General features: G+C 41.1%; 2 protein-coding genes across 4 annotated transcripts; both read left to right on the top strand.

Annotated features, from left to right (window-relative positions):
* Nucleotides 1–19,921: 19,921 nt before the first annotated feature.
* On the top strand, nt 19,922–22,626 carry LOC114593899 (nuclear receptor subfamily 0 group B member 2-like). 2 transcript variants are annotated; one of them, XM_077926199.1, is made up of 3 exons: nt 19,922–20,429; nt 20,538–20,832; nt 21,968–22,626. In XM_077926199.1, exons 1-3 carry the CDS (start codon nt 20,265–20,267, stop codon nt 22,219–22,221), a joined length of 714 nt encoding a protein of 237 aa, XP_077782325.1. In that variant the 5' UTR covers nt 19,922–20,264; the 3' UTR covers nt 22,222–22,626. The 2 variants fall into 2 exon arrangements, with proteins under 2 accessions (XP_077782325.1, XP_028578675.2); XM_028722842.2 differs by having other exon boundaries at nt 20,053–20,832.
* Nucleotides 22,627–28,390: 5,764 nt separating this feature from the next.
* BCKDHB (branched chain keto acid dehydrogenase E1 subunit beta) lies at nt 28,391–67,396 on the top strand. 2 transcript variants are annotated; one of them, XM_028722843.2, is made up of 11 exons: nt 28,393–28,565; nt 31,217–31,294; nt 31,744–31,812; nt 33,334–33,467; nt 34,235–34,390; nt 35,782–35,890; nt 41,222–41,319; nt 42,151–42,261; nt 46,100–46,186; nt 63,546–63,694; nt 65,865–67,396. In XM_028722843.2, the coding sequence occupies exons 1-10, from the start codon at nt 28,421–28,423 to the stop codon at nt 63,684–63,686; spliced, it is 1,128 nt and encodes a 375-aa protein (XP_028578676.2). In that variant the 5' UTR covers nt 28,393–28,420; the 3' UTR covers nt 63,687–63,694; nt 65,865–67,396. The 2 variants fall into 2 exon arrangements, with proteins under 2 accessions (XP_077782324.1, XP_028578676.2); XM_077926198.1 differs by lacking the exons at nt 63,546–63,694; nt 65,865–67,396 and adding an exon at nt 50,128–50,260 and having other exon boundaries at nt 28,391–28,565.
* Nucleotides 67,397–72,089: the final 4,693 nt, after the last annotated feature.

The following is a 72,089-nucleotide window of genomic DNA, read 5'->3' as shown; positions in this document are numbered from 1 at the left end:
AGTTCCGCTCGGTTGCGTTGAGTGTCTGGGAAAAGTATGCCACTGGTACCTCTCTTCCATCCGGGAGTTGGTGTCCCAGGACAGCGCCAATTCCATAGGGCGAGGCGTCGCATGCTAGCACCACCGGCAGCCTCTCGTCGAAGTGTGCCAAGACCGAGTTTGAGACAAGCAAGTCCTTGACTGCCTGGAATGCGGCCTCCTGGCGCTGGCCCCACACCCAAGGGGCCCGCTTGTCCAGGAGTCTGTGTAGGGGCTCCGCTACCGCCGCCTTGTGGGGAAGGAAGGAATGGTAAAAGTTCAATAGTCCCAAGAAGGCCTGAAGTTCAGTCTTGTTCTTGGGCGCTGGGGCATCACAAATGGCCCGTACCTTGTCCCCAGTTGGGTGGACCCCTTCTGCGTCCACCATAAATCCCAGAAAGTCCACCTGAGGCACTCCTAGTAGACATTTTTCCCGCTTCACCTTGAGACCCGCCGTCTGGAAACGGTGCAGAACGGTGCGGAGGCGGTCCTCAAACTCCTCTGGTGTGGGCCCAGCAATCAACACATCATCGAAGAAGGGGGTGACGCCAGGGATCCCTTTAAGTAGAGAGTCCATCAGATTCTGGAATATGCCTGGTGCCACGCTGACACCGAATTGCAGCCGCTTTACCCTGAATGCTCCTCTGTGCGTCACAATCGTCTGTGCCTCTGCTGTGGCCTCATCTACTGGCAGCTGTTGATATGCTTGGGCCAAGTCCAGCTTGCCAAAAATTTTCGACCCAGCCAGGGTGGCAAGAACATGGCTGACCACTGGCACTGGGTATGCATGGGCCTTGTTTATGGTACATTTGTAGTCTGCGCAGATGCGGACCGAACCATTAGGCTTGACGGGTGTGACGACTGGGGTTTCCCAGGGGGCATTAGGCACTGGCTCCAGCACTCCTTGCTCCACGAGCCGGTCCAATTCCTCGTCTATACGGGGTTTCAGGGTGAACGGGACCCGGCAGGCCTTGAGCCTGACCGGTCGTACTGCGGGGTCAAGCTGTAGAGCAATGGGGGGCCCCGTATACTGTCCCAATTTCCCATCGAAAACCCCCGGAAATTCCTTGCATATGGCGTCCACGTCCACTTGTAAGCTAGTGTTGTTCACCCCGGTGACAGCTAGCCCCAGTGGTCCAAACCATGCCAATCCCAGTAAGCTAATGTAGGGGCCCTTGACCACCAGCAAGTCCAGTTGCCGTGTCCGCCCTCGGTATTGCACCCTGAAGGTCCCCACCCCCATTGTGGGGACCTTACGTTTCTGGAAGTCCCGGAGGGTGAATGGGGCCGGCCTGAGTTTGGGATCCCCAGTAGGACACAATTTCCTTAAGGTCCTTGCCGAGATTATGGATAGAGTTGAACCCGTGTCAAGCTCCATGCAGCATGGGGCCCCCTCTATCTGTACCTCTACATAAATTTTCTCTACGTTGGGGTGGGGCAACTGGTATACCTGGAAGTCCGTGAGCTCTGTCGAGTTGCCTTGGTGCGTTGGGGCCTGGGATCTGGGGCTCTTGGATTGGTCATCTGATGCCTGGCGTCGGGTGGGCCGAGCCCGACACACCCGGACGATGTGCCCCGATTTTCTGCACTGCCTGCACTCTGCGTTGCGGAAACGGCAGGTCCTCCTCTCGTGACTTTCTCCACAGCTTGCGCAGTTCCCTCCTTCTCGTCGAGGCCGCTGTGGTGTGTGGGCTGCTTGAGTGCGCTGCTGTACTTGGTGCACCTCCTCCCTGTTGGATCCTGAGTCGTCGGTGATGTCTTCGTGGTGGACCCTCGGTTGGGACGGCTGGCTCGGCCGTGCCTCTTGCGTGGACCTCTCGGCAGCTTCCGTTGCCAGGGCCTCCTCCAGAGCGACCTGGAACGTTAGGTCCTTCTTAGCGTAGAGGCGTCGTTGAAGCTTCTCATCCTTCAGGCCACCGACGAGGCGGTCACGAAGCATGTTCTCCAGCTCTGAGAAGTTGCAGAACCGGGCGGCTTGGCAGAGAGAGGTCACAAACCCAGTTATGGTGTCCCCAGGGGCTTGCCGCTTTGCGTAGAAGGCATTTCGACGAGCCACCACTGAGGGCTGTGGCGAAAAGTGCCCCTTCAGCTGTTCCATTATTGTTTTGTATGGAACAGTAGCAACGTCTTCAGGCGCAAGGAGAGCCCGGGCGATTTCAAACGTCTCCTCTCCGCAGACGCTGAAGAATATCGCCCTCTTCTTGGCGTCTTCTTCGTCGGTGACCCCTTTGGCTTCTAGGAGGAAGGTGAAACGGGAGGCGTACGCTTCCCAGTCTCCAGATGCTGGGTTGAATGGCGAGAAGCTGTTGTCGGTTGCCATTCTGAGTTCCTTGTGTCCCGGAGCTGAAGCCTGGATACACGGTGCGAGGCAGCGGTGCGGCAGGTGGCGGTGCTGCGGTGCTGTGTGTGGCAGTCAGCTCAGCGGGATCCCACCTTCGTCGCCAGTGAAATATACTCAGAGTCGCAAAGTGATTTCATGCTCTTTATTCAGCTCATAGTGGTGAGGAGGAATGAATGAATGTCCCCTCAGTATCTGCTTTATATACATTATTTACACAATGGGCTGCACATGATTGGCTAATTCCGGAATTCTACTGTAAGCCAATCAGGTTGTGGATTCACTTCTATCTGGAGCATGATTGGGTAGTTCCTGCCAACCAATCATACTGCTGCATTGCTCTAGGACCAATCAGACTGCTGCATTCTGAAGCCTATTGTTCTAGGACCAATCAGACTGCTGCCTTTTGGATCCTATTGTTCTAGGACCAATCAGACTGCTGCAGTTTGGATCCTATTCAACTCAGTACATAACACTGAGTTTAAATGGGAGAACAAAGACTGTTGTGCCAGCTGATTGTCAGTCTTTTACTGAAGCTAAATTAGCAGAGCCAGCTATTGCTTCTAACACAGTTGCTTTTAACACACAGTCTCCTGTGACAAATCTGCGCCATGCTGCTAAGGGCAGTGCTGGTTTGAATCTAATGGCAGCAGAACTTGCTACTTTTCAGTTCCAGTTTATAAAATTAAGACATAGCATACAGGTCTGATTCCACCTCAGACAGTGAGACTCATTCTTCATCGCTTGTTGCAGACTGTTTCTTCTCCTTTCCTCCCTGAACTTAAAATTCCTAATGAATTCACTTTACGGCAGTTGCAGAGTTTTGGAGTCATTCATACGCGTGATTTTCCTTAACACAAAGTTTTCACCTACAGGACTCTTCCCCCCCCCCCCCCCAGACACCACTGACAGAATAGTGATTTTAAAGTGGCTACATTTGCCTAACACTGGATTTGATATTGCTGCTTGTTATTTCCTTTTTTCTAAAACAGGAGCATGAGTCCTTAACGAGTTCTTCTCTTTCCTATCAGTTTGCATTTACTGACTATATTGGGATAGTTTATTTTAACCCTCCTAAAGATTCATGTCTAGTTTTAATTCAACAGGTACCCCATGTAGCAGGAACCACCCCCCACCCCAATCATTCTGTTTGTACAAACTTCACACACACACACACTATATACGCCACATTTCTGTTATAAATTCATAGAAAATCAACCATACATTGGATTTGCACTGTTCCATTTTTATTTTACTCCATATGACAAGAACTAACAAAGGGGGGTGGCTTGGCCCTGGTCAGCCATAATCCCTTCACTGTCTCAGCACATCTGCAGGAGCCCTGCCCAGATGATCCCAGACAGAAGACAATCAAGATCACAAAGAACTTGCATATGGGAGTGGATTCAGCATGGACTGAAACAAAGGACAATGATCAGATCTTCCCTCAGGGGGCAGGAAACTGCAAACTCCCCTTTGTCTCCTGGAAGTGACTCATGGGGAGGGGGGAAAGGAGGAACCAGCCAGGTGACAAGATACTCAGGTTACCACCAACTCCTCCCTCAACCCCTCCTTTCTGTAATGTATGCATGATGTTTCTGGGGGTGGGCTTGACCTAGAGGAGGGGAATTTCAAAAGTTTTTATAAGACCTGGCACACTATTTTTCGGGGTCTTTCCTCTCTCCTGCAAGTGAGGGGAACACCCTGATGCATCAGTTCAATAAAGGCCAAGCCTACAGGCTGCTGTTTTGCTCCAAGTTATCCTGGTTGGTGTCTTTGTTTTGTCCAAGGGAGCCCTCGGATTTTTCCGGTAACACCTGAAAATTGGTTTCTGTCCAAAAACAGGTTCCTATTCAACACCTCTAGAGTGCTTTAACGTATAAGGATTCTGAAAATAACTGGCATATTTTTTTGCAGCTAATCAGAAAACTGACAGAGACCAGCCTACACTTCCACTGCATTTTGTGATTTTGTGTGAAGTGGGATATCTTTTTATCACATTTGGCTAATTTCAATCTTTCTCCTATGCTAGATTTTAATCTACTCTTTGTTCTTGACACTGAAATATCTCTTAACACATAGAACTGCGCCTTTCTATGCTGCTCATGTTTGCTCTCACATTTGCTCTCATGCAGAATTCAAAGATGTAATTTCAGAAGGAAATCAACATGCTGATTCTGCTCTGAAATCTTTCTGTCCGTTATTTTCTAATACAATTGATAGCCATGCATTTTTTCACCAGGGAGCTAAGCAGCTGCATTGAAATAATTTTTTCATTCCTCTGACACAAGCTAAGGATATTGTTGATGGATGTCCTTCATGTACTTTAACTCCTGTTCTCTTTACATTAAATCAATTAACTGTTTCCTTTTCTAATAAACTTTCTCCTATGAAATGCCATTGCATGGAAGAGGTACCTCTGGAACGACCTCTGGAATGCCCTCTAGTGACGTAATAGCAGCTCCCCAACCCACAGTGAGAGGGACCTGTTCCTTTAATTACCTGGGGGAAGGATGCCCTACTGTTCTTACTTCCTCAGGTCCTTTGTGGATTCCAGGTCGCTGTATCCATCCCTATAAGCCAAGACATGCGTTGACACCAAGGCATGCAGAATCCCATTCTGGACTTTGCAAGGACCATGACCCTGACTTTGCCTCCACAGGCTCAGCAGCCCCGTGTGAAAGTCCATCATGTCCATCCTCATCCTTGAAAGGCTGAGGGATGTCCGAAGGTGACATGGGGAATGCTGAAGACCTTGACCTCTGATGCCAGGACACAATTTCAGCATCATGATATTCCAGCGGAATCAGAGACTTTTTAGTAGCTTTAATTACTCAGCTACATATGAACTCTATGCTGTTTTTAGCATGTATATTATTTGTTTTCTTGATACCTAGTATCTATCTTCCCCCCTGAAACTTCTTCTAGTAATAGCTATTGTTACGGAAAGGGGGGGGCATGTCTTCTTCACTACAAATATTTGCTCAATTTCTCTAGGACTCCATCACCCCTCCCCTGTCCTCCATAATGCCTCAAGTAAGGTAAAAGGGTAAAGGTACCCCTGCCCATAGGGGCCAGTCTTGCCAGACTCTAGGGTTGTGCGCTCATCTCACTCTATAGGCCGGGAGCCAGCGCTGTCCGAAGACACTTCCGGGTCACGTGGCCAGCGTGACAAGCTGCATCTGGCGAGCCAGCGCAGCACACAGAAACGCCGTTTACCTTCCCACCAGTAAGCGGTCCCTATTTATCTACTTGCACCCGGGGGTGCTTTCGAACTGCTAGGTTGGCAGGCGCTGGGACCGAGCAGCAGGAGCGCACCCCGCCGCGGGGATTCGAACCGCCGACCTTTCGATCGGCAAGCCCTAGGCGCTGAGGCTTTTACCCACAGCGCCACCCGCGTCCCTCTCAAGTAAGGTGTCAAGACCCTAATCCTGTCAAAATCACTCTGCCAAACCTTTCCTCTGGGCAATGCCAGGTGACAGACTACGCATACATGGACCATTGTCTTCTCAGGAAGCGCTTATCTGCACATATCTCCAGCTCTGCATATTCCCCCTCCCTCCTCCATATCTCCAGCTCTCTGCATATTCCCCCCTCCCTCCTCCATATGTTAATCCGGTGTAACCCAACCTCTCCTTAATGTATGCATGATGTAATCTGTGTAACCCAACCTTTCCTTAATGTATTCATGATGTAACTGGGATGTATTTTGCACTGTATTCTGGGAGGGACATGGAGGGAGTTTCAAAAGTTCATGCCACCCCTTTCTCGCTGTTCAATCTCGCCTTGAACCTGTTGCGCAATAAACTTGGATCTTCTGCAGTTTGCTCCTGTCCGGCTGAGCTCATTTTCTTCCGCAGGGACCCGCGGACTTACTTAGTCTGACGAGCTGGGTGGCAGAATAGCCCTGCACCCAGATTTAGCCGTAACACTATAATATTTGGATGCGTTTAGCTAAAGTTCCTACTGTCTCTCATTTTTGTCTGAGTGAAACATAGGATATGCACACTGTCTTAGGAAATTGTATAATCCCAGTTTGTACACAAGCTTTCATATGGCATATGCCACAGACATGGGAAAGTGATTTTCTGAATGGATTCCTGAAGGTATCATTAGTTATACCAATCTCCATGATTGGGGAAAGGTGACACAAAAGTTACCTCTGGATACAATATCATCATACACACCTAAAGTTGCAGCACCGCCAGACACCTCTTGTGCTCATATTGTGAATTGCAGTAAGGAAGCAACTCGCTGTCTGGACACAGGAAGGCCAACTTGGAATTGTTCACATGTTCAGCAAATTACTTTTAATTATGCTCATGTGCACTTACCAGATGGCTGGTTTTTCATGTGTAATCAAAGAAGTTATAACTACATTCCCACAAATTTATCTGAAGCTCAATGCTGCCTCAACAGACTGACATGGGTCCTGCCTGGTTGCTCAGTTTTAGAAAAGAATAGGCAGAGGATATTACACTCTCCCTTAGGAATGTCTGCTAGACATCTTTAGAACGCATACATGAACATGAAGAGAACACAGTACACCTGCTACCTTAACCTCTACTGTCTTAAACTCTTTTTACAAAAAACAACAACAACAAAATTAAAAAATGAATTTAAATAAATAAAAAGTGGTGAGATGTAGGAGTGCAAATATCCAGAGATGTAGTGATCAGGTGGGATTGCTATGAGGAATTATAACAAATATAGAGTAGGCCATCTGTGTCAGCAACGAAAGCATTGCGTTGACTGGGCTTAAACTATTTTGATATGATTCTTGATCAATCTACACCTCCGCATCCCTGTTCCATTCCTCTTTCTTAACAAGTCAGGTGTCACCAGGCAGGCATCCTGGGTCATCAAAGACAGTGGGCAGCTTCTTTGAAGTAGCCTTTCTGATATGTTAATCTTAGGATGTTAATCTTAGGGCCAGTAAACAGATCTCACATAAAGGCGATAATGATCGCTGTCCTCCTGGCCATCCTCCTTATCATGTATATTGCTTGTTTATCACCTCCGGGGTTGCCAAATGCTCTCCTTTGAAGTTCTGTTCTTTGTTTACCTGTGTTTAATTAAGTTTTGGTAGTTTAACTTTTCCCCTCGTGGGGTTTATTGACATGCTCAGAAGAAATCTGATTGGTTCTTACGAACACTCTGTAAAAAGCTCTTTTGTGAATAAAACGACCTGGGGCAGGGGCTGGAGGGGCAGAGGGAGAGATTATTATACGCACCCTTCCCAGACTCTTGCTGGTTCAAGCCTCTGTGTGTATTCTTATTAATCAGAGTTCAATCCTTCCTTTACTTTGGGAATGCCTCACTATGTTTGCTAAGCTGGTATGACTCAATGTACCTTAGCACAGAGATCTGTTAAAGGGTTCCCAGAATGCATTTCCTCACTCTTAGTTTCTGAGAATTCTATTTCTGATGAAACCTTTGTTTATAGAATTGCTATGGAACTGCTGCCAGCATATTTGTCACAGTGAATATTAATAAAAACAGAGTGATACATCACTATAGAGTGTGCAGATATGCTCTACTTGTTTCTGCTAACAGAACTGAAAAACAGAAAAGAAATAAATTATCTGTGCTTCCTACCACTCTATATAGCCATTTTTAAACATTCCTTTTTTTCTGACATTTCCCCTTTGGTCTCTTTGTTCTTGTAAAATTGAGGCACTGCCAATTAGCCGTGATTAACAGATGAGCTTTGTTGTAATATTTTACCCTTATTGCCAAGAAGAGGTACTGAGCTGGGCATGTTAATGATGAAATCTTCCTTAGGCTAATCCTCCTGCAAAATAAAACAAACAAACCAGAAAATCATGCTGTGTGTAATAGCACCATTTTTATCTTTTATCTTTTTCTTTTTTGCTGTGAAGCCATGTTCTAGTTTGTTTATGAATTTTATGAGGTGTGAAGGAGCTCCCAGGCTATACTTAAATACTATACTACGAAATAGGCCTGTTCTGCTCTTTCACTTATTCATGGGCAAATGCATGATCAGACTTGAAATAGGAGCAAATATTGCATAGCACAAAAGCTAATGAAAGCAATCTCATTCTGCCTTGAGATCTGGAGTTTTGACTTGATCATGGTGATGGCTTTAGGTCTCTCTGGTTCCTGTTTATCGTTCTTTATTGTTTATGGTTTGTTAAATTTTGCTACCATGAAAACACTCTCTAGGGCTGATTATCACTTTAGCTGAGTGCAAAATAGATGTTTTCCACCTCAAGTGGCTAGAATGATGCACGTGTCTATTTTTAAAACTAGAGGTACTGTGTTGCAGTGGTTCTGTTCCTACCTTGAACAGCAGATTCCAGAAGGTGGTTCTGGGGGAATACTGCCTGACTCCATGACATAGTATGCTTTGTGGTCCCCCATATTGTTTAACATCCACATGGACCTGCTGCGTGAGCTCAACCAGAAGTTTGGGGTGAGGTGTCATCTGCGTAGATCAAGTCCAATAATAGAAACCAAATCCTAGGGGCTGAGGCCCTTTTCCCCAACCCCTCCCCCCCCACTCCGCAAAGTTGATATTTTATTCAAGTTGGCACCCCTGAGTTCAATTGCATTTTTTCACATGCATCATATTCATGCCTAACTCTGTTCAGTTGTGAAGGAGAGTACAGTCTGGATCCCACTGCTACTTCGTTGCTGTACAGCTGGGATGGGGAAACTTCTCTCTCTCAAGAGCTGTACAGCTGTACCTTGATTATTGAATGGAATCCGTTCGGGAAGTCCGTTCAACTTCCAAAAATGTTTGACAACCAAGGCGTGGCTTCCGATTGGCTGCAGGAGCTTCCTGCATGCAATCGGAAACCATGGAAGCCGCGTTGGACATTTGGGTTCCAAAGAACGTTCGCAAACCAGAACACTTCCAGGTTTGTGGCGTTTGGGAACCAAAACGTTCGAGTTGCAAGGCATCCGGGATCCAAGGAACAACTGTATTTCTTTGAGAATAACCTTGGGGGCTGAAATGATGATGATGATGATACTAGGCAAGACATTCCTTTTCTTTTTTCCTTTTCTTTCTGTCTCTCTCCTCTGTTCCCTGCCCCTTGTCACTAACACATGATTTTTACCCGAACAGCCATCAGCATAAATACTATTAGTTCTTGCTTGTTTTGTTCCTCCCAAATAGTTAAAAGAACTTACGCTGTTGTGACATGCATAGTTTGCTGTTTAACACCTGCTATTTCTGCAAACACCTAATTCCAAAACTGTAGTTTAACAGGACATGACCAGCCCATAAGTATATGTCAGGAGTGGGGATCCTTTGACCTTCCAGATGCAGCTCTTATCAGCCACAGCAGGTGTAGCCCGATGGTCAGGGATGATGGGAGATGTAGTTCAGTAGCACCTGGAGGGCCAAAGATTCCCCACACCTGGTATACATGTATCTTGCTGGTTGCAATTTCTCCAAGGTTTCTTGACTCCCAATTGTTTAAGAATAGCAGCAATAAAATAACACTTCAGCCTGTCTTCCTGAATTGTACTGCGAAAATGAATAAACCTTGATGAGTGGATTTTTGTGAGTTCTGTTCAGTTAAGGTATCCAAAACAAATCCCTGGATTCAGAATTATTTCGTTCTAAGTGTCCCAGGCAAGATTCCCCACACCTCCCCATCCTTTGTTAACGGAACACAGAAAAAAGAAAAAGCTTTGGTGACAGGAAGGCTGCAGCTTTTCTTCCCAGAGAGCACATAGTTGTGGCAGCAACAGCCTTTCCACCCTCTTCAGCCAGCAAAGGTGTGTTGCTGCAACTTGCTCACTTACAAGAGGATGATTAAAAATAGAGAAGCTGGGGAAGGATTGAGCAATTTAGCATTCTGCATCCAGCTGAGGGCACCCTCATGCCGCTTGTGACACTGTTAAGGCCCAGAAATCTATCAGTAAGCAAAGTATCACTCTTTGCAGAGACAGGGGATTGTCCTTGTCGCCTGTAATTCCTGGGACTGCCTCAGCTACTCAGCTGGTTTATTTAATCACCAGCTCATTAGCACCATCTCTCTCAATTACAAAACCACTATCTTTATAAGCTTGACACCTTAGCTGGTCTTTGGCAGCGGTGTAGCTAGCCGCTCGGGTGCCGGGTGCGGCGCCCGTATCCTGTAGCTGGATGCAGGGTGAACCACCCATGGGGACGGGGTGCATTATGTGGAGCCTCTCCGCTGCCTCCCCCTCAGCTGTAGGGAGAGGCAGAGGGCAGACGCAAGTCCCACACTGCCGTTTCAGGCAGCGCCGAGCCTGCAGGCGCTCAAGTCACCATGTCACTCCCAGGAGAGACGCGTGGTTTGGGCACACTGCAGGCCCCACGGTGACTGTCAGCCACTGCAGTGTGGCGCCCAGTGCCAGCCATGTTTCGCTGCATTTGTTGACTGAACTAAAAAGTTTCGTGAGCCCATTTTAAAAAAAGAACCTTATCTTTTGTCATTTTGTCACACACACTCCCTCAGGTATGACACCGGGGGTGGCCTGCACCCACTGCACCCCCCTTCCTCCGCCACTGGTCTTTGATCATTGTTTGTGATTTTTATCCCTGAGATATGCTTGGAGATGCTGACTTCACTCTGCCTCTGCTTTGATCCAAAGTGGGTTCTGCTCTGTTCTGAAGTTTTCATTCATAAGGGGCTCATCCTATATGAATTTGAGTGGTTCAGGGCAGACAAAAGAAAGTACTTCTGTGCCTAGCCAGGGCTGGGTCCAGGTTTCTGGGGGCCCTTGGCTCCTCCCCTTTCTCCTGAGGCCACACCCATCCCTCTTAGCCTCAGCCCTATGAACTAAAACAATTTTTTTACTAAATATAAAATTGTCAAAGACAAACACAACGCTTAGTATTTCACTAGTTGCCTTTTATTTTGTTTTCTTTGTCTCCACAGTATAACTTGGAGATAACTCAACCTGCTATCTTACCTGGAAGTAAGTCCCACTGAACTCATTGGGGCTTCCTTCTGAGTAGACACGTGTATCGTACTGCACTGACAGAGGCAAAGCTGAAGACAGGCACGCAATTTAGAGGTAAACAGAAAATGTAAACCACCAGAATAATTTTCACCTCCTCTCTTGCAATTAGGAAGGGTTGCAGCAAAGTTTTGTTGCAACAAAGAATGAAAGTTACTTGTGACACCTCAGAGACAATCAGATTAGGTTAATGCAGAACTCTGTCACCCCCTTCAGTGTTTCAACATGTCTGTAACATTACACAGCTTCTAGATTCTATGTCTGAGTGCATTCCTGTCAGAGACATAATTCAATCTGCAATATACCTATTTAATCTCATGAAGTTTAATTCTGGGTAGACTTGTGTTAGGACTGTGCTCTACCAGAGTACATTTCTGCATTTTAGGGGCTGCGCTCCTGACCATTGAGGTTACATCAACTACAACTACCAATGACAACACATCTCATACCCTCCAACATTTCTCCGATGAAAATAAGGGCATCCTATTCCACAACAACAACACCTCACCCATCTGATTGGGTTACCCCATCCACTCCGGTCAGCTTCCAACATATAAATAATAATATTAAAACATTAAACATTAAAGAAAAACTTCCCTATACAAGGCTGTCTTCAGATGTCTTCTAAAGGTCGTATAGTTACTTGTCTCCTTGGCTCGCATAACTCCATACCCTCCAACATTTATCTGATGAAAAAAGAGGTGTCCTAAGGAAAAGCAGGACATTCTGGGATCAAATCAGAAGCCGGGACAGTTTCTGTAAATTCGTGACTGTCCCTGGAAAATAGGGATACTTGAAGGGTCTGACATCTATCATGATAGCATCTTATATTGGTTGGCAGGGACGTGGGTGGTGCTGTGGCCTAAAGCACTGAACCTCTGGGGCTTGTCAATCAGAAGGTCAGCGGTTCGAATCCCTGCAATGGGGTGAGCTCCCCTTGCTCTGTCCCAACTCCTGCCAACCTAGCATTTTGAAAGCATACCAGTGTGAGTAGATAAATAGGCACCACTGTGGCGGGAAGGTAAACAGCATTTCTGTGTGCTCTGGTTTCTGTCATGGTGCTCAGTTGTACCAGAAGCGGTTTAGTCATGCTGGCCACATGACCTGGAAAGCTGTCTGTGGAAAAATGCCGGTTCCCTCAGCCTTAAGCGAGATGAGTGCCACAACCCCATAGTCAAATGCAACTGGACTTAAACGTCCAGGGGTCCTTTACCCTTTTGTAATGCTTCAATAATTCTACTCCTACATATGTCTACGCAGAGGTAGGCCTCACTGAACTCCACAGGGCTTGTTCCCTGATCCTGGTATGAGTGTATAGGATTGCAGACTAAACTAGTTAGTCTTAAAGGAGCTACACAGAACTGTTAGCAAGAGACCTAAGTAGGAAACAATATGCGTCTGAATACTAGTTGCTGCAAATCACAGAAGGCAAAACATTCTTGCACTCAGCGATTGCCTGCAGGCTTCCCATAGACATCTGGTTGTTCCATGTGAGAGAAGGATGCTGGACTAGATGGGCCGTTGGTCTGATGATCCAGGAGGGCTCTTCCTATGCTCTTATATATCCTCATAGTGAAGTCTGTCTCCAAAGGGGCACCCTCTGTACACAGAAGGGAACTATCAGGAGGCTTGAGAGAACCCCAAGGTTGTTGGGAACACAGCTCAACGAGGACTGAATATGCTAAGTGGAGATGCAATGCAGACTGACAGTTGCATGGTGGGTGGGAACCAAACCTGGGGGCATATAACAGAGTGTCCTCAGAGAATCTTTCACCTTGCAACATTTTGTTCCAGCTGTCAACTGTCTATCATGATTAGGGAGATTCTCACAACCAGTTAGGAGGCTGAGCAATGGTTCAATGGAAGGCTTTCCCACCCTCTGGCCAGCTGGGGAATTAGCTCTCTGTGCACTTAGATGCATATCTGCAGAGCATCTCCAGTTATTGCTATAATCCAGGGATGGCAAAAGTGTGGTCCTCCAGATGCTGCAATTCATCAGCCACAGTCAGCGAGGAAATGATCTGGAACCATTTGATTTGCTGTCTGCTATACTCCCTGGCGAAGTCAGCATCAGAAAGTTAGGAATTAATTATTAGGAATTAAAGCTGTCTGGAGATTGTACAACTGTCTGCAGCAAAACCTCTCCCTCTCTCAGTTCTCTGCTACGCTCCTGTCTCATTCGCGCTTTGCTTCTGCTACCTGCTGGCCAGTTTTACAACTGTGGTTGGTGAGCTCCTGCTGTAAAACTGGATTTCCTAGAAAATAATTTGCATCGCCTAGAGATGCTTTTGGAGAAATCAATCATGTTTTTTCCTTACCTGCATTGGCAAGTGCTGCAGCCTACCATTCAACTATTTGTTCCTTGGGTGAAATATGCTGATATATAGACTAATTTCCCTAGTAAGCATTGCCAAGGTAAGGAATTGCCTCCGAGTGTGGGAGTCAGTTGACTGTTTTGAAGTTCTTCATTTAATTCCAGGTGTGCGGTAAGGAAGTAAACTCTGCGCATTCTTTAGAAATGCTTCCTCATTTACAATCACTTCACAAGTTGCAGGATTGAGGGCTGGTACTGAGAGCAGGTGATTGCAAGGCTCAGATTCAGCTGTGCTATCATAGAAGTTGGGAGTAATCAATTCAGACAGATCTAAAATGCTAAAATTGTTTATCCTTGTGAATCACATTTTATATCCCAAGCTAGTCTGCTACTCACAAGTGCTGTGGTAGATGCTGTCCTACTATCATTGGAGCCCAACAGCATCTGGAGGACCACAGATTCTCCATCCTTGGTCTAAGGCCAGTTCTGAAAGCATTGCCCTTGATAAAACCAGACTCTCAAAAGGTGCATTGAAACACCTGCAAATCACACCCAGCATCTTGTAACAGTGGGTGTCAATCTCAACACTTTCTAGGGTTTATGACTATGGATCATAGCACCACTGCAATTGGAAGGACTTGATACAATAAGAGACCTCCCACCATGAACTGTGTTGACCCTGGGCTCCCTCAGAAGATGGTGGACTCTCCTTCATTGAAGGTTTTTAAGCAGAAGTTGGATGGCCATCTGTCATTGATGCTTTAGCTGAGATTCCTGCATTGCAGGGGATTGGACTAGATAACCCTCTGGGTCAAACTGGGCAAGGTAAACAAAATAACGAACAGACAGGAAGTTGTAAGAAATAAATGGAGAAAGGTGCTAGGACATGCACTCATCCAAGAACACCCTTCCCCTCTCCATAAGGCTACATTAGTCCAAAGGTAAAGGTAAAGGGACCCCTGACCATTAAGTCCAGTCGTGGCTGACTCTAGGGTTTTGGCACTCATCTCGCTTTATTGGCCGGGTCTTGTGGCTTCCGGGTCATGTGGCCAGCATGACTAAGCCGCTTCTGGCGAACCAGAGCAGCGCACAGAAACGCCGTTCACCTTCCCACCAGAGCGGTACCTATTTATCTACCTGCACTCTGACGTGCTTTTGAACTGCTAGGTTGGCAGGAGCAGGGACCAAGCAACGGGAGCTCACCCCGTCGAGGGGATTCAAACCGCCGACCTTCTGATCGGCAAGTCCTAGGCTCTGTGGTTTAACCCACAGCGCCACCCGCGTCCCACATTAGTCCAAAGCAGCATTTAAACCCCAGATTTTCAATCATGGGATAACTAACAAGTGCCAACGGAACCCCCTTTCCACCCTATGCTCTCAGGAACCAGATCCACACTTTGCTGAACCCATGGAGCAAGGAATGGCTGAGAGAGATGCTGGTAAACGATAGTACAGTGGTGCCCCGCAAGACGAATGCCTTGCAAGACGGAAAACCCGCTAGATGAAAGGGTTTTCCGTTTTGGAGGTGCTTCGCAAGACGAATTTCCCTATGGGCTTGCTTCGCAAGACGGAAATGTCTTGCGAGTCTTGCCATTTCCCCCCCGCTTTCCCCCCTTTTTCTAAGCCGCTAATAGCCTTTTAGCAGCTCAGCCGCTAAGCCTTTAATAGCCGCTAAGCCGCTAATAGCGCTAATCCGCTTAGCCGCTAATGGGGTTGCTTCACAAGACGAAAAAACCGCTAGACGAAGAGAATCGCGGAACGGATTCTTTTCGTCTTGCGAGGCACCACTGTAACAGGGAGACTTCAATCCTCACACAGAAGGCACAGAACTCTGGTCCCTGATGGGTTCCACTTACTTCCGCAAAGGTACACCTTTCTCTTCCCTCCTTCTCTTCATTCTTAGCGTGTGTCTGTGGCAGATCACTATGCCTACTCTCCAGGCTTTGGGTAGTCAGGGATCCTTTGAGAACAAGCTGTGCATGTAATGTATGATCTGATGCCCGCTGATTGCTGTCTGAAGCAGCACCCATATCTGTCATCTCCTTTATTTCATGTTTTGTTTCAATCTTTCTTGATTCCTGTGGTGTGTAAACCTCTTAATTGGGCATAAAGTTAAGGGTGGGAAGACTTATTCATAACAGAAACATGTTTTGACTCCTGTAAAAGATCCCCCAAACCCTCTCATATGGTAGGTAATGGACAGGTCGGTTCAGACACACACCTGGTAGCAATTGCCTCAGCGTGAAACAATGGAAGCAATGGGCCTGAGGGAAACTGAGCCACTGGGAACCATTGAGAGAGGAAGCAGGTGTTTTGCAGCTCTCATGAGCCTAAAGTGCAGAGGGTTTGTTTAGAGCTTCCTTTTACCTTTGGGGTTTCCCAATAACTGTATCACAGAATATATCCAAGGTGGGTGGTGGAAATGGCTTCAGGTAGGCCATATCAATGGGACATGGGTGGCTTCTCATATGTACTTCCAACAATTATGTGACACTTAGGGCTTACCAACATCACAACGATGGGTTTTAAAGCCCAGCAAAAGTTGCATGTTCCATTTTCTCTCTACCAGCAGCAATGCCCGTCTGCTTGCACTCCTGTTAAATATTAAACATTCCACACTCAGGTTATCTGCATCCCTTATCACTTGTTTCCTAGCTGATAATGTTTAATCACTCAAGTGTTGTAGTAAATCCATAAAGTTTATAGATAACATGGTTTTGTGTCCTTGGATTGTTTTACAGTTTTCTACAGGTCATTGGATTCAACCTTGAGGCTTGTCAGCTGACCAGAAGGATGGTTCATAGCCATTTGTACTTAGAAGATGGCAGATTGAGACTTACTCAATGGGAGTAAGTACTATACTCCCATGTACTATAGACCTGAGGTGTCTGTCATATTCTAACCTACTATCTGCACATATACAGCAGTATAACAAACTACCTTTCCTTAACCCCAAGATGGGTGTGTGTGACTGCAACTTTTTATAATGTTGATTTATAGGTGGGCTTTGTTTGTTTACTTAGGCCCATTAGCACACCATTTTGGATACTTAGGGGTTTGGTCTCATTTGATTCCCTGGGTCTAAAGTTTGAACCACACTTGTGGACACCATGGTGCTTTCAGACACCCTCCTGGCAGATGTTCCCAATGCTTTTCTCTAAAAAAAATGTTTAAGTTCACTCTCATTTCCCTACTCATATTGAAATACTGCCCCCCAATGAGGCCAAACTTAGATTCACACACAATTTTTTTTAAAAAATTGGGAGCTTCCAGTGCTTTTTTTCTGTGGGGGGGGGGCGCAGGGGGAAACATTCCCCTGCGTCCCCCCAGGAAAAAAGCACTGGATGCTCCCTTTTTAAAAAACAAAACAACAACCTTGAGGGTTCTTTGCTTTTTCTTTGGTTGGAAAGGTTGTCTGGGTTATGAGGGGGGAAGTTGGCCTGCTTTTCTTTCCTGTGTTTTATTTGTTTTGGGGAGCATAGGCATTTTGCTTTCTTTGAGGGAGGGGAGTTCTGAACATTACTAGCCTTTCTTCTGTGAAACTTGATTCACAAGTGTGCCCCCAGCCTAAAGAAAAAAAAAGGTTCAGTGGCCCTGGCCTCAGTTCTCCACAGGTGACATGGCAAGTTGCCTAGAAGGAAGAGTTCCAGAAGTCATATGCTGATGCCTTATCATGACCAATAAAAACTTGGCCTTTCCTGGAGTTTTTGACTCTCTGCCACACTGTAGCAACAAGGTCCCAGAGTTAAAACCTTTAATGTGGAGTTTTTTAAATAACAGAATAGTAATAATAATAATTTATGATTTATACCCCACCCATCTGGTTGGGATTCCCCAGCCAGAATAGGATTCTGATGCTACCTGGGGCAGATAGCAGAGCCATAGCATTTTCCCCCTGAACACCTGAAATATGTGAGGATTTGCTGACAATTGAATCAGAAATTAGAATACAGAAAGGGAAGGCATGAGTAAGTCGTGAAAGTAAGCTAAAAGAAAGTAAAACTGAAGTTATATGTGTTTTATTTTTTGTATTTTTTATTATGTCTTTTTTTCTTTTTTCTTTATTTTTATTGTGTTGTGTTCATATCTTAAAACTTCAATAAAAACTTAATTAAAAAAAATGAACACCTGAAATATGTGTATGCTTATGCTCAATATTTTTGAAACGGGACCTAAAAACTGCCATGTTATTTTAAGCATACATACTTCTATGCTCCACTGAGACTAATTCCCAAGTAACAGGGCACAGGATTGCTTTTGTGAGCCGGGGACCGGCTTGTCAGTCCATCAGTTCATCTAAGACTGAGTACCATTCCCTCCCATGGATGTATCAGTGGCAGAAACACAGACATATCGCTTTCATCGTTAGATGTCCTTTGTCGCTCTTGCTGAGCTCTCCATTTACCTTTTTGTGGTTACTTAGTGGCTTGTAAATCCAAGTGTTAAATTAATGTGATGAGAAAAGCTTTACATGTAGCAAGATCCAGAAGACATTGTAATTTATGGCTGCAGTCTTGAAGTTGAAATGCCGTTGTTTGTTGGCTAATCATTCTAATCTCAAACGCTACAAAAACCAGGGTGTATCCCTGATTCACCAGTTCAGTGCATTAACCACTAGGCTGGAGGGCAAAAACATTGCTAATCCCACTTTCAGAGGATCTAAAACGTAGCCTGCGATTTCAACATGTGTTTCATTTGAGGCTCATAGGGACTTAGAACCTATTAAAGCAGGTGCGTTTCTTCTCCTTATTTGGAGAGCAGCAAACTATCGCCCCAGATCTGTTCTCAGCCCAGCATTTGCAACTTGGTTGGAGAGCAGAGCATGTGCACTCCAAGTATAGCTGGAGACTGTCTCTGCACATTGTTAATATTGTACATCTTAGGACAAGGACAACAATGTGAATTGCAAAAGGGAATGAATAATGAAAACAGGAGTCTGGTGTTCTGCGTGCCGGCTGAGTCTCTCTCTCTACAAAATTTATCACCAGCTGCATCCCTTTCGTTGCAACAACAAACAAATGCTGTAGGTAGGGGCACACGGACACCTGTGGTTGGGCATTATTTCCTCCTATGGCTCAGGGGGCTTCCCGCTGAGGTTCGGTCAGAAAAGCAAAGGGCTTGTGCAGCTCCTTGAACCTGGGTTTCTTTGGTTTTCCCAGAGTTCCTTGAAGCCTTAACAAAACAGTGTGGGTGGGTTGCTTTGCGCTGTGTGAGCCATCATTCATGTCCAAAACTTGACCCAAGTGAGAGATGACATTGTGAGGAGTTGAAAATGAGGCAGCAATATGATGCAACGGCATCAATGTCACAGGCAGGTAGGGATTAGGTGAGGTGACAAAGCTCACCAATAGTGATTCAGTTCCAAAACAGGGAGAGTGTGTCTAGCCCTAATCCTATGGCGACAGAAGGATGCTATGAAATGCTAGATGGGGCTAATATGTTAATCGGGATTAATAAGAATTCCCACGGCCTAGACAAAGCAAAAATTGGGTATCGGCATTAGCCACAACCATCTCAGGCTGATTTTTGCCTGTGCGTTATAGAGAGATGTGAGAGAGATGTGTTGATGGCTTTCACTGAGCAGATCTCATCTGTGGATGAGTGCATTTTCCTGAAATATTAATTCCAGACAAAAGGCCTTAAGAGAACAGTTTCTGCTTGCCTATACATCTCACCTACCACACTTCTGATGTGCTGCTATGGGGAGTAGGGAAAACCACCCACTTCCATGCAGCAGAACCAGGTGTAGAAATGGGGAGAGGCTCAACTTAAAATTCTCCCATTGCAGTAACTAGCATGTTCCCACTGCTGTGTTCATGGAATCTTCCAGAGCATGCGTTGACACTGTTTCTTCTTCCCAGTGTCCATCTGTCAGGGAATGAGAAGAGGAGCTGTAGTAAGGTGAACTGATTTTCTGTGCATGTGGGATCATTGCAAGACATGCTGGTTCCAGAAAATAACAAGACAGTTTATTTTTATTAGTTATTTGTTTACAATTATATCCCACTTTTTGTCCAAGGAGCTTAAATGGCAGTTTCCCCAGCCATCCCTGTTTTATCTGCACCACAACCCAGTGAGGTAGGTTAAACTAAAAGGCCCAGGGTCGCCCAGTGAGTTCCTTGGAGGAGCAGGAATAGAACCTACTGCCCAAATTTCTTACTATAATGGCAGAATGCAAGCCAGCAGGCTCACTCTTAAGACAGGGCCATGGCTGTGACCTTATAATACAAAGTGTGTGACTGAAATAATAGTCATTGTTTTCGCATATAAGGTGCTTGGTGTTGGGGCATGGAGACAATTGCCCTGATGCTGAGGTGATTCGTGATCATAAACGTCATGCTCGCTGCCCCCTCCCCCCCTTGCTCATTCATTGAGACCATTTCTGCCCTGTCAGGGTTTGTTTAGCCACACCTTGGTTGGCTGTGGATGAAAACAGTCAGGAGCAAATAAAGTTCAAGGGAACTGCTGCTGGGGTCACTATTTACTGTTTGGCTTCCTGTGTATAAAAACCACGCCATGCCTACCTTGTTGTTAGGAATACTCGTTTCTGTTTTCTCATTATATTTCCGCATTGATCAGTTCTCCAAACGGCAGAAGATCCCAGGCTGAGCACGCTCTTAGGAAGCTGCTATGGCTGCTCAAGGGCCGTTTGAGATGGGTGGCAAATGTTGCAGCGGCTCAGTTTCTCCCCAGAGCATCCTCTACCAAATCCTTAACAACGAAGAGCGATGGAAGACCGAAGGGAACCCCCACTGTTTCCCCCTTCCCTTTCCAAATATTGGCTGCCCCTGTGAGGTAAACCGAAGAGTCATCCTGAAAATACCGGGCGTCACCTGCAACAGAGCATTGGAAGTGCTTCTGAAAACTATCACGTTCATAAGAAAGCTGCCTTCTTTTTTTCAGTTGCCCCTGGAGGACCAGATCCTCTTGATACGACAGGGCTGGGCACCCCTCTTCCTACTGGGTCTGGCTCAAGAACGGGTGGACTTTGAACTCTTAGAGACCTCAGTCCCCAGCCTCTTGAAAGCAGTCCTCCTTAATCAGTCTCCGGCAGGTGAATACAAACTGGAGAACTCTCCTTTGGGAGCATCACTAGCAGAAGTTCAGAAGATTAAGGATTTCCTGGGGAAGTTCTGGAACGCAGACATTTGTGCAAAAGAATATGCCTATCTTAAAGGAATTGTTCTGTTTAATCCTGGTAAGTCTCGTCCAGGTATTTGCAAAGGCTGCAGTCCCGCCCTCAGTTCCTTGAGCATGGATCCTATTAATACCCAAGGGACTTAACAGCTTGACTTGACTTACTTAATGACAGGATTGCATCCTAAAACTGCACAGTTCAGGGTGCAGAAATAAATTTAAAAGTTGCTTAAGAGGGAGGAACCCCATTTTTAATTGGGTTTTTAAATGTTTTCAAAAATCCATTTTTAAACCTTTCTGACTTTCAAACGACAATATACTTTTCTTTTCTTTTAAAAAAGTATGCATTATATATAATACACATGCAGGTGTTTGTGGGTGTATGGGAGCTAAAATATGCAAATTTACTTTACCGCTTAAAACTTTAGGCTCTAGTCTAATGTGAGGGAGATGTATGCAGGGGCAATACTGGACAATGCACAATGTAAATGTGATATTACATTACTATAAGTCAGGGGTGGGGAATCTGTGGTCTTCCTGATGTGGATTGCAACTCACATCAGCCCCATCCAACATAGACAATTGTAAGGGATGATGGGAGCTGTAGTCCAACAATTTATGAAGTGACATAGGTTCCTATTTCCAGCTGGAAGTGCTGCTGCAATGTAGGGAGCCAATTACTACAAAAATGTGGAATGAGCAACAGACCCTTGAAAGAGATCTTAAGAGGTTGGAATCATTAGTGACAAGAGCATGGGGCACTAAATATAATTAAAGGCTCATTCATGAAACATTACCGTCGGCTTTTGAGTATATGCTTAACTGCAGTGGTAACCAGTTGAAAAACTTTATGGTATTCTGTATTTAGAAAGAAGTTGTCATCTGCTCGATTTCGTCCACCTTATTTATTTTTAAGCCAGCTTTTTGGAGTCAATCCCTCACAAGGCTGTTTTCAATACTGTGTATCAAAACATGAGTTATATAAATCAAAATATCTAACCTATAAAACAAACAGCAGGAATCCAAAACGAGGGACTAAAAAAGAAAAACACTGAACCCAGCATAAGATAAAAATGGACCACACTCCCAGCGAACATGCAATAAATGGCATTGCCATAGCTCTTCACACTTTCCTGCTCTCAACACAACGAGAAGATGCATTTATTTCCCTTATTTCCTTATTTCTAATTCTACAGACCTCCATGACTTAAAATGCCACCATTATGTCCAGGCCCTTCAACAGGAAGCTCGGCATACTCTGATAGAGTTTGTCTCAATGACTCATAGCAGAAGCAGGAGGAGATATGCTTGGATGATGGAATCGCTTGGTTTTCTGAGGACCTTCAGTCCAGATACCATTGGAGAACTCTTCTTCAAACCCATCTTGGGTGATGTCGACTTAAACACCTTACTTCTGGAAACACTTTACACCAAACAGGACCTTATTTGACATCTGATGAGACATTACAGAAGACCAGGACTATCATCAAAAGGGGCAAGTTCCCCAGGACAATAGGAAACCTTGCTTTCTGTGCACTGGAATCTGTCTCCACCCCTGTGGAGAACCCCACCACACTGTAGGACTCTCCTCTGTTTTGCCTATTTCCTGTTTCTTTGGTGATCTGCATTAATATATATATTTCACCAGTCATCCATATGCTATGGAGGCCAGCATTCTATTGCCCTTTTACCGATAATCTCCACTAGATAATGACCTTCCTTCCTCTTATTGTTGCATTATACTTGTTTTTATTAACACTTTGCCACCCATGTATTTCCAGACATTTAATGGTTCAGCACAGGACAAAACAGCCCAGACGTCACTGTGATGTAAAATAAAGTATGTTTTATTTAAGTTTATTCTTAATATAAGCAGTGATACTTGCATTTGCTGTTAATTTTGAAATTAGGTGGCTCAGTTCATTTTGTTACCAATACTTTTGATACTACACAGTTATGGTCACTTTAAATCAGGCATGGCAAAACTTGGCCCTCCAGCTGTTTTGGGACTACAAGTCCCATCATCTCTGACCACTGGTCCTGTTAGCTAGGGATGATGGGAGTTGTAGTCCCAAAACAGCTGGAGGGCCAAGTTTGGCCATGCCTGCTAAATGGTATATCCTGTGCAATGTGTGGATTTTTGTCACTTTACAAATGTGGCTGTGTGAGCTTTGAGTCCCCCCTCCCATCCAAGCCTAAGCCAATTACTCTATAAAGCACCTTTCTCCAGCTAACACGTAATAGATGGCACACAGGTCAACACATGCATTCTTTAGGCAAGTCTAGGGTCTCCATCTTCTGAAGTATCTCAGGCTTCCCCCAGAACTACTGCCACAGTCTCTCACCTGGTGCCACAACTGGTGTTGCCTCAGGTTCCCAGCGATCCTGCTCTCACTTAGCTGTAGCTCTCTCTTAAAGGCTGCTTCCGGAGTCTTTTCCTTGCAGTCTTTTTTCCACCTCTTAACTGACCTGTGACCTCCATGTTGTGAGCATGGGTATGCAAGTCCTTGCTGAGCAGCATTAGGTTTCAAGTTGTTTCTACATGCCGGTTTGTCTTTTAATTGCTAATTAAGTAGGTTTTATGACAGTACATTCAGGGCTTCAGTGTTTTGACAGGGATGTTGCTGCAACTTTACAATGCATTTAGCATAACCTGAGCTTTATGTGTGCACTTTGAATTCCACCTCTGTATAATTTGCCCTTTATTTTTCACGTACCAACACCGGTATGCAAGTTTTCGGATAACACTACCTTGTCTTTGTTCACACATTAAAACAATGCAGCTTGATGGTTGCAAAATTGCTGGCTGTTTTCTTTTAGTAAAAAGGTAAAGGTACCCCTGCCCGTACGGGCCAGTCTTGACAGACTCTGGGGTTGTGCGCCCATCTCACTCAAGAGGCCGGGGGCCAGCGCTGTCCGGAGACACTTCCAGGTCACGTGGCCAGTGTGACATCGCTGCTCTGGCGAGCCAGAGCCGCACACGGAAACGCCGTTCACCTTCCCGCTAGTAAGCGGTCCCTATTTATCTACTTGCACCCGGAGGTGCTTTCGAACTGCTAGGTTGGCAGGCGCTGGGACCGAGCAACGAGAGTGCACCCCGCCGCGGGGATTCGAACCGCCGACCTTTCGATTGGCAAGCCCTAGGCGCTGAGGCTTTTACCCACAGCGCCACCCGCGTCCCACTGTTTTCTTTTAATACATTCTAATTGAGATAAGACTGAATTTAAATATTCAGGAAAGCTAAATGCATATTGAAACAAATGGTCAGTGTATACTACTCCACCAAAAACAGGGAGGACTTGTCCACTCCACTAGTAACAAGACAAAAGCATGTAGTAGTCATAGTAGCAGCAGCAATAACAACAACAACAATAACAATAATAATTTTATTATTTGTACCCTGCCCATCTGAGTTGCCCCAGCCACTCTGGGCAGCTTCCAACAATATAAATGCATAATAAAACATCAAACACCTAAAACTTCCCTATATAGGGCTGCCTTCAGACATCTTCTAAAAGTTGTAGTTATTTATCTTCTTGAAATCTGATGGGAGGAGGGTGTCACTACTGAGAAGGCCCTCTGCCTGGTTCCCTGTAACTTCACTTCTTGCAGTGAAGTTTACTATTCCATTCGTAATAGTTAGAAGGGGCAGGGGGGCGCTCTCCTATCAGTGACATTCAAAATATTGACTACCTGTATAAAAGGCAGACATTGCTAAGATGGAGCTGTGGGTCACACAGATGTATAACACACTCCTGTGTATGTTTATGTGGGAGTAAGACCCAATAAATTTGTCTGAAGGATTGCAACCTGAATGGGTGAAGGGTTTGCATCATTTTCAGGTTGGCTCAGTACGGAATACCATTATGCCGGAATACCAATTAGTAAAGGAAGCAAGCCAGAATCCTTCAATGCATAAGCAGCTGGGGAATGGTAGAGCAGAAGGAAGGGAGTCCCACAGCAGGTGGAGCCAAAACCAATGACAGGAAGAGCCAAGTAATTGTAGTTTTGCCCGCTTAGTCCCCACCAGGTATTTGGGGTTAAGACTGCAGTCTTAGAAAGCAACCTTGCTGCTTTTACTTCCTCATATACTCTCATTGTGAAAATTAACATAATTTGATTCTCATTCCGCAAGGATGAAGAACAAGTGGAACCAGGCTTTCTAAGGGTGGAGAAACAAGCAACTAAAATTGTGGTGCTCAATTTGATCTTTCTGTGAACAGAACAGGGGTTGTTTGCTGCAAATTTCAGCCAGAAGTCCATTCAGTAGAGAAAATGTAGACTACACATGGGTTGGGAAGTTTGGAAGAAAAGCAGGGTGGGCTTAAAGCTTTAGAAGGAACTGTAAAATATTTCCTAGAAATTCTTCAGAGGGTGGAAAGCAACGGTACAAAATCAAATGCAAGCTTTGGTCTGCTGCTCCAGGGTCACAATTAAATCCAAGGTAATGAACCTATTAAGGAACATTTATTAAAAACTATTCAAGATCTTGAACTTAAACATAAAAAACTGGTTCAGCTAGAATATATGCCAAGCTAGAGCAGCATAGATGGGAACTGGACGCTGCGGAATCTCAATATGTGGCCAAGTCACTCCACTTTGTGAAACCAAAGTTCAATGAAGGGGGCAATAGATGCTCTAAACTCTTAGCAAATGCATTAAAGGGGGAGAAAAAGAAGCAATCACATGTGTTCTCTTTGAGATAAACTAACAGCTCAGAAACCTAGGATGGTAAAAATAATAAACAAATGATTCTGACACTATTCCTTGAACCTATATCAGTCAAAGTAACTGTTACACAGGGCTTTTTTCCAGGGGGAACTCAGTTCTGGCACCTCTCAGGTTGGTGCCATTGCCATTCTAAGAGAAAAGGGGAGGCATTCATGGTGAGTTCTGGCACCTCTTTTTCTAGAAAAATTGCACTGCTGTTACAGAACAATATGAATCAATATTTGGATAATCTTCATTTGAAACCACTTAAAGAAGAACACAAAAAGTTATCAAATACAGCATTTATACTGAAGAAGAAATCAGTTATCAACATTGGCAAGCTAAAGCATGGCAAGACACCAGGCCCAGACTGCTTTGGCAGTCTTTTTTATAATAGGGTTGCCATAATAGGGTTGCCAGCCTCATATCTGGAGTGGGGGCAGAATCTCAGAAACTTGGAATATCTCTTAAAATACTGTTATTCCTAAACCCAGGTGGGATTTGAAGGAAGTGGGATCCTATCACCTGATCACTCTGTTCAGTCAATATTTCTTTTTTCCACTCTTGCTCTTCACCAGGCTTCCTCAAACACGACCCTCTTAATGTTTTTGGCCTACAAATCCCATGATCCTTAGCTATCAGGATCAGTGGTCAAGGATGATGGGAATTGTAGTCTCAAAACATCTGGAGGGCTGAGTTTGAGGAAGTCTGCTCTTCACAATCCCCCTGGACCCCTGGCTGTAGATTTAAGATATAATTCATTCATTAAAGGATAGCAGGGAGAGGGCAAACAACATATGTGGACAATATTATTTGTATGACACGTAATCCCAAAGGGACTATCCCTGCATTGAGGACTGAATTATCAGTTTTTGAGAAAGTATAGCTGGACTATGTATAACTGGGATAAATCGTTTTTGTATTGTAATGTCAATTCAAATACACAACTGGAACTTAAAAAAGTTAACATCTTGATACATTGTAAGGATTTCCATTACTTAAGGATGCAGATCCCTTGAAATTTAAACACATCGCATTATTAGAATTTTATTCCTTTAGTCAAAAAGATTATGTGTAATTTGGGCAGATGGAAGAAGCTTAATATATCTATTTTGGGCTGAATTGCATCAGTAAATATGATGATAGTTCCTACATCTGTTCCAAGTGCTTCCTCTCTCTCTCTCTCTCTCCATCCTACCTCTCTTAAGAATTGGCAAAGAATGATTAAAAATTTTGTATTTCAGAGGAAGAGAACAAGATTAGCTCTGAAAAATTGCTATAGGAGGCCAGATGGAGGAGGATGGGGATGTCCGCATTTGATGCTATATCGCAAAGCATTTCAAATAAGATAACACTGTTTTATTATTGACAAAGTTGACAAAAATGGATTTTACATGGAGAGAAGTGATGGGTATTGCCATTTTACAAATGGACTCCTACAGTGCTGCATTAAATTCATAATCCATATACTCTGTCCTATCCTCTTCCTACAGCTGCTTCTATCATCCCTGATCATTGGTAATTGAGGCTGAGGGGGGCTTAGAGTTCAGCCACACCTGGAGGCCTACAGGCTCCCCATCCTTGCATTAGTGTGCCCTAGTACATGGCTAGATAACTAAAGCAAGGTTTCTACTTATTGCTGTTCCTTATTTTTCTATGCCATCTTGTGGGTTGTCAGAGAATTGCAACATGAATGATGCACTTTGCAGACTACATTGCAATGGGTATTCAAGTGAAATGTCTGAAGATGTAAATAAGATGCTGTAGCATTTGTGGCTGGTGCCCATCAAGACTGGTAGGGTGGAAGGCAGGGAGACCAAGCGTAGGTAGAGCCAGAGACAACGAATTCTAATTTTGTCCCCCTCCTCCTCCCCGCTGAGTTCTACATATGCAACCCTGGAACTAAGAAGGGGGAAGCTGACAGGCAGCGCCACCCTATGATCTGGTTGCGAGGCAGGCAAGTGGAGGATGGCAGAGGGCAGACTACGGTTGAGGGAAATTGTTTGGTCCGGTTCATGGCGGTGTGGCTGTGGACTGAAGGAGTACAGAGTGCATCATGGGCCACCCCTGTGCTGTTCTTGCTGGACACCCACCTTGTTTCAGCAGGCCCCATGGTTCCATGGATGGAATGTTCTGCAGGTGTCCCTCTCATGGCGGTGCCATATTTGGGGTTCTAAAGATATATCAGGGCTTCTTCCATCAACTCACCTTGACATCATATGGAAAATATTTGCATTTTTCATTAATTCAAACAAGCATGCTTAAGAAACGATTAAGCTAAGCGAGTCTCGATTCAGGTGCTGCAATTTGTCGACAGCGTCGTTTTGTATGCAAAGCATATACTCTGTCACTCACCCTCCCACCTTGCCCTAGCAGGGGATTTCTAACGTGTTTGACAACTAGCAAATAAATGAATGCAATCTCCCTCAAGAAATAAGACCTGACCTGATAAAGTATATGAACTTTGCTTCTATCTTTATTTGGGTGTCTGTGTGTCCTGAATGTGTCCATGGTTGTTGTTGTTTTTATCCTTGCAGGTGAGGGAGAGCACAAAATGGCAGGAAGTGCCGTTTCCGTACAACTCTGCAGTTTCAAAAGTCAAATCGCTGCCAAGGTTCCCTTTATCTCACACGCGAACCTCCCAATTTCCTCTTAGCACCTACCGTAATCCACACCAATACTCTGCGCATGCGTCTCACACCACCACCTCTCTCTTTCTCCCCCCCCCCCCCCCCGACCCGACCTTCCAGAGCAGTTTTCTCGCTCGGTCTTTTTAAACACAACCCCACCGCCCCAGCAGGGAGGGTTCTGATTGGCCCGTCCCCCGCTCGCAAAGCTGCCAATGAGAATGTCCGGTGCGGTCCCCGCCTGCGCTTCTCAGGGTCGGCGTAGCGAGACCACGGGCGCGCGTGCGCGCGCGTTCCTCGTCAGCAGCCGACATGGCGCTCGCTGGGCTCGCGCTGCGCGGCGCTGCTGCGGCGGCGTCGAGACCTCGGCCGCGGCTACGTTTCGCGACGGGGCCTCTGAGCCGCAGGCACGCGGCGCATTTCACTTTCCAGCCGGACCCAGAGCCCACCCAGTATGGTGAGAGCTTCCGTCCTCCTCACTCGCTCCTGAGTAGAAGCGAGCCGCCCTCGCTTTCCCGTCCACGCGCCCGGCGGACTGAGGCGGCGCAAAGCTGAGGCGGTAGAATGGACTGCACCATTTAAGGAGGGGAAAAAAGAAAAAAAAAGATATTTTCACACACCCCACCGGATGCCGTTACTCAAAAACCGCGCACCAGGCGCTAGGCCCTTTTTCTAAGCCCCGCGCCTTTTATTTCTGAAGAATCTTTTACGTGCAGCCGAATTTTAAAAGGGCACCTTCCACCCCCCCCTCGTCCCCTTAAAGTGGTGCAGTCCGTTCTCCCTTCTCATTCCCGCTTGGTTCCGCTGTCCTATGGAGACTCAGCCTCATGTTGCTGCTGGGGAGGGTGAAGGCTTGGAGCTAGAGGGCGATCGCTTTGTGAATGGGGGGCAGAAATAAAGCAAACTTGTTTACTCTCTCCCCCCCCCCCTTGGGTGGTGGTGCTCGCGTTATTAAAATTCAGGTTGCCCACCTCATTGTGGTACTGCAGAGCAGCAAGGCAGCCAGGTGCCAAAGAGGACAGAAGGACACTGGCAGTTTTTTTTAGCAGTTATGGCAGAAATTGGGAGGCTTGCACCCAGCTGGTAGTTTGCTGTAGTTCTTTGCATCTGGTCACAATCACTTAATGTTGGAGTAGGGTTTTTCTCCTTCATCCCCTTGAACGTGGAACTCCCAAAACAAGGCGTCCTGTAAATATTGATTCTAGGGAGTGAGAGATGTTACTGACAAACACACTCCTGTGGGTAGGAGTGACAGTAAAAATCATGAAAACCGCCTGCCATACACACAGGCGTACAGTGGTACCTCAGTTTACGAACAGTCCTGTTTACAAACTATTAGGTTTACGAACTCCACAAAACCGGAAGTAGTGTCCTAGTTTGCGAATTTTATCTTGGACTACGAATGGAAGCCGAACAGTGAAAGGGCACCGGTGGAGGGAGGCCTCATTAGGGAAAGCGCGCCTCAGTTTAAGAACGGTTTTGGTTTAAGAACGGACTTCCGGAACGGATTAAGTTCGTAAACCGAAGTACCACTGTATATGTAAACGATGGTACTACTAGAACTCTGTGACACCAGCCTGCCATGATTTATCTGTACAGAAGATTTTTAAAAGTCAAAAGTTTACATACGCTGAAATGAATTCTTGGAGATGTGACCTGTGCTACTTTATAGTTCGTACATGAGGTCACTTCATGAAGAGAAATTGCGTCAGTCAGGCTTCAGAACTATAATGATTTTGTACTTTAGGGTGCAGAGATAGACAGTTACACCTGTTAAGTAATTCCACTTCCTTGCTTCCTAAATACCATTGAACAGCTGGCGGTGGAAGAATGCTAAAAGGATAGCCTATTATGAGTGCATCCAAAAGTGTGTGTGTGTGTGTAAATATATATACATACATATATATATATATAATGTTACTATTAGCTTTCGTAGATTTTCGTAGATATATATATAATGTTACATAATGTCTACATTCACATGAACAAAGGCAAACAATTGGGTACTTCTCTAGAAGAGCTGTTTAGGGCATGGTATCTACATATAGTACTTCAGTGCAGAAAAATGACCCCAGTGATTTCTGCTATAAATTATGCTGATGGCCTATTATCTTCATTGGTTTGCTAGTTTATTGTAAGTCTCGGTACTGACCCCTATGTGATATAACTATGCTGTGCACAAGGCTTGACTACTTCTGTGTATGGCTAGGTGAGAACATTAGGGGTGGAGACATTTCATTATTCCAAATACCTGCTTTATCTGTTTCTTATATTTCAATAAGAAACAGGAATAGCTCATTTCAATTCTGTACAATATTTTTCCCAGTATTTTTTCTAGTTGATAATAATAGGATTTACAATTCGGTTTTCCATAAGGTCCCTGAGTGGAGTATATACATTTTAATGTTACAATTAAAATAATTAGATAAAATTTCAATTGAAACAGTGCAAAACCAGTTCAAACCAGCAACACCCAAATATTACAGTACCGCAGAGGGGAATTAGCACTATGTATTATTCAGTCATCCCCAATTCCCCATCTTAAGCTGTTACTGAAAAGTACAATGATTAAAAAACATAATCCTATCCATGTTTACTCAGATGTAATCCTATTTAATTAATTGTAGCTTACTCCAATGTAAGTGGGGTTAGGATTGCAACCTTAGTATGTAGGCAAAGGTATTCAACAAAACTGAGCCCCCCAAAGATTATTCATGGTGAATGTGTCTTAAAATTTCATTATTCAGCTTTTGGATTAAATAGCCAAAGGAGAATAGCAGAAGCTATTTAATGTACAAGAAAGACAATTAACTATTGATGAGTGGTGAACATTTCATACTTGATGTGTTTCATTTGACCTTAAGAAGTGCTCAACTACAATCAATAGCACAGAAAGTGATAGCTAACAAGAAATCTTAACCCTTATTGCATGGACCCTTTATGAAGTTATAGGTAGTGAAATGAACTGTGAATAGCTGAAGGCACTGGGGTCATGGAAAATCTTGTAGATTGGAAATATATCATGCTGTCTCTGTGGATTGGAACCCAATATTTCAGGTATTTGTATTTAACCGTTGTCTTGTCTAACTTATTGGTCTCTATGCACAGGCCAGACACAGAAAATGAACCTTTTCCAGTCCATTACAAGTGCCTTGGATAATGCCTTGTCGAAAGATCCAACAGCAGGTATAGTTTTATATCTAAAATTATGTCTATGGAGGTTCTTTTGTTAGAAGCCCTTTTTATTGAATACACACTTAAACTAAATATGAATTAAGGTAAAACTTGTATGTAAATACGAATTAATTTGAGATTTATGTAGCACAAGAACATAGTAGAATTCTAAAAAAATTAAGCAGTGACTTTGATCTGTTAGAAACTATTCAGAACCACGATATGGTAATAAGTTTGATAGGACCAGCCATAATCTCACAAAGTAAGCAATAGGCCTGGTGGTAGCTATACATCCTGCTACTGTGCAGCCAGAGTTTTGATTATATTGAATAATATAATGCAAAGTATGCAAAGGGTCAGGTTGAACTTGAGATTCCTTTTAGTTACTAATCATTATTAACTAAGAATCATTTTGCATTCTTGAGCAATTATTTACTTAATTCCTTGTTGTACACTTGCAGTAATATTTGGTGAAGATGTATCCTTTGGGGGAGTCTTTAGGTGCACTCTTGGCTTGAGAGACAAATATGGTGAGTTTACAACTTATATGATTCATTTGCCAGATCGTTGTTTCTCTTCCTGTTCACATTAACTATTATATCAACTAATATATCAACTATTATATCAACTAAAATATTATATATATATAGAGAGAGGTTATATGTTTGATTCCACTTGAGAAATTGTTATTTCCTTCTTGTAAAGGTGATCAGAGCAGCCAATGCAGGCAGCTATTTCCAAAGTTTAAAAATGGGCTAACAGCACAGTCCTATAATGTCTATTTAGAAGTAAGCCTGGTGGAGGTAAGAAGGATTTACTTCTAGGAAAGTGGGTCCTGTATAGAATTACAGCCTAGTTCACCTTGGTTTTGAAGGTTAATAAAACTGAATGATTTTTAGGCTCTTTGACAGTTATGCAGGATGTGCAGAACTATTAATATTCTGACCCAAGGAATCCCATATTTAGCATTTTAAAACACAGCAAATTTTCATTTAATGTCAAGCTTTGTTAGAACAGTGCATTCATTTGTGCTAGATTGTGCTTCTGACACGAGATGGTTTTATTTGGGGTCTGTGGTATACGCTGATAGAGCTCAGCAATTCAATTTGCCCAACAAGGGGGAAAGACTACAGTTGCAAGGAACAACATTTTACATGTTGATATATCAAGAACTACTATAACATTTTGCAAATGAAACAAGTAGGTTAAGATTTGTTATTAATGATGTCTGACTTGGGGTGGTTTTGTATGCTGTGATGTGTGGGGAAATAGAGATCTGCACACTTCTGTTTTAAACTGGCTTTAGATCTACCAGTGAAATGCCCTGTGTGGGAAACTTATTCTGGTTGCTGCTAGTGAGAACATGGCTAGTAGTGTGCATTCCACTGCACTTTTGGCAGGGGCTTCTGGGACAGCACATCTCCTTTCATACTCTTTAGAGCCCAGTGGAACCTCTCCCAATCCTAACCCCTGCCAGCAACATGGATTAGTGGTTAGGGTTGCTCTGATCACAAATATATTGCAACTGCAACATTAATAAACAGTTACTAGTGTAGGTGTTACTTTCCTTACCCTTACACAAGTTTCTTTGTCTGCATATTAGTAGTATATATTGTAACAATGGCCCCTTTTAACAGTAGGTATATTTGTAGCTATGCTTGCATAAAGCTAAAGTGATTCATATGGTAACATTTCATAAATATATCAAACTATGTTTTTAGGTGTCCACTTGCACATGATACATTAAATGTTTATAGATGAGTAAATTTAGCTTGGGTTTGATAAGAAACCACACCAAATAAAATATTGAACATATTTCAAAACAAACAAAAGTTACTGGAGAAAAGCTCTGTGGCTTCAGACTTTCCCATCATTGTTCTCTGACACCACTACTTCTGACAGTAGCTTTTAGTAAAAAAAGTTATTGTCACTTTGTAGGCCCCTGAATTCCACTAAGTAGCTTGTACTCTGAGAAGTATCTTTTGCATCTGTGCATCTACCCTATATTCTTATTTTAAAAGGTTTATTAAGAGAAACTCTTATTTTTGTAGGTAAAGACAGAGTGTTCAATACTCCTTTATGCGAACAAGGAATTGTAGGATTTGGCATTGGAGTTGCAGTAACTGGTGCTACAGCCATTGCAGAAATTCAGTTTGCTGACTATATCTACCCTGCCTTTGATCAGGTTGGTGCATAATCTAAGATGCTGAAAATAAGAATAACAGTTTATTGTTATTTTCCCTTAAAGTAATGAAAAGCTGAACAGAAATGGGATTGGACATGAGGGAGGCTGAAGCAAAATGTCAATATGACTGCACTAGGTTTTGGGGTTTTGGCACTTTGCACGTTACATGAAGCACCAAAATTGTATGTGTGAATGCAGTGGTGCCTGTGCTTGCTCTTCATCCTTCTAACATGCAAGAAAAGAAGAAGAGGAGGAAGAAAATTTACAGCTCTCCTGTGTTTAGATAGTATGTATCTCCTTAGAGGGGAAATGTATGAGTCCCCTTGCAGACATTTCAAAAAGTGGTGGAAAGTAGAGGTGTGAATACAATTTTGGTGCTACTTCTTGCTGCTGCTTGTAATGTGAGGCATCCCTCAGTGAAAAAGTATTGGAGCTAGGCTAAAAACTGAACATTTGTATTTAGCTTTGACTTTGGCTGTTGCATACTTGATAAAATGTACTTTGTTACAGAAGTAATAAAGAGCAACACATAAGGGTAATTTGTAGGAGTCAGATACTAGAAATCTGTGTTACATCTGTAGCTGGCTCAAAGAAGTGTGTTGTAAAGCAAAGAAAATGATGTAAAAATTTATTAGCATTTGGTTTTAAGATTTGGGGTGTCTGTTCCTGCTTAATGTTGTACAATGGAACATGAACGATCAAAATGCATAGTATGTGTGTGCCTGAGTACGTTCAAGATATATTAAATAAATGTATCTTCCCCTCAGATTGTTAATGAGGCGGCAAAGTATCGGTATCGCTCTGGAAATCTCTTTGATTGTGGAAGCCTCACTATAAGAGCCCCTTGGGGTTGTGTGGGTCATGGTGCATTATATCACTCTCAAAGCCCTGAAGCCTTTTTTGCTCATTGTCCAGGACTAAAGGTATGATAATTGGATAAATGGATTGTATTATAATTGGTGTGTTTTTACCATTACGGTAGCTATTCCTCATGGGAGGCTCTCTGTGACTTAAGCAATTGCCATGTTACCTTGTGAATGAATCTGGTGATGTTTGCAGATGGACTCTGTAGATTCCCTTTTCTGTTAACATGCTTTGACATGTTAACTAATTTTTCACATGATTCCTTTATGTATAAGGATCACTACTAATGTGGTAGCAGAGTACTGTGAGGACTTCACCACCCCAAAATTAAATGCTAAAATTAAATTAAAACCAAACATTTGAATTGAGCTTGAGTCTTCATTGAAGAACGAAGTGCTACCCTATCAAATATGCATTAAAAAGTTGCAGCTCACAGTCAGTGGACTTGTGTATTGCAGTTATTGCTGGAATGTATCACTTCAGTCTGAAAGTAGGGGATCACTTCTTTGTATGATTCAGCTGTTTATACTTCACACAAAAACGAGCATGGTTTAGAGAAGAACTTATGAAATCTCTTGGGAAATCTTTAGGAACTATCAGCTGGGAACCTTTTGCCAGCATGGCTACTTGAGTAGAGTCCCTTTATTACTCTCAGGTTTGAAGAGTGATGATTAGAGCTGCCTTTAATAAACTCGTAACAGATCAAATACCAGTGTACTTGAATCAAACAGAATTGTCAGAAGACAATTATACTGTCAGTCGAATGGTATTGCTTTTGAACAAGTGCCACAATCAGAATTTCAGTTGATATTTAGGGCAGACTGCATTGGCCTGAGTTTAGCTTCTGATGTTCCTTAGTGTTTTGCCCTCAATTTATTGGGGCAAGTAGCAGATAAAGTGTATAGGTACAGCAGTGTCACTGGATAATATTTTGAGGATTATATTCAAGCCTGTTCTAAAAGCAATGCAAGATAGGCATACAGTGATGTTTCAGTACTGTGCTTCTGAGGCTCTTTTTGTAAGTTTGTTCAATCTTGGTTTGTTCCACGGTAGTTTGTGCCACACCAGTTTTAATTGCTGCTGAAGTAAGCCAGTTTAAAATGTAGCTTGAGCCATTAGTCTTCTTTGAAGAAAACCATAGAGAGACTGTTTGTGTTGTTGATTTGTATATACCTGATAACTACTCTGAACTCTGACCAGATGTAGATTTTTTTATTCTATAATGTGCTCAGAAAAAAATGCATTGGATGCAGTGGTCACAGTAGAGAGCTGTAGGCTCTTTCAGGTATTTCTGAGCTAGTTTTGATGATTGAATAATGGTAGTTATTAAACTTTGAATAGAAATAGTAGTATAAGAAGGTGATAGGTATGCTACGTTGCTTCTGTAATTAGCCTCTTAATAAGCAAAGTATTTGGTTTTGTAGATTTTCTTATTCTATCTTTTTTCCAGGTTGTTGTTCCAAGAGGTCCTGTAGAAGCCAAAGGACTGTTGCTATCATGCATAGAAGATAAAAACCCTTGTATATTCTTTGAACCTAAAATACTGTACAGAGCAGCAGGTAAACAACATAAAAATAAGTGAATGAAGATGATGTTCTGTATAGGCATATAAGGAAGCATGGTCTATTTGAGCAGCCAGCTTAAATTACTCATTTCCTTATTTCGTTTATCGAACATTTGCTTGGATATGAAGAAATAGATTATTTAAAGCATACTCCTGTGTTTATTCATATGAAAGAATACTACTAATAATGTCCCACTGTGTTGAGTCCTGTTGGTGGTGGTGGTGCACAGATAGTTTGCTATTGTTTGTTTAAGATCTTTGAAAGAAAGATTTCCTGCCTGACAACTATGGATTTGCCTCCCTTATCTTATTAATAGGCTGAAGGTTGCCTGACCAGCTGGAAGGTAGCCTTTTATTAATGACTGAAGAATGAAATAGGAATATTTCACTGTTAAGGGTATTTTGCTATAATAATGGTCCAGGGTATCTGTTTAAAGAGGTTTAAGTTGGCCATAGTAGTTTGAGCTTGTTTCAAACTTTATGAAATAGGATTATTTTCACTAATCATATTTAAGATTAGATTTCTCATTCAGCTATATCTGCAATTAATGGAAACATTCAATTTCTTTATCACAGCTGTCTTAGAAGAAGTGAGGTGAACAGTGAGCATAAGCTGCAACTTGCTGTGGCTCATCCTTATAACTCTAAACCATGACTTAGTATTATATGTGAACTGGGCCTGTATCTGTTAAAGCGTTTGCTCGAGTGCTGAATCAATGTTCTCTTATTTATCAAAGGAACAATTCATTTAGTACAAGCAGTCAAAAAAGAACTTGGGTCTTAATATATGTATCATGCGGGGGGAGGCTCTCAATTTTCAGTTAGGCTAGAAATGGAGGTTTGGGCTATTTTCAAGGCAGACTATTCAGGTGTGATCCATCTTCTTGCCCTGCATACATACACCTTTGGCTTTAGGTAGTCTTCCTGCTAGCATATTTTTTTTTAATGTTTGTTTTTACTCTAATGCACCATCAAATCTAATGCTCCATCGAATCTAATGTGCACCTCAATTTTCAGAACCTTGAAACCCCCAAAAGTATTTGCTAGCAAATGTAAATGTGCCATCAAATCTAATGCGCGCTTTAATTTTCACACTGTAATTTGGCCAAAAAAGGTGAGCATTAGATTTGAGTAAATACAGTAATATACAAAAGAGTTGGATTTTTCACGTTTTCATGATGAAAGGGTAAAATAGTACATATTTCCTGTTTTTGAAAATATTGATGTGCCAAAAATAAGAGAGAGAAGGAAATAAGCTGTTTGTCTTTTTATTAGGTGCATAATTTATAATATTGGTGAAAAAATACACTTTTGTACCTTTGAACAAGGTTTTTAGTTTAATTTTTAGCAAGACTTGTCAGTCTGCATTGTCTTGTAAAGATATTGATGCAGGAGGAAGCAATGCAAAGTACTAAGGTGAATACAGAAGTCAGTTATTTTAATAATAGCAACATTTTAAAACTGCTTTATTCAAAATATAAGAATTGTTTTAAACAAAACATAAATTTTACATAGAGGTGTTTGGTTTGTTTATTTTTAAACTATATTTGCTAGTGAATCAAGAGCACATAGTGGTAATTCATAGGAAACAATGAGTCACCTTGACATTATCAGGTTTAAGTATCTTGTGGAGAGAGTATTCTTATGGCTTACGACCTTTTCAGTTTCATTTAATTCTATCATATATGACATGAGTGGTGCAGAAATGATTTGCATCAGTGGTTGTTATAGTGACATGGCAGGTAAGATGGGAAAAACTAGCTTGTTTTTAATCAGCGTTTAAAATGCCCTGTCACAACGACGTGTTTTTCTATTGCAATTAATTGTAAATAAAATTAAACACTAGCACTGCCAAATGCATGACTTCGGATTTATGAATATTCATAGAATGTTAGTTGGAGGAAGCTTTGCAGGTGAGAAATAATCATGCTAATAACAATTAACAATAATAAAAAGGAGCCCAGGGCAGTAAAGAACAAAGCTGCAAAACAATACAATTAAAAATAAAATAAAAAACATAATCTAAAGCACCTGAAAACCTTTTTTTTATAAAGCAGTCTTGCATCCTCACAGCTAATAATTACAAGTTTGATGTGGACAACATCTTTCAGTTATAAAATGCTTGAGTGAACAGGAACATTTTGAACTTTCTCTTGAATGTTAATAATGAGGGAGATAGGCACACATCACCGAGGAGGGCATTCTGCAACCGGAAGCTGCCATTAGTTCTGTGCAAAGGGTGATTAACTTAACAGTGCTGGGTTGGAAGGGACATTAAATGCTAATTAACTTGTCATTTCTGATATATCAACACAAGTTACTCACTCCATAGCTGCAGGATGTTCGTAAGGGGTTTCTGACCAAATATGACATAGAGCCAGGCGACTAATCTGTCACTAGCGGGGAAAGGGGGCAATGTTTCCCAGGAAATGCAAATTTAGACTTAATCCAGTTACTGGTGGAATATGTTTGCCAGAGGATGTCCTCAGAGCCAAACAAGAGCATATGCTTGCATTAGATATGGCAAAGGTACTGAGGGCTAATGAGGCTTGTGGTCTATTAAAATAAGCCATTCCTTGCACAGGTACTGCACAGTTATTTCCGTGGGAGAAGATTTGGCTTAAACCACAGTTTTTTTCCGATTCCTTTGCCATGGCACTGCACTCATACCTCAGAGTAAAACTAACATAGTCACATCATTCCAGGGCATGTGCAAAGTTCCAGCTGAGCCAAGCATTTTGGTAATGCTAGATAACTGGTTCCATTGATTTTTATTGTTAATAAAGTTCTAATTTCCAGCTGAAATTAGACCTCATGTTACAATATCTATTTAAAAATCACAGGATTGTCATTATGCAAACTTTGGCCTTTGCCGTGGGAGACTTGGGTTCCAACAATTATAGCTACATTAAATTAATTGGATGGCTTTTGGTGAATCATACACTCTCAACCTAGTTTACCTAAGACCAGAGATTCTCAAAATTTCTAGCTCCAGGGTCTTCTTGAGATGGCTGAAAGTAACTGAAGCCCACAAGTCACAGTATGGTGGCAGATGGAGGCAGAGTGTTGCATAAACCCGAAACTACTGATATCATTTTCTATACGCTTCTGTCTAACCCATATTTGAAAACTATTATATCCTGTACCACAATGTTTTTCTTATGACAACGAGCACCACAGCCCAGCTCTCCTCAAGCTAAGTAATGAATATTTGCTTTGGAGGTATTGTGACCAGTGGTGGAGCTTCAGGCTCCAGCATCAGGGAACGGAGTGCAGGCGGGGGTGGGGCGCCCAGCGTGGGTGGGTGGGGGGCCCAGCCGTGATGGCACCCTGCCGGGATCACGCTGCCGGGGCCGGTGCGCTCTCCCCCCAACTCCTCTTCCTCCACCAGTGATTGTGACTCAGCCCACCCTTTTTAGGCAGAATATGCTGATCCAAAATGATTAAACAAGCAAGCAAGCAAGCAAGCAAGCAAGCAAGCAAGCAAGCAAGCAATTTCCCCACTTTTACCCTGAGTGCTTCTCACATTTAGGCATTTCCTGTAAATCCTTCTCCCATTCTCCATTCATACTTGTACCATTCTGCTCCCCACCTTCAAATTGCCGGTTTCTGGAAGTAAGCATAGATTATGCTGTATTGAACTTGTTTGTAGATCTTGACATCACAACAACAATTTGTGGTCATGGGGAAGGGGATGTACGCAGGCCTGGGACTTGCTGTGGCTTGTTCACGTGATGTCTGAATGTGGCAACTATCTACAAACTTATTAACTTATCTCTGCAGTCATGTGGCTTAGAAATTTGCTTCTTCTGTTGTTAAATGAAAGTACAGATACTTAGGAAACTGAATTCTCTGGTCATTCTGGAATTTTCTGAAATCCCACGAAGGTAGAGCCTACATGATGGTAACAGAATTTATGATTTAATCAGTGTACTTATCCCTTCAAGGAAAAGAAGCTGGTACAGCCAATTTAGAGCAGGTGATAACTTGTGGTTGCAGGACTATAGCATTTCAGAGTTGCTGCCAAATATGAGGTTTTGACGAAGCAGTGGGTAAAAGGGCCTCATTGTCCAAAGGGAAAAATACTTCTGCAGCTTTAATAGAAGCATACAAGGAAAGATTGACAATTATTTTCAGAATAATTTACTATATAGCTGTGTGTTATTCTGTGGGTTGCTAGAGTGACTAAAATTACACCTGGAAACTATAATTGAAAATGCCCAGGCTGGAATAATTACTTCACTAGTATTATATAACTAAGAGCAGATGTCATTGTTAGTGGGAAAATAGTGTGAAAGAGCATTTACATCTAAAATTACCAGCATTCACATATGAGCACTGATATATTTAGGCTCTCTTTTGATTTCTTTGGTCTTTCACTGTATTGAGTTAAGCTAATGAGGTAAATGGGAATCATTTAAAGCTAGAGAAAGTAGCTTATTTTAGCAGAAGGTTTGGCTGAGAATGGTCAATAATATCGAATGACGCAACATATTTCAATGAAAATGTGAATGTCACAGACTCCTGGCTGTTCTTTGCAGCAATAGAAAGCCACTGCTGAGGACTGGGGGGCCCTTGGGAATGGATGTGATTTGGCAGGAGGCTGCAGACGGGGAGTTGGGCATTGGGAGAAATAGCCATTTGGATCCAAGCCTGTATCTTTCAGTGCAATTCCCAATCCATAGCTGTTCCTTAGAAATTACAGTGTTGCTATTGTGGAATTAACCTGTAAATAAACTACAAATGAAAACATACAACAATGTGTTGTTTTTTGTTTTTGCTTGTGATAATTGTTTCAAATTGTTAAAAGAATGGATACTGGTACTGGAAATTTTGTTGTTGAGCAATTCATGTTTTCTGGTAGAGAGTCATATAGCAGCATTAACCTAGTGGCTCATTACGTGACGAGTTTTGTTAAGTCTTGTTTTCTAAACTTTTAATATACCATGTACAGTATCAGGCAAGCAGAGACCTCCCTTTGCTATTGGGAGTGCCTTGCCACTGTGCAGCCTGTATCTCCTGGAACTTCTTGCAGCCTCAGTCTCACCTGTTCAGTTTACATTCTTGGGTGCTTTGTCATATTAATTAATTAATTAATTTCAAAAGATTTATATATTGCTTGATTGTAATAAAACCTCAAAGTGGTTATGTAACTCGGGTCATTGAATCTTGACTATGGGAAAACCGTTTTCTTTCGTACTCCCAAGGTATGTTCAACTAACACAAAACCATGAGTAACACAATGCAAATTTTAAATCATTAGCGTTCAGCATGTAACTGTTTAGCAGCTGGAGAATCTAACCTACATTGCTTTGCATTTATTCAGTGGAGCAAGTCCCTGTGGAGCCATACTACATTCCACTCTCTCAAGCAGAAGTCCTTCAGAATGGAAGTGATGTTACACTGGTGGCCTGGGGTACGCAGGCAAGTAAGACTCTGATGGATTTTTAAATAGAAATTATGCTATATTATCTCCTGGAAAAATGTTCTTTGAAATGCCCTCCAGATGAAGTGGACTACAACTCCCATGATCCCTGGCCATTGGCTGTGCACACTAGGGGTCACAGTAATCGAGTACATGTCATCCAGACTTAATGGCACATTCCTAACTCCCACCCCTTGCCAGTGGGGCTTGGTGAAGCCCCTGCCACATCCGCAGCCCTGCTGCTCATTTGAGGGACAGCAGAAATTGGGAGTGGGGAGAAGGAAGACAGGATGATTGGGCCCAATGCTGTTGTGTGATGGCTGTGGGACCAGCCTTGAATGCCCTGTTTTAGGCCTTTTCGTTGGCTCCTGTTCATGTGTTCAGTGACTGGTAGGTTGAGCCAGGAGAGCTGGGTGGTGCAATGCCTCCACCTAATCCAACTCCTCCCTTTTCCCAGCATAAGGTGGGTTTGGATTACTCTTGTGGAGGTTCCAATGGAAGCAGTGCGAAAAGTTCATCATGACTTAAGTCCCATTTATTTCAGTGGGATCTTAGGGCAACTAACTATAGCTCCAATCCAGAGTCTTTATCTAACAAGTGAAACTTAGATACTTCAGTGCATTGTGGAAACCTTTAAATTAAACACATATAGCATCAATTCTGTTTTTATTTTTGAAAAAATATATATTTCTGATTGAGGCTGTCGTGCTAAGATAAGTGCAGTATACATGTTGTGAAATATTCAAAAGCACTCTCCAAGTGTTGCTGAAATGAAATTTCAGTAGCCTGCATATCTAATATACTATTGCATGTTTTCACCCAATATTTAGGTTCATGTTATTAAAGAGGTAGCAGTTATGGCTCAAGAAAAGCTTGGTGTGTCCTGTGAAGTAATTGATCTGAAGACTATTCTGCCTTGGGATGCAGAGACTATATGCAAGGTAGGTACATATGGCACATTAGTGCATTCAAGCATTTCAGTTATTTTCTCATATCGTAGGTCTTTGTGGAATGACCACCACTAGAGGCCTCTATTAGTTCAAGTTAAAACTGAGTTTTGGCGCTGTTTTACTTACTACTATACTATGAAGACAGAATTTTAGCTTGTTCCAAAATAATTTGAAAGTCTAATCTATACTGTTCAGTCATATGAGATTGTGTAAAATATTATGGTACGTTAACTTTCTTAGGTAGAGATTGGTAGTCAGAAGGCTACCTGGAAAACATGATGGTTAAAATCAGGGGAGTGGTACCTGTAGTCACAGTACTGACTTGAAGAGAATTCTGTAATCTATTTTCTGAAATATATTATGTGTATTTTTTTCTTTATAATTTTTAAAAGAGCTTTTTTCTTCTTTAGAACTTTTAGAATAGCTGGCTAATAATGGGGCGTGTTGGGGGAGGGGTACTGCCTCTGGTGGGGGACATCTCATGCTCCTTCTGGGGTGGTTTGTCCACTTTTGGTCCCCACCCTGCACTTGCGCTTCCTAGAAGTGGCAGCATGTGACACCCTGGCGAAAAACTTTGATTGGCCTGCTAGACCAGGTAAAGGTAGGTGATGGGCTTAGTTTTAAAATGCATCCTTATCTTGTCATTCATTCCTTCTTCTGAATCTCTGAACATTTGGAGAATGAGTGTGACCTTGTCAAATGTGGGACACCCTCTCCCCCATTCCTGTGATGAGTAATGTTTCATTTATTGATTATAGTATACTTTAAAATGTGTGTGTTGCCTCTCCAAATGCTTGAGAACGCATACAAAGAAAATATTTAATAAAAATTATTTCAAGATACAACAGTGAAATGCAGTGTCGGGAGCTTTGGGTTGGTGCAGCATAGAAGCAGAGAAGGATAGCTTTGTCTGCTTCACTTCCAGCTTTTCTGTCTTGTTTGCCCAAGTACAGTACTGTGCATTTCTGCTACTAATTGCCGGACCCTTCTCCAGCTGCTGCTATGCACTTCTAAAGAGTAATTAAACATGTGGTGTTTTTTCTTTTTAAAATACTTTTGAACTGCACACATATTACACAGTTCTCAAGTGAGGAATGTTGACAACAGCAGCTGCATGTGCCCTAGTTGTCAGTAAATAATTAAATTCTCATCATTAATTTTGCTAATTCAGATGGTTTTTCATGCATATTTTTTTTTGTTATTTTCCCCATTTAAAGCTTCCTCTTTCCACATTGGTAGATTCCTCTTTTTGTAAATGTTCTTGAGTTCCTGTAAAAAGTAAAATCAGGACCACCTGCTTTAATGGCACCACAATTAAACTCAAGATTCCTAATGACATTTTGGGAAATTTGAAGAGAGAACTTAGTGAAATTTGGACTTTTGTACTAGGAACCAAGAATGTTCTAGCAAAATAAGGCGTGATATCCTGCAGCAACATACAAGAAGGACTACAAAGCAATGAAAATGGAGCACAAAGAATGCAATTTTAAAATAAAATGTCAGCCGTTGCTAATCAGGTTCTCTTCAGATATTTTGGGCCATAACTCCAATGTTAACTGCAAGATTGCACCAGATTTAATTACTAGAAAAGACTGTCCTCCATGCCTCGCAAGTGCTTGACAGCCCTGTGCTGTGCGGAATTGGAGAACAGCCAGTGGTGGAAATCTAACACGCAACGTTATTTGAACTCTTATTATTTCCATAAACTAGAGGAGATTATATCCACAGACAAACGCCAATTAAGGGATTGGTGCCAAGTGATCAAATCCTCTAAATCAGGCATTTCCAACTCAGAAGAGATTGTGATCTGCTCCCAGTATAAAAAAACTGGCAGTGATCTACCCATTGTGATTGGAGGGAGGAGGAGCGTGGGTGGGGTGGGTGGATTGCCCAGAGTTGTTGAGCTTTTTGGGGGAAGGAATGCACAGAGTATTTTAGCTTCCCCCCATAATTTTGTACACAATAACAATCCCGTGATCTACCAGGATCAGCCAGGGATTAGACATCCCTGCTCTAAATGCTCTCCTTGGTTCCTTCTAAAAACAGTCCATTTTAGAGTCAGTTACCTGTCAGATCTCTGGCCAGTCTCACATAGATTCACTTTTACTGAGCTACGTTTTCAAGCTATACACTCCGCTGTCCTAAACGGACAATATAACAGGGTAATATCCGAAGACAGACTCTGTATATGTGGGCAACCGCAGATGGAAGACGTCTTGCAATATTTTCTATATTGCCCACTATACATTGGACTGAGGAGGCGATTTATCACCTTACCATCCGTACAGGAAAAATGTCTCTTCCCAGCAGAGAAGATCCTATGACTTCTTAGCGATGTAAACACTTCAGTGACTCATAAAATTTGCTTTGGTGGCCAAAAAGATCACAATGAAGACCCTGGACAATATAGCAGTGAACTGTAAGGGAGATGCAAATATCTAAATAGAGACATTTATTTGTGGTGCGACACCTCTTTTGCTTGTATTTATTTTTGATTCAGATTTGTCCTGGCCAATGACTAGTACAATAAAGTTATTTGGATTGGATTGGACTACAACTCCCATCAATCTAGGTAACATAGCCAATGATTGGGGGTGATGGAAGGCTGATATATGTGATGGGAAGCGCCAGAAAGCAGTAGATTTCTGCCATGTGTGCACAGCAGAATTAATGTGTATGTCTCACATTAGATATCATGCTGCAATCTATACCAAGTTTCCAGGCAGTAAGCCCCACTGAATTAATAGGATTGAACTGTTAATGCAGGGCATATTGTCTTGACGAATGGCCCTCATAGAGCCAAGCAATTCTCTAGAAATCACTTGGGTTTGAATGTAGGACTGTTAAGGGTTATCCTTTTGTATTCAGCATCTAAAGAATTTTGGCTTGCATTTAAACTAATGATATCACGTCAGTGCTTTCTATTTGGAGACAGTCCTTTCAGTTTATGTATAGCTATGCCATACATCCCCTCCTCCCTAACTAATCTTTGATACAGGGTAGATTTATGTTGTAGCTTCCTCTGTAGCTTTAGCAAATGGAAAGGAATCCAGGAACCTTTGGTTTTCCTGAATGTCTTTTTGTCTAATGACAGTAAAAGCCAATGTTTGCCATTGAAACGGTCTCCCTTGGGAGGTTGTGGACTCTCCTTCATTGGAGGTTTTTAAGCAGAGGTTGGATGGCCATCTGTCATGGATGCTTTAGTTGAGATTCCTGCATCACAAGATGAACATCAGGGTCCCTTCCAACTCGACAATTCTATCATTCTATCACTGAGCTGGAACACAGCATGCAGTTAATAGATACAGCTTTTATGGTAGTTTGATAAATCTGTGGTGTTTTTGTGAAAACTTTTGTGGCTTTCTGAGGAAATCCCAGCCCTATACCTGCTGCTGTCATGTTCCTTAATCACGAACGAATAAGGCAACAAGAATGTCAGTTCTTGGCTGCAAAGAGATCATTTGCTTCTGAACTAGTAAAATGTTGGACACTCCTAACTGTGATAACTGCAGTCTTTTAAAAAAGTAATTTGGAACTTTTAACTTGTTCATTGATTTACTGGTGTTAATAGAAAATTAAGACTGATCCATTGCATGGATGAATCTGCAGGGTTTTTCACTCTGTATTGCATTAAATTCTTGTAGCAATTACTGTTGTTACATTTCTTATAGAATTTTAACTGTTGCTGGATAAACTTTGGATGTTTTAGAGCAACAATTTAGCTTTTAGGAATATTTCTGCAAGTATGCTTATTAAAACATGAAATTGCATGTTCTGTTTATACTATGCATCTGAAAGATCATTGTTTTAAATTATTTTATCTTTGCAGTCGGTGGCAAAGACTGGACGGTTGCTGATTAGCCATGAAGCCCCTATTACAGGAGGTTTTGCGTCAGAAATTAGTTCAACGGTTCAGGTAATCTGTTTTTAAGTACCAGAATATTATTTTCTTGAAGGATATTTATAGTGTTAAGAATGACATACTCAAAAATATAATTAAGATGTTACAGTTCTCTTGTGCATGTTAATTTTCCATCATTTGGGGAGTTGAGTGCTGCCTTGTGGTTGAAGGGAGAATTGTTGTACAAACAGGGAAATCTCAGTGTTCTAAGCCATCAGTCTCGTTGTGGTTGCATCTCAGTACTATGCTTTTTTGTTGGCTTTCAGGCTTGTGTTTTCTGCTTTACTTCATTTGTGTCTTCTGTAGTGCCCATGTATCTCCTTGAGTCCTCTAGTTTTCCTTTGTCTTTATCAAAGACAAATTTTTATGGAATTTTGCTTGAGGATTAATTTTGTAGTGGTTGTAGCGAAACAGTAACATAGGTACACTTACAACTAAGTGGTGACTAGTAAATCTCTAGAACTGTCATGTATAGTACAGCTAAACATTTGGAAGAAATGGGCACTGATGTGTGAAAATGGGGTTCTCTTTTGACTTGTTATGGGTATACAGGGAAGTTTAGAAGTTTCAGAAAGCAGAAGAAAGACTGTGCCACACACTGTTTTTCACAGCTGATTTTATTTTACAGTGGTGATTATGTTGTTACTTAAGTTTATCCTTTTCAAAACTCAAGATAAAACTTGCCTATCCTGAAAAATTCTGATTTTGTTCATATTTGAAAATAGAGTATATTATTTAAACAGAGCAATTTATGACAGCTTGTTTTGAAAATATTGGTTTCATTATTCTTTTTATATAAACTGGAAACCCATTGTTTACATAGCCATTTTCATTTGGTACAGAGTTTAATGCCCTTGAATTTCTACTCTCTATTACTTTATTCACCCCCCCTTTCAGTAATTTTTATATATGCATTTTATTAAAAAATGACAACTGCAAAAGTGGGCAAAAGCTTTATAATTGGATATAAAAGCCTTTCTCCCCCTTCCTTTGTTGTCATTGTCATTTTTCAAAAATTCCATATGTAAAATCAGATTTTCTGTCATGTGATTTATGAAATATATTGTAGGAGAACGTTAGTTTAGGCACACAAAATATTCAGCTTTATTATTAATTTCTAACACATATTCACTTCACAGTGAATGTATTTTTTAAAGTGTTTGACACATCTGTATCATGAAAAGAAAGCAAAAATCCAACACCCCCCAATCAATATTTTGCTGGATGAAATGCATAGTAGGAATGCCAAAAATCTCAGGATTGGAGTTGGCTTTTACTTTTGCACATGGAAGTAATAAAACTTAAATAAAGGGAGTCCAATTGCAGTAGAAAAATTCTATTTTCATATCATTCATCCTAACTGTGTGGCTAGAAGAAACTGAATAACAATATGCAGGTTACCATAAGAGTATTAGCATGCATCACTTGGGGGGTACTTCTGGATCTGTTACTGTCGCTTGAGGCTCAAGTGTCCTTGATTCCACAGACTTCCTTCTATAATTTGCACCCCTGTCTGGACAGGAACAGCCTAACTTCTGTTGTCTACACTCTGGCAACTCTAGGCTAAATTACTGCAATGCATTAACACATGTGGCTGGGTGCCTTTGAAGACTGTTCAGAAACTACAGCTGGTCCTGAATTCAGCGGCCAGATTGTTGACTGGTGCAAGGTGGTCTGACAATATAAACCCAATTCTGGCATAACTGCACTGGCCACAAGTTGGTTTTCAGTCTTAATTCAAAGTGCTGGTGTTGACCTATGCTGTTCAGGATCCTAATAACTCAAGACTGTCTCTCCCCACATGAACCAACCCAAAACTTGCGCTCATCATCCAAGGCCCTTCATCCTGTGCCTCCTCTGAGGGAGGTTCAGAGGATGTCAGCATACCTTTACAGTGGTGGCTCCCTGCTTATGAAACTCTTTCTCTAGGGAGGCAATCCTGGCATCATCATTTCTTACTTTTAGGCACCAGACCTTTGTTTTTTAATTTATCTGATGTCTCCCTCAGTAGGCGAGATACTTTAGTTCTGCCTTTTAATTTTTCCTCTGTTTTTAATATATGTAAGTTAAATAATAATCATTACTATTAATAATTTTGCATCTTATGGCAGTGTACACACACAACAGCATGGTGTCAGCATGGATCTTAAATAAAAGAGAGAGTCACATTGCAATCCCGGGCATGTTAACTTTAAGTCATGCTGATTTCAGCAGAGCTTGCTCCTAGAAAAGTAGGATGAGTTATCAAACTTATCTTTTGCATTGATGTAATCCTGAAGGAAGATTTAAAATCTTTTAATGCATATCCTAGCGTTTAATGAACATGGTGTATGGATTGCCTGCTAGTGGTGACTTATTCCTGGAACTATAAATGTAGTTTTATTTAAATAGACTTTGTTCTGTTAAAATGAAAATGGAACAGAGATGAATTACACCTGCCACACTGATGCTCATATTTAATTTTGAGAGCCATAAGTTCTGTGTATAGTGAATTGAGCTCCAGGAATTTCCAGCAGGGACCAATAATATGATTTGTGAAAAACTATTGAGCCTACCTTTTACTTTTCTTGCCCACCAGAGTCAATTCATGTGGGTTTTGCCTGGAAAGTGCGGCTTTTAGATAATGAGCCTTCTGTCACTACACAGGTTGCAACAAAAGTAGAAATAAACATTTTTAAAAAGTTTGCTTTCCCGATCCAAAGCTTTATCTAAGTGGATGCAGGGAAACAATTTGTTTGCACAATTATCTGGTATGTTGCATCACAGAAACATCCATAAGCTGTTAGAGCTTCAAATGCAAAAGCTAAGAGCTAATCCACATTGTGTCTTTTTTGTCTATGTGAACAGCCCTAGTATTTCCTTTTATACACTCACATGGTGAAAAATAATGTCTGAACTAGTGGAATGCAATTAGTAATGAGACATACTTCCTGCTTTCCTGGTTATCTTTCCTGGTGTATTGGCAGTAAGACTTCATGTAGCACAAAGTTTACTGGGGGTGGAAGGATGTTGCCTGGGCATAATATTTTATATCAAGACTTTGCTGATCATGATGTTGCTTTTAACAAATTATGAAAGCGTTTGATAACCTCTCACCCTAAAAGTGTTTCTAAAAGAGTGGCTGTTGGTGGTATCTACCTGTCACAGAGTTGGACATCTGTTTTATGCTAGCATGATAAGGTGATAGTTATTGCTAATCATCAGAGGTTCCCAGCTCCCTTTATTTAGTATTATTTATATAGAGCATTTGTACCACATTCTTCAACCAAAAAGGCTCCCAGAGTGGCTTACATGAAATCAGAACAAGACCCTCCCTAGCTGCAGGCTTAGATTGAAACAAACAAACAAATAACATATAGAGGAAAAGGGACAAGGAGGGAAGATGAAAATAAAACTCAAAACCCAGGCACCAAATTATAGACAACTGCTTGTATATTGACCAGCTTCTTGCATACTGTAGGGTTGCCATATTTCAAAAAAAGTTGTTGAGCTTTTTGTTTAGACCCCAAAATTGTTGGGCTTTTCGGTGGAAACCTTTCCCTAAAATAGTCATTTTAAGCTTTTTGACTTGTTTCTGCTGCTTTTTCCAGCGCATTGCCATACACCCAGGTTTTCCCTGTCATTTTGTCAATTTGGCAAAATTTCATCAGATTCCATTTTTACACCTAAAGGCCAGCACATGCTAGGAATTTTCCTGGCGTATGGCAAGCCTAGCATACTTCAGAGGCTGGAGGTGCCTGATGAAATGACTGCCTCTAGATGAGACATGAGGGAAAAGAGGCCCGATGGAGCTGGCCTGCCACAGCAGAGTCAGTGGATTGAGCTCTGCTACTCAGCAGACCTGGAGCCGCTTGAAACACATTAAATTTCCTAAAATCTCATTCTGTAAAACATGGCCAGATACTCGGGATTTGCCATACAGCTAATTTTCTGTTTTGCTCTTTAATCTTCTGCAGTTCAGCTGGCAATAATCACAACTTCTAAAAGATTGTCACAGTTCCATAGATCACAGTATTAGATAGTGTCCTTGAGTTGTTGGACAAAATTAATGAACTGTAAAGCAATAAAAGAGATCTGCGGAATGGAATAGAAGCCAAATGGAAAAGAAAAGGAAGAAAGGTGAAAAGGGTGGCCTGGGGGATGATGATAAGCAAGAAGAATTGAGCTATATAAAAAGAAAGCATTGATAACATGGGCTTTGATTCAGATGACTACAAAAAGGCGTTTCGTTAAGAAAAGCATTTTGTTAAAATTCCCTTGTGTCGAACTACAGTTAGCGTGGCAAGATGCATCTATTTAAAAAAAATAAAATTCTGACAGCTACCTTTCCTGAGATTTACTTTCTAGTTTTGATTATGCATGGAGTAAGACAGTCTTTGTGGGGCCACATGAGGGTTTTTGTGTGTCATGTTAGCATAAAGTCTGCATAATGATGTGAACCACCCACCCACCCCTCTTCTACCATTAGTATTGGGATACAGATTGTTATTGGCTATTGAATAGATCAATAGAGTGTAACTTGTGAAATGTGGGCCATTTTTACTGAAAATTTATTTCCATTTTGGGATGTTCAGTTTGCCGTAGATATTTATCTGCTTGAGGCAAAATGATTGTCATAGTAGTACATTTATATTTACTGACTGTGATTTATAACTCAATATATGCCTGCCAAAGCAGAACTGGAATAAATATGGAACTTTTGTTTTAATGAGTTTCTTTCCTTTAGTGGGTTTAGCACATGCCTCTGTTCTACTGTTAATGTTCACTCTCCTAAAATGTGTTTTGGGTTATACTTGTTATTTAGTATATAGTTGCAGCTGCAAAAATATATTTGTAATTCAAACCAATATGGTTGGAAATACGGACCTAAACTTAAATTTAACCTAGATAAATTATAACATGCTTGCTTGAAATACCATTAATTCAAAGCATAATGGGAAAAGGACCAGGATAACTCTTAAATAATGAGGGATTCTCATGCACAAAGTGAACCTTTGGAAAGTTTTTGTAGAATTTTTCTGAAACTTAGATTTTTTCAATATTATATTTTGTTAGAATTTAACCAATAAAAGGAACTTCATTGAAAAAGCATATCAGACTATGCAACTTATGTTTTATGAACTGGTGTAGTTTCCTTTTTTGTTCCAAAGATACATTAAAGTTTGGATGCATCAGCATTTTCAACAAGTTTATAAACTGAATGATAATTTGGAATCAGAGAGACATATGGATTGTTTAGTATACATTCATGTCCTATTTAGTTAGAAAGGTTTTTATAAAGTACAGTGCATTGCATCAATAATCTGTAGTTCAGTTCTAGTGTTCTTTTTAATCACTTACTTGGCTTCTGACTGGTTACATGTATGACTTTTATTTAATACAGATTGAATGTGACAGGACATAGCTGTGAAAATGTTCAATAAAATGCCTAAAGTCTTGCACATTCAACATGTCCCAGTTCCAAAAATTAAGGCTTGAAAGCATTTTATTTTGTTTGGCATTGTAAATAAAAACCCACAGAAATGGCTTTAAATATGAAATTGTAGGAGTTACTGTTAAATCTGCCAGTTTTAAAAGGTATCATCTCATACTATATACTCATCCTATAAAGAAAAACGAGAGCTCTCAGTTTACACAATATGCCAGGTGTTTTGTGGAGAATCCATTCTGAGTAGGGCATTATTATCTACACATAAATGCTGCATAGTAATGGTATATGGACTTCTTTCCCAGTTTTGGCAAATTCATTGACGACAGATTCTACCAAAATGTTTGCAAATGCTGTTCACTGTTCCTCACAAAGAGTTCCTTAGAGGGCAAAAAGATCCAACAAATACTATATTTAAGTGTATACCTTCTGGACATTAAACATATATGTAGAAATAGACTGCAGTCTTTTTTTGTGAATTTGAGAATAAACCACTGCATTTATCTTACCAGAATAAAAGTTGATGGAGGATTAATTTTAGAAAGGGTTGGCTCACAGGAAAGTCCTTATTCCAAAGTAGTTGCCAAATTTTAATGTTTCAAGCACATACTTGCACAATATGAAAGTAGTTAATGCTTTTATTAATTTTTATAACTATGTAAGGGCATCCTAGAGTGTGGAAGTGTTGCTTGGTGTAATTTCAGTAATTTGCAGTTCACAGAAAAGATGCATTTCATTGACAAAGATTTATTTCATTTGCTCACAAGGGGGAATGACCAAATGTGAATAATGATCTTTCTCTTCAATTAATCACCTAGAGCAGCAACACACACACACACACACACACACACACACACACACAAAAAATTCGTAAGTACCTGGAAACATAGACTGTACCACATGCAAAACATAACACTGAATTATTAGGAAGCTTTAGTTAACTCTGAAGACATTAATAGGAACTATTCCATTTTTTTAAAGTGATACTATGTAATAACACATTATAGCAGGGTTAGCCTATATGACACTCTAGAGTTGTTGCTAGACTGCAGCTCCCATAGTCCCTGACCATTGATCATATTGCCTCAGACTTATAGGAGTTGTAGTCCAACAACAGCTGAACACATTGACTACCCCTGCATTACAACAATAGTAGCACCATCAACCAATGGTCTGGTTTGCATGTCACTAACCATAGTTAAGCTTAATGTTTAAGTTTAACAGTGAATATGTGGCATGCGTAAGGTGATAATCACAGTTGAATTGTTTCTCCCCTACTGGGCAGTTTGGGACCTAGGCTTAGTGTTATATCCAAACCTAGGCTCATGATTTGTTGGGTGGTAAGCAAAGACGTGGGTGGCGCTGTGGGTAAAACCTCAGCGCCTAGGACTTGCTGATCGTCAGGTCGGCGGTTCGAATCCCCGCGGCGGGGTGCGCTCCCGTTGCTCGGTCCCAGCGCCTGCCAACCTAGCAGTTTGAAAGCACCCCCGGATGCAAGTAGATAAATAGGGACCGCTTACTAGCGGGAAGGTAAACGGCGTTTCCGTGTGCTGCGCTGGCTCGCCAGATGCAGCTTGTCACGCTGGCCACGTGACCCGGAAGTGTCTCCGGACAGCGCTGGCCCCCGGCCTCTTAAGTGAGATGGGCGCACAACCCTAGAGTCGGACATGACTGGCCCATATGGGCAGGGGTACCTTTACCTTCACCTTTAAGCAAAGACCAAACCTTACAGCTATAGCTCATGATTTATTTGGGGAAAACAAGCCATGAAGCCAGACTGGCTTAGCATTAAGTCCAAATCTATGACAGTGTGGCAGCTTCAGGAATCGGGGACGAATGAAGTGGCCACAACTATCGCTCTGTTCACCATTCACTTTGTGTTCACCATTAAACCAAAGTTAAACTTAACCATGGTTTAAAGTGACACACAAGCACTGCCGGTAACACAGATTTAAACTTGGCTATTTTTTGCAAGTTCACCTCAGTGGATTCCATGAGCTGGTGTAATATTATTGAATATTCTCAGAGAGACGAGGCATCCTCATCCAGTGTGGACAAGCAATACAAGTTCTTTGAGGTCAGAGGTCAAGTGACTGAAGCAGTAGCCTGGTTTGCACCACTAGCTTAGTGCGAACGAGGAAGCATACAGCTTTCCAGAAAGGAAGTTGCAGCTACTTTGCTCTTCCTCTGGTCATTCTGCTGTGCTGAGCTAAACTATGGTTTGGCTTAGTGTGCCATCTAAACTAGGGCTGTGGCTTAACTCTCTCCTAACAAACCATGAGTTGTAACCACAAGCTGGCAAGGGGCGACACCATGATCACAAACACTTATTTGAGAGTTTGCATGGTTGCTTGTTTGTACTAAGCCAGGGGTTGGCTTAGCGTGGGTTGGCTTAGCGTGGTGTGTGAACCAGGTCAATGCTTTGTTCAAGTGTTCTGATAAAGTGTTTCTGAGATGCTTCTGTCAATATCAAATAGCAAATATGTCTTCATCATTAGGCTGCAGTTTCGTTTTCAGAAACCACGTCCTTACCTCCTCATACAACTTGGTCAACAACCACAGTGATAAGTGAATTGTGAAATAATCATATCTGCTGCTGGTAATACTTGCTACCTAATGGTTTATTTACTTTATATAGCAATGCATAATTCTGTGAGTAGTTTTATGGGTACTTAAACTAATTACAGCTTTTGATTAGCTTTTTGTACTTGAAGAGGAGAAAGTTTGAGCAGCAATGGTAATTTCAGTGGTAATAAAATTAGCATTGATTAAGGTTTGACAGGCTGCATTTGTCCAGGTGCTATACACTTGGAATTCCTGGCAAATGAATGCAGAAAGGCTAGTTTATCATGGGAAAAGAAAAGTATTTCAGACTTCTGTTTTCAAGTATAAACAATTCTAAACTTATTTAGAATGCAGCGAGGAAATTGAAGATAAATCTGGACCTGAATACTTCAGTTTGTACACCTGAAATGATACAGTGCTATGATGTTGGTCTGAAACAGCACAAGATGAATTTCTCAGCTACAGTATTATTTCCTAGGACATTATAGCAGATAAAAGAGTTTTTTCATAGACTGAAGAAAATTATGATAAATGTTCTTAAATCTAATTTATGTGAGCTAGGTCTATTGAAGGGATGCGGGTGGCGCTGTGGGTAAAAGCCTCAGCGCCTAGGACTTGCCGATCGAAAGGTCGGCGGTTCGAATCCCCACGGCGGGGTGTGCTCCCGTCGCTCGGTCCCAGTGCCTGCCAACCTAGCAGTTCGAAAGCACCCCCGGGTGCAAGTAGATAAATAGGAACCGCTTACTGGCGGGAAGGTAAACGGCGTTCCCGTGTGCTGCTCTGGTGCCAGTTCGCCAGAGCAGCTTCGTCACGCTGGCCACGTGACCCGGAAGTGTCTGCGGACAGCGCTGGCTCCCGGCCTCTAGAGTGAGATGAGCGCACAACCCTAGAGTTTGTCAAGACTGGCCTGTACGGGCAGGGGTACCTTTACCTTTACCTAGGTCTATTGAAAAAGGAAAATTGTGGAATGTGCAGATTTTCCAAAGGTGTGTAGATGATAGAAAGTGAGAGACCACATAAAAAGCATTTAAAAATGCACAAATAGTTTCTTAACACATTATAAACATGGAGTTATCATGCATCTGAAAATGTGTTTTATAGAGTTGGGGAATCTCTAGACCTGTATGAGAGGTGGTAAGAGGGGCTGTAATGGGGAGGGGGAATTGAACTCTCCATCCTTCTACCTTGAAAATATCCACTTGGTATGAGTTTTGTTGTACAACAGGTCTGTGTCAAACTCACTGGATTTATAAGGCTTGGGAATGATTTTCCTGCTGACTTTATTTGAATTGTTAGTTTGCTGTACCCTGAGGGATTGTGGGATAACATACTTTCATTGAATGTGTGGGGAAATTAAAGTAATAATCAGAATAAAATAAAAAATATTGAAAGCTTACGTTCCAGCTTTGCTCTAGGTGTCAAAAGTCAGTTCAGATTAAGAACAAATTTCTCCATTACTACTTAAATAAATTTCCCCGTTTTGATAAAGGGGGAATCACTAAGAGAAATCTCTGTAGATTCATAGAACTGCAGAGCTGGAAGAGATCCCAACAATAATCTATTCCAACCTGCTGCGTTGCAGGATTCTAAGCCAAATTCATACACGAGAGATTTCCATGTAGCATGATTCCCACATGTAGACAGCAAACTCAAAATGATATATTTGGATTAGCCTGATGCTACAGGAAGCTTGTTGATGTACTTATCAGCAAGCAAATTTGTCACCAATAGGCACCTTAATTAATTAACTATTCCCTGTTGTTTTTTGTTTGTATACACATCTTTCTCTTAGGAATTGAATGTCTCCTAAATAATTGCATATTTAGATACACTTATGAGATTAAAAATGTGCTGTGTGTTGAACTGAACTGGCTGAGACAAACAACACCAGTTTTGCTTGTGTGCATGCATATACTGAGCATTTAGATACTCTATGTCATGTTACACTTTTGGAGTATAAAACCTATAGCCAGTGTTAAGGACAAAGTAGCAATATTTAGGTTAACTTGCAGTGAGCTAAAGGAAATATTTAATGAAAATATTTATCGTGTCAGGGTCTACATTACAGGGACAGAGATTAAACTACATTTTGTGAGAATAGTAGATTAAAGTAAATATTATGTACAATAAGAGTAAAACTGCTTAATTTGTTCTTTTACAAATAAAGGCCCCTGACCTTCTAGCATAGTTTATTGCAAGCTTTTAACAAGGTTTATTTAAGACACATGTGCAACGATTCCTACATAGCTAGGGTTTTAACATGAATAGTTTTTCCCTTAGTCCTCAAGATTGTGGTTTTGCCTGACAGTTTCTATTTAATCTTGAATGATGAATTTTATAGTTTGCTGAAGTAGGTATGCAACTTTTCTTTAAAAATATTAGTTGATTTAATTAGATTTGTTTGCTTTTTGCAGCACTTTGACTCTTCCTTAAAATGTATTCTTAAACTGTTAGTTTTTAAGTACTTCCTACATTACTTGCAATCAGTTTCAATCTAGTAGTGAATATTAGATGATCGCATCCTTGTGTCAGTTTCGCTGCGCACAGCGTTAAGGAATTGTTTTATTTGATTTTCTAATGCTGTTTCACATCCTCTTCACTTCAACATGGATTGTGCATGAAGAGTTGATCACAGTTCAGAATTGTAAAGCCTTTTGAAAATCAGAACACTGAGTTAGATTCACTGCGCTCTCATCTCAGCATGACTAAATCTGAATCCAACCTGTCAGGTCTTGGTCAGTCCTAAACATGTTATGTTAATGCTCAGGTCTGCCAATACAGGGCTCTAGCACCACTCAAACTGAGATATATACTTTAGGGTAATATTAAACAAGTTCAGCGAAGCAGAGAAGAATGTTCTGTGTGCTTGGTATAGAAAACTTATTAGAGGCAATATAAATCAAGTTAAGTAAACATTTTTTTTCCGATCACCTCTGTGCTAATATTCAGGTACGTTTTAAAGAGATGTTTCTGCTGCGCAAGTGTTATTTTTGTACTTTGTTTCATACTGAAACCTTTTGGCGGACAGGAATTTCTAGGTCTTATATATGACAGGGTTTTGGCTCTGAAATGTTTAGCTCCTAAGTAGGCCACTTTGATCTAGATCATGCCACATTAATATGACATTGCTTATTGATTTACTGCGCTGTCATAAATTTAGGATTGTGGGTGCCAATAGAACAACAATTTATAGTTGTATAACAATTTGAATAATTTCACTATCAATTTCCTCCCCAATAAAACGTTTTCTGTTAGCGAGTTCAGTCTTCCTTTCTCTTGTTGCTTTCTGAAACATCTGCAGTGATTGCATCCTTCCTGTAGAAAAGTAGTCAAAACTAAATAAATGCATATGTTGCTGCATATCTTTAAAATATTTGAGCAAAAGGTTCAGATCACTTAGACGCTGTCAGGAACTGACTGTACTTGCCAATGTATTTGCTTTTGACCTAAATATCCACTTAATTTCCAAAGGTTTGGAAACTGTACCTAAAGCTTTGTTTAAGCGTTTCAAAAAGCATTTTGCTCCAGAAGTCGGCTATTTGAGACTGAATTCAGATGTTCACCTCCATGTGTTTAGTCAGATTGATTTTAACTGTAATGAAATGTATATAACGGGGCAGCAGATTCCAGCCTGGGATTTTATTTTTTGTCATAAATTAAAGAAAAAGAGAACCCAGATTTCAGCGCGGAACAAAACTGCAACTCAGCGCTAACAGGTTTTCCTCATTGCTAGAGGTTCCTGTTCATTGCATTCTTCTAAAATAGTATAATAGCTAAGGGTACATCGGCATTTCATTTGGTGGGATATGCAAAACTTAATTTATTGTGCACGTAGCTAACTATTTTCACATGTTCAAGTTAATACTATAAAATCATACCACAATTTCTTTTAGAATTTAAAAGCTTTTACATTTTAAATAAGCATGTGTAACGTGTTAGACATCTTGAAATCAAATCCCATGTAACATATATACTATTGGTATAAATAGTGCCTACTGAGTTGATAGAGTGATCACTTATTTTCTTAACAATAATTTTCTTCTATATCTGAAACTAAAAAATAATAAAAAATGATCAAAGCTTAACAATTATATTTTCCTGCATTGTAGAACAGATGTGTTTGAATGGAAAGTAACTTGCTAAACAATCATGACATTGACATTGACATTAGAAGCTCTTGTTTTCAGAGATTGAAAATTTGATGAAGCATTGAGGCTAATAATAGGAACAAAAATCTGGTTTTCATGAATAAATGTTTATAGTAAGAATACAGGATTCCCCAGGAAAAATAATAATTAAAACAAAGAAAAACAAAGACAGATTTAAATAACTCCCAAAGTAGCTTTGTTTTTTCCATTTCTACTTGCCATATCATTTAAAAGTACAGCTATATTTTATAAATAAATACAATTTGGTATGAAATATATAAAGATGCAAGCTTTCAGAAATATATCCTTCATTATATGTAGTGCATCTTACACAAATGTAAAGAAAAGTTAAACAATAGATCAAAGAAATGCGTACAAGTAACTTTAGTGAGATCTGTTTTAAAATGTTACTGCAGGCATTCAGATGTACCTGAAAGTTAATCTTTTTGAACTTTTAGTTTTACTTTAAATAATCACCTTAATTCAAGTCGGAAATTTTATAATTTATTGCAGCAGGACAGCTGAAGTATAGCATCAGTACAATCCAAAAGGAATACAAGAAACAGCTTGTGTGTATGAGAATCCAAGGACAACTCAGATGGTGATCTTAAAAAAAGAAAATAATTTGAAAGTTCCATGCTTTTATTGGAAAGCTGAAATGTATGAATCCTAAAGTATTTGAAGATTGGCCACTCATCCAAACACAGCCAAACTTTTACTGTTCAGTATTGTCACACAAAGGAGCTATCTACAAGCCCAAGTTTCTGCAATTAATTCCTGGAAGGCCCCTTGGGTGGCTAGCACTGAATGGTGTATTGTTTAAAAAAGGCTAGTATCAGATTTCATTTAAGAAATGTGTGTGTTTGAATGCCATAAGTCTGCTTGTGTAAAAAGATAGATCTCGCTACAAACACACTTGGTTTTAAAATGCATCTCAACGTAGATAAAATCTTTATGCCACTGTCTGTAGGGTGGTATTAAATTGGTTGTTCTCTTATAACATGTTTGTAAACTGTCAGGATTAAATATGATCTCTTCATCCTAAGATTTTTCATATTGAATAGATTATCAACACACATAGAGCATGAGAAGTTGATAGTTTGGGATACTTTTTCTTGGGGATTTCTTTTCAGCCGCAACTCATCAGAACTCAATTCTGGCATCTCTCAGGTGGGCGCCATTGCCATTATACGAGGAAAAGGCAGGCCTTCTTAGTGAGTTGTGGCACCTCTTTTTCTAGAAAAATAGCACTGCCTTTTTTCTTATGCGTATTTAAAACAGGTGGCTGAGTGGCACTCGCAAATCATCAGCTAATACAGTGGAGGTCTTTTCCCTCCATGATAAATTATAATAATAATAATTTTTTATTTGTACCCTGCCCTGCCCTGCCCGGCCAGAGTTGGGCTCAGAGCGGCTAACATCATATAAATAATACAATATACATAAAAGCAAACAATCAATTAAAATGCATCCCAAAATTAATTTAAATAATGTACCTGTCCTCCCAAACTCCTGTGTTTCAACAGCAGTAGTCTGACATGCAGGTGTTCTAAATTATTGAGGAAATGGGAACAGGAAGATATGTGTTATAGGACGTAGGAGGATAGGATGTAGGAGGGAGCAGCCAGCTTTGTTGCAGTTAATAACATGTCACTTGAGGTTGCCTAAGTGATGGTAAGTTGCATGGGGCTACCCAGTGATCTTATGGTAGAAGCAATATTTCCTGGATCTTTGGGATTTTCTGGATCACAGCTCAATTTCTTAGGTAGCAATCCTTAATCCCATTTACCTGGGGATAACCCCATTAATTTTGCTGGGACTTGATTCTATGTAGACATAGTTAAAGGTAAAGGTACCCCTGCCCGTACGGGCCAGTCTTGACAGACTCTAGGGTTGTGCGCCCATCTCACTTAAGAGGCCGGGGGCCAGCGCTGTCCGGAGACACTTTCCGGGTCACGTGGCCAGCGTGACAAAGCTGCATCTGGCGAACCAGCGCAGCACACGGAACGCCGTTTACCTTCCCGCTAGTAAGCGGTCCCTATTTATCTACTTGCACCCGGGGGTGCTTTCGAACTGCTAGGTTGGCAGGCGCTGGGACCGAGCAACGGGAGCACACCCCGCCGCGGGGATTCGAACCGCCGACCTTTCGATCGGCAAGCCCTAGGCGCTGAGGCTTTTACCCACAGCGCCACCCGCGTCCCATGTAGACATAGTTAGGATTATGCTATTAGCTACTAATCTTCATCAATGATCCAACTGTCATTGTTAGTATGGAGTCTCAATTTAAAAACATCATTAGCAGAACAAATCCTGAAGCATTGGATCCTAAGTTAGATTGGAAACAACTGGCTCAGAGTGTTAACATATGGCAGTGCTGCATTCTATCAGCAAATATTAATACTTCAGATTTTAATACAGTGTGTTTTCATCATAACATTTAAAATTACAAGTAGCAATTTTCTTTCTAATTTCATTTCACTTTGTCAGCAGAACTGCGGCTTTACCGAGGGTTTCACATTGAGGATTTCACAGTACAAGAAAATGAAAAGCTAAAACAAGCATTTCCACTCTCCTCCAAAAACCCTTATTGAATAGATTTATTGTCTACAGGGTGAAAGTAATTAGTTAAAGAAAATATACAACACAGCACATAATGTTAGAAGCTCTTTTTTTATATGAAAGGAAAAAAGTGTTGGTAAAAATATCTAGGAAAACTGTAACCCAGAAGTCATCTGTAGAGTAGTTGGATTACTGCTAAGCGGAGATGGCAATAATTTAAATAGATTAAGAAAAAACCCAACGTGGAAATGCAAGAAAGAAAGAGAAAGAAAGAAAGAAAGAAGGAAGGGGAAAAGGAAGAGGAAAAGGAAAAGGAAAGATCTCTTCTGTATAAAGTTCAAAGGAAGTGCTCACCTTGTGTGATTTATCATAAGGCCATGTTTCACATGAAGGTTGGAAATATGATGCGCTGATCCTTACAAGTCAACTGTGCTGACCCTCAAAGGGATCGGAGTATATGGTACAACCCACCCCAAAGAAATGGTGCAGTTTACAAACCCATGTACCATGGTACTTCCATTTCCCCAGTATTACTTTAAGTCAGGGGTCAGCAAACGTTTTCAGCAGGGGGCCAGGCCACTGTCCCTCAGACCTTGTGGGGGGCTGCACTATATTTTGAAAAAATAAATAAATGAACGAATTCTTATGCCCCACAAATAACCCAGAGATGCATTTTAAATAAAAGGACGCATTCTACTCATGTAAAAACACGCTGATTCCTGTACTGTCCGCAAGCCGGATTTAGAAGGCGATTGGGCTGGATCTGGCCCCTGGGCCTTAGTTTGCCTACCCATGCTTTAAGTGATGTGCTGATAGAATAAATCTTTTGTGTAAACAACCCCCAAGAGCATACCGTACAAGAGAGTTCACCAAAGAGACCTGCTGATATGACATCCTACGTGTAGACCCAATATCAGCACCTGGCACCTTTAAGCAACTGCTGGGGCCCTAGCACCTTGGCTACGCCTACTGGTGTGGATACATGCTTGTGCCCCTCACAGCAGGCACCTACAGTACAGCATGGAAAAAATTAAGTCATGGCTTCCAGCTTCACAGTTGCTACTGCCAGAGAAGTCTGCCTGAGGGACATTATCATAGGAAGGCCCTCCTCAACTCTAGAACTGGCCCTGGTGCTATAGCAATGAAAAAGGGCACATTTGGTGTTAGGGATTTAACGGCTTGGGATTTAGATACGCTGTGCTAAAGAAAAGATACAAAGAAGAGATCTTTGTGAGTTTGGTTTTCATTGGCCATTTTCTTCTTTAATATGCTTGTTGTGTATTATGCTACTTAGAGAACTTGACTGCTACACCCAGTACATTGAACAATGTTGTTCACAGCTTGATGTTTGTGTTTCTAGTTTTATTACTTCCAGGCAATAAAATGCTTTGCGATTATTTTTCAGTCAGTTGTAATCAACTGTATCCCCAAGCCCAGCTCATTCAAATGTTCACTTAGTAACATGGTCATCTCACGGGACTCTTCCACCTCAGAATGCATATGGCAATTGCTTTTTTTGAAAGCATTTATGTGGGAAAATCTTCCTCTAAGTGGAAAATGGAAAGCTTATTGGCCAGGAAGAAAGCTCAGCTAGCAGTTTAGTTTGTTCATGTATTTGAATTCTTTATTCAATTAAAGCTAATACTAAACATGTCAATGGTAACTGATGAATTTTGATAAGTTTTTTTGAACTATTAGATACAAAGTGCTGGTGTTGACCTATAAAACCTAACATTTTCATTTCTTTTTCCCCACTTTTTCTTTCTTTTGTCTGTGTCCTATTGGTTCTTCCCTGAACAGAACATTGAAGTTTAAGACATCACTGAGACAGTAAATTTATTTTGGGCAAGAGTTCATGAGACTTCTTCCTTGCCTTGGCCTTGTTTCCTTTTGGATTTAAAAAAACAAATATTCCCTTTTAACTTGAGAGTTTTAAAACATAACTGATATTCAGTAGTGACAGCTGGGAGATGCAAACAAGTATTGCCAGTGGGGTTGACGAAAACGATGTCTTGCTTTCTACTATTTTTCAAGACACAGAGATTATTCTGCTCTTCTGGTACATAAATTGGAAGTGAAAGGAGAAAGTGGGAAGGCCAAATCTCTTCCATTGACTGATAATAGCTGGTTTTTAGACTGCTATATACCTGAGTGTCCCTTAGACATTTTAACACCTGTTAATCACTGAGAAGTTGTTGTGTATCTGGGAAACATTTAAATGATCCAGCCATGTGTGCAGGGGGAAATCACATGAGTCTTTTTCAGTAACATGAATCCTTGAGGGGAGTTGAGCTTTGAGAAGGACTCTTATGGCCTGGCTATAAAAGTCTTGCAGTTTCTTCATGCTGGTACTGGTACTGAGTTAACTTGCCTCTTTTCTTAGTGCAAGATCAGGAGTCATAGTCCTGAACTCTTGCCAAAAACTCTGGGCTAGTACTTTCAGAACTGTCCAGGGTCCTGAACCTGCCTTCTCCAGAACATTACTGGCTTGTGACCTGTCACCTAAGCTGTCACCTTGGGATAATGGAATTCCTAGAGGATCAGGACGACCCTTAATTGTGTTCTTTAAATTCCAAGACTCTCATCCAAGCATTGTTTAATGAGTGTTAAAATGTCAAGAATATCCTTTAAAGCTATTGGCATTATTCACTTTCTTCTATCTTTTCATTAACAGGAGGAATGTTTCTTGAACCTAGAAGCACCTATTTCAAGAGTGTGTGGTTATGACACTCCATTTCCTCACATATTTGAGCCATTCTATATCCCAGACAAATGGAAATGCTATGATGCACTTCGGAAAATGATTAATTATTGATCATGCAGGTAAGTGGGGGGTGGAGAAGATATATTTAGATAGTTTGGAATTAGTTTTAAAATGTTCAGATAAAATTCTAAGATTTTTTTAAAAACTACATAAGCCCTTGCCTGCAATCCCAAACAGGTGTTCTAGGGAGCAAATATAATTGAATTCTGCAGGATGAATTCTTATTAAACATATATATGATTGTGCTACCGTTGAGCAAAGTCACCATATAAATCTGAGTGGCATGGTAGCAGATATTTTTACATGTTCAGGGTTGCTACAGTTTAGCAAGGGATTAGACAACCATTCATTGATGCTTAAAACACGTATTTCGCTATAAGATGTGGATAGAAACAATTTATTTTCAAAAATAACCTTTTTTTGGGTAGTTTTCCTGATGTAAGACTAAGTGGTTGTTTGGATTTGCACAGAGAGAAAACTAAAACAAGCACTGCAAGCCAGACTGTCCTACAGTTTTCATGGTCTGACTGCTCACTTTAGAGCTATTTTTTAAGGTTGCTGGTATCAGTCTGTCTCGAGAGACAATGGAGGTGATGACTTCTGGGGTGAAGACAAACCTCTGAATTAGCAGCACCCAAATAACCTCCCTAGGGCACAAGCCTGGGTGGTGTATATGGAGGTTCTGGATGACAAGATACCCCCCCCCCTTCAGCCTCATTGATGTATTCCAAAGGAAATCGAAGCAATACATTTGAAGGGTTGTGGGGCCCTATCAAGTGGCATAAGAAAGAGCACAGAGCTCTGCAGTGGGAAGGTTAAATTAACGAAAATCTTGGCCTGCTCTCTTACTCCTGTGGGAACCTCTGCTGGATCTTGGTTCCCTCTGCAAAGGGAAGGAGACTTTCCCATTCATAGAGGGCTAGTTAGGATCCAAGCCACAGTTTTGTATACTTGCAAAATCTGATTGATATCTTTAACATTTCAGTTAGTACTAAGTACCGAACTGCCTGATATAATACATTCCTATTTAGTTAATTGGTGCAGTGATTTTTATCTTAATTACCTATTTGTTTGACCTTTACTGCTGCTAGAGCTTTGGGGAGTGGGAAGTAAGTTTAAAAATATGCAGACCAAACTGGCAACTTCTCCGCCTCCCCAATTCCCATTAAAAGCTTTTTCTTTCATTCCAAGTGCCAGTGCAAATAAAAAGGGGTTTATAATGTTTTGCAAGTATGCTCATAACACAGTAAATTCAGTACTTGTGGGAGGCTACTAATAATTACTCTTTCTTTGTCTTTTCTATATCCAAATTGAGTAAAATGACCAAGAGCTTACTGAATATATGAGACTTCAGGGCCACTTCAGACATGAAATTTCATACATGAAGGTTGCCTGTGTAAATAGAAGCAAACATTTCTAGATCATGTGCTTTATTTGCATTCTAACCGCAGTATTTCCCTTTGCAATCATAACAGGACACTAAAGTGAGGTTATGTGATGATGTTATGTCTTGCCAGAAAAAAAATATCATTAAACATGGTATAACAATCAAGGCAACCGAATTATAAGACTAGGGTTATGTTTATGCCATTTCCACATGCACGCTGTGTTCCATAGTAGTAGCAATTAATAATGGGCCATGCAAGCCTAGCACCGTACAAAATTATTATTTTTTAATTTATCTGACAAGAAGCTTACAATTCAGTAAAAATTGCAACATTAGTGTGTATGTGTGTGTGTGTGTGAGAGAGAGAGAGAGAGAAGTAAAAGAGGGATGAAAGTAACAGAAAGGGCTGACTGCCAAAGCGCATACATGCTTTCTGAAAGAGGTCTTTTTAATGTATTTCTTTAAAGTCTAAATTGAATTAGAGTATATTTCAACAAACAGAACATTCCAAATGGAATGACGAAAGGAAATGCATGAAATGCATGAACATAAGAGTTCTGCAGGATCAGACCAAAGTCCCATCTAGTCCACTGATGAGCCAGATGCCCATAGGAAGGCTATGAGTAGGATATGAGCACAACAGCATTCTCCAGCTCCTTATTCCAGCCTGTTGCTGTTCTGCTGGATCAAACATATTAACTAGTAGCCATTGATAGCTTTACCATCCATGAATCTCTAAAAAGTGCGTAGGATTGTAACCTTCAATGCCTAAAAGTGTGCATATTGAAATTCTGCATAAACATTTTCTACTTGTTTGTAATACGTTCTCTTTCCCGCCCCAGAAACAACCTCTGTTAGACATTCTCTGCTTCTACAAAGGTGAGAAGAACAAGAAGAAAAAGCAGTTGCTGTTGGTGGAACTATTAACATAAAATTGAGATCTTTCAAAAATTGTAGAGGAGAACTAAGTGAGATTATTTTCTCAAATGCATTGATTTGGATACTCATCTTGGCTATTCATCAAAAGCTCAACATTTCTGCCAGCTGTGCATTCAAGAATGGGCAGGTGATTGCCGTGAAACATTGGCTGTGATTCTCTTTCCCCGCTCCCCATTCTGAATGTGACAAAACTTCTAAAATGTTTTACCCTATAAATGATGTATTGGGATCCACACAATGAAGATAGAGGGTTGTATCCAACATTGCTGTTCCACTAGCACAAAAGACTTCTGTTTGTGCAATAGAATTTACTCCTCCTCTCCCCTTTAGCTCCTTGTGCACCCTCAAAATCTCCAGAGGCTTGGGGGTCCTTTGGCACAGATTTGCAGGAAGATGAGAGGAAGTGGGATTCTCATAGCGGACCATTGCCCACACATCATTAGATACAGCCCACTAATCAGGAAGCATTTGATATGCTTTTTTGTGTGCCTTACTAGATAGATCTTTTTACTTTGATTTCACAACAGACTTATTTGTGTTTCAACTAAAACTGGCAGTGGTTTTACACTTGGACATTTTATTTTATTTATTTTTAGATCTCATTATATCAGTGGCATAAACTGTCAGTTCTTTGAAAAAGCCAGGTGTCCTAAAGTTAGAATCAAAAGCTACTCTTTGATCCAAAATTAAAAACAAACATAATTCTCAAATCAGTTTGCTTGCTCAAGGCTTTTGTTAAAAAACGTGGGTTGGCAGAACTGATGAAGAAGCATCTGCTGCCATGGAGTTATGAAAATATATAATTAATACCAGTAATTTCACAGAAACACTCCTGTGAGTCTGAGACTCATTAGGTGTTTCTACACTTGAGTATGAAAGTTAGATATTGCATTATGATTTTATTTTGAATGCAAAGCAAAAATGTTAACCTTGAATATAATAACTGTATCATTAGAGAAAAATGTGCATTTTTCTAAATGGGTTTATCTCAGCACCCCAAAGCATTGCATTTACTTACTAACACATTGTGTAGACCAAGATAACCTTTTACATTTTTAATGCATTTTAAAACAGGTATAGATTCATAACATGGATGGTTGGAATTCTTCAGTTTCTGTGCTGCTCTCACAGCCTTGTCTAGATGGCAGTGTGCACCTATTCAACCTGGATAAATGCCTTTAAAAGTGTTTACCATACAAAAACAGATACTTGTAAATGTGAAAATTGTACATGCTTTTTGCCAAAATGCAGCACATGACAATGAAATCCTCAGTTAAAAAGTCACAAATGAAATGTATCTTCATTAGTATCGGGCATATGATACCCTGGACCTCTAAGCATTTTGAAAGGTAACATTTTTATGTAAGTTAACATAAGGAATGTTTATGTTAACTATGTTTAAACATTAGCTTTTAAAATAAAATGTAAGATTGTTTGTGCTAGTTTGTGCTTTTTCATTTACAAATTGTATTACAGGCCTACAGTTTGAAAGATAAAAACATAGTTTGCTGCAAGTAATAATCTATTCTGATTCCTGAATGCAGGCCAGCATGGAAAGAAGTATGCAACTGTACGAATGCATATATTTATTCTGAAATTAGAATTGGTTTGGCTATGCCTGCTTACCTAATCAAATTTAGTTACTGATAGAAATGCAGTTTCTTGAGACATCTGTTGCTTTTTGCTTTTGTAAGGGTCTGAACTAAGTTGTTCATAAAGTAATAATGAGTTCAAAATGAGCAAATACTTCTCCCATTCTGCCTGTATATATCTTTAGGAAAGGCTAATGAGAAGCTGTTCCATTGCTTGATGGAAGCTTTAAAGTACCCAATAGCCTTGTGAATAACATTAATATGTGAGTACATCCTCTAACAGGGGACGCGGGTGGCACTGTGGGTAAAAGCCTCAGCGCCTAGGGCTTGCTGATTGAAAGGTCGGCGGTTCGAATCCCCGCGGCGGGGTGAGCTCCCGTCGTTCGGTCCCAGCTCCTGCCCACCTAGCAGTTCGAAAGCACCCCTAAGTGCAAGTAGATAAATAGGTACCGCTTTATAGCGGGAAGGTAAACAGCGTTTCCGTGTGCTGCGCTGGTGCTGGCTCGCCAGAGCAGCTTCGTCACGCTGGCCACGTGACCTGGAAGTGTCTTCGGACAGCGCTGGCTCCCGGCCTCTTAAGTGAGATGAGCGCACAACCCTAGAGTCGGACACGACTGGCCTGTTCGGGCAGGGGTACCTTTACTTTTTTACATCCTCTAACAAGCTGAAGTGCTCATGTTTAAAAAGACAACTGGATGTCTCTGTATGATTTCATCGCTCCATGAAAGCTAGCTGTGGGATGCTACGAAAGACATCCAAAATTCATGTTCTTTTAAAAAGAAAACCTGTTAAAAGTACTGCCTCTCTTTTTACCACAGTCAAGTACCACAAGCATGCAAAACTCATTCTGTGTATTGGCAGGTGTGTTTTTTTAATAGAAAAAAATGTTGTTTACAAATCCATCACAATTTGTACAAACAGATTTTACGAAACAAATGTTTAAGGAGAAAGAACGAAAAGGCTAACATATATATTCATGTTCCTTATAGCTTATCAAGTCTGCAACTGGAAAGCTGCATATCAAAGAAAAAAAGTCAGAAATACTCCATTTCAAAATAAATTTCTTGGCATTTAGTGAATGCGCAAGTTATTCCCTTACAAGCAGGTTATTGGCTTTGTCGCTTAAAGCCTTGGCTACAAACAGATATTTTGAGTAAATCTCCACCTCCATTGTAGTTTCCATATGATTTCTATAAGTCATGGCATGGATCCAAAGACCAGTTTAACTTTTCGTGAGCCTAAGGTTTAGGGTTAGTCCTTTTCTTTTTAAATAGCAGTTCTTCATGTTGTGTGGCATTTGAAACTGAAGGGGATTTTTAAAATACTGCTGAATTAGGGAGGGAGGAATCATATTTAAAGCAAAAAAGTAAAAGATAAATGAAACTTAAGGCCAGGATCCAAGCAACAGGTTTTGTCCTTGGTTTGAATCTCAGTTACCCCTATTTACCAGGCAGCAACACTTTGGTTTTCTGTTCGTGATCTTCCTGCAGAACACCCACCTGTTCTACTATGAAGCACCTTTGGTCCTAGTGTGAATGAATATGGATAGTATGACAAAGTATTACATTTATTGAGATGATTAAGCTAAGATTTGATATTGTTCCCACCCACCTGTTTATTTTTTTGAGAAGTATCAAGATCTTCTGTCTTCTAAACTTGTCAAGAGAATTATTGATTTTTACAAGCCACCTGAGGAATCTAATCTTGCTGCTAAATATTGGATGCATTGATTTACTGTAATGCTGCTAGATGAGCATAGGGAGCACTTGATTCTTTTTGTCACGGTCGCACCATTCCTGTGTGATACTTAGGTCTGATGCTAATTTTGAAAACGGAATCACACATAACCTTTGTTCTGTGTGGGTGGTGTAGTGTCTCTCCAACACAATAGAACTGTTTTGAGTATTTCTTTTGAGTTTTAAAATATTTTTTAAAGGTGCTACCTTTAAGCTAAGTGATGAATTGGGATGTAGGATGGAGAGCAAAGGGGACTTAAATGCTAAAAACAGTAATACTAAAAAACGGGGGTGGCTCATGAAACCTGCCCCCTGCTTAGCCTATAGATTGCCTGGCATAATTTATCTGATTTATAATTCAGAGGGGAATGAATGTTTGTGAAGAAGAAAAATGCAACCAGGGTTGTTTCAAAAGATGGTTGGATGGCTGTTTTGGAATCTTGATTGCTATCACAGCCAACTTCTACACCTGTTTGTTCTTATGCTGTCCCTAGAAAAGTCTCTATGGACTTTCTCACTTTTAACGACTATCAATAAATGCAAGCTTACTTAGTTCTTGTATGCCTTTTGTGATTAAAGTTACAGAAGGTAGCAGTTTCAATTATTTGCTAGATGACTTAAAAGCTTAATTAGAGCAAAAACTTTGTTTTGTCTTTATCAGGGCTCTGGAGAATGTGTGTTTTGCATTTCCTTGTTAATGTCTAACATTTAAAAGCACAACAGACGAGTCTGCCATGAAACTGAAAACTTCAGTCAACAACTGCTATAATGATGTTTGTGCATTTGTATAGCTATTCTGAGTGGTTCATATTAAGTGACACAATTCTGGCACCTACTCATGAATAACTGATTTGAGGAAGTTTTAGGTCTTTCTTTTGTCTGTGCTATATGATTTGGACCATATCTGTGAACATAAGATAACAAAGACATGTTGTGCTTTACCCAAGCCTCCCTTAAATGTACTCTCAGATGCACTGAGTGAATGATTTAGGATTCATGGGTTAAGCCTAATGCAGGAGTTTTTGGATTTTTATGGTGATATTTCCTGAGATCTTTTAAAAGTGACTGATGAAATTTCGTGTTTTCTGCTTCTCTTGTATCCCTTACTTGGACTCCCTTGGGTTATTAAGGAGAATATTAGTGTATCATCTAGTTTTCATTCCATTAACTTCCCATGTCAATATTTAAATCTGTTTCCCCACCCACATTAATTTCATTAACTTCTTCTCCCACAAATTTATCCCCTTGCCTTCTAGTGTATTCATTTTTATCTTCTGCGTTCCAATTTCCCCTCCCCGCAATAAACCAAAATCAGCAGACAATTTGCTCACCAATGCTTGTATTGTTCAAAAGTGGTGCTGATTGCTGCTTTTATTATTAAGTGCTGAAGTACTGTTCCTGGCTGTGGTGCTTGTTCTACCATGAGGCTTGTGTCAGCACTTGGGACAGGTCACTGAAGACTGCCAGTCTGGCCGCTGATAGCATCACTATATAATAGCCCTGCCAGAAATTTACACTTCAGGACCATTCCCTCAAACAATGTGAACTGAAGAAAAGAGTCATGGGGGGGGGGGCATTTATGGTGGAAGTTACTTGTAGGAAGTCCAGGGACTATAAAAACCCAAGAAAAAGAACCAGATTTTTATTTTTTTTGAAAAGTCACTATTTTGCAGCAGTAAAAGGTGGGTGTGGGGACATAGAATTCTGCAGGCCATAAAATATCTCTTGGTGCATGTTTATTTTGAAGTGAATGTGATTAACTACTTGCATTTGATATGTCGGAAGTTGAAAATCAATTGTACTTGGCTATAAATGGCAATGAGAAATCCTCAAAGTGATTGGATAATTAATTGAATATGCATCGATTGTACAATTGGCTCTTCAATAATATGTGCAAATACAATTTTAAAAGAAATTGCAATGGATACTGATTAAAGATTCATAATCTTTGCCCATTTTTCAAAGCAAAATGCAGATTCACATTCCTAGATGTAAAAACCTTGAACCAGTCCATAATTTCTCTCTGGGAAGTCTTTGAAGGCTTGAATTTCTGCACCAGTGGGGTGACTTGTCTTTATGCCTTAAGGAGCTCTGAGGATGAAGTCTTGCTGCCAGAAAATTCCATCATTTCTGGCCTTCTTCTTTATATTTCAAGGGTCTGTTTGTTTCAGAGTCTTACCTATAACATAAGGATCCCAAAATCATGATGGGACCCAAGCCTTTCCTCAAAATTATGGGTCTGGTTCATTAGAAGCTTGGGGCTGCCATCCCTGCTTCTGTTTGCATTGAGGGTTATGGGCTTTGTCTTCCTACTTCTCCAGAATACTCCATGAAGGTGGTGTGAGTGGCAGGGAGGTAATAAGGAAGAATTCAGGCAGAACTTAGGTTTTTGGAAGAACTGCAAGCCCTGTGATGCTTAGCTAGCCCATGTTTGGGAGCATCCAAGATCTCCCTGTGCCTCCATCTGCCTCTCCAATTTACAGTACAATGCTATTCTTAAAAAATTTCCAGAGCCCTGCTAGATAACCTATTTATTAATTCATGGGATTGCCAGTGGGTGTATCTTAATGTCTTAATTCATTTTTAAAGCAAAACATGAACTATTTCAATAAGTACCAAAACAATTTACCAAATATAAATCCGCACCCCATTCCCCCTCCTGTTTTTCTTGTAGATTCATTTGAGATCATTTCATTGATTTAAATGCTTTTGTGTGCTAATCCAGGTAGATGGGCATGGCTCCTCCCACACCTCCGGCTATAGACCAGAACAGCAGCCTACTTGAACTTGCAATCCATAT

The sequence above is a fragment of the Podarcis muralis genome, chromosome 3, assembly GCF_964188315.1.
Source record: "Podarcis muralis chromosome 3, rPodMur119.hap1.1, whole genome shotgun sequence".
NCBI classification, from domain to species: Eukaryota; Metazoa; Chordata; class Lepidosauria; order Squamata; family Lacertidae; genus Podarcis; species Podarcis muralis.
Note: the sequence above shows the minus strand (reverse complement) of the source record. Positions and strands in the feature narration are given on the sequence as shown.

Excerpts from the sequence above, each read along its gene's own strand:
- LOC114593899 (XM_028722842.2), top strand. The coding sequence starts at position 20,265 with ATGGCTGCTCAAGGGCCGTTTGAGATGGGTGGCAAATGTTGCAGCGGC. Across the intron at positions 20,833-21,967 it reads AATTGTTCTGTTTAATCCTG|ACCTCCATGACTTAAAATGC; the intron begins GTAAGTCTCGTC and ends CTAATTCTACAG.
- BCKDHB (XM_028722843.2), top strand. The coding sequence starts at position 28,421 with ATGGCGCTCGCTGGGCTCGCGCTGCGCGGCGCTGCTGCGGCGGCGTCG. Across the intron at positions 33,468-34,234 it reads TCTACCCTGCCTTTGATCAG|ATTGTTAATGAGGCGGCAAA; the intron begins GTTGGTGCATAA and ends TCTTCCCCTCAG. Across the intron at positions 34,391-35,781 it reads CTCATTGTCCAGGACTAAAG|GTTGTTGTTCCAAGAGGTCC; the intron begins GTATGATAATTG and ends TCTTTTTTCCAG.